The sequence below is a fragment of the Ipomoea nil genome, unplaced genomic scaffold, assembly GCF_001879475.1.
Source record: "Ipomoea nil cultivar Tokyo-kokei standard unplaced genomic scaffold, Asagao_1.1 scaffold2759, whole genome shotgun sequence".
Taxonomy (NCBI): Eukaryota; Viridiplantae; Streptophyta; class Magnoliopsida; order Solanales; family Convolvulaceae; genus Ipomoea; species Ipomoea nil.
Genome location: NW_017619187.1, coordinates 1,542,353 through 1,604,941, shown reverse-complemented (window position 1 = coordinate 1,604,941; position 62,589 = coordinate 1,542,353). Strand labels below are relative to the sequence as shown.

Below are 62,589 nucleotides of genomic sequence, written 5' to 3'. Positions count from 1 at the left end.
AACAAAAAAATATCAATCCTAAATTACTAAAATTATAATAAACCAAATACGCCTATAAACTTTCAGAAAAGAGCCCGGACCAATGGGCCCACAGTATTTTGGGCTTTTGCGATGGGTCCAAATTGTTATTCGATGACCATTATCTTATTCCGATTGTTATATCGTGCACCAGGGCGCATAATGCATTGTGTGTCCTGGTCCAAAACGACGTTGTTTCTATAAGTTGGTGGGGAGTTGACGTGACAGACACCGTTCCGTCCATCTAATCTCGTTACAATTTTTTTAAAACATTTATATTTATGTGTATTATGTTAAGAGTTTATGTGTATTCTATTATACAATTCTGTACATATAAACCGTGGTATTTTTTTTATAGAAATTAACGACAGAAATGAAAAACATAATTAAAAAAATATATAAAACGACATTATTTTTGGACCAGAACGCACAATGTATTGTGCGCCCTGGTGCACGGTATAATTTGCCATCTTATTCTCCAATTACGGCAACAATTTCTACTATTTTTTTAAAAGATAAATATATAAGCTTTCATTAATAGGTATCCGACGCCATAGCTTTACATGAAACTATGAGGGTTATAAAATAAATACATGCAATGAGTCATTTACATAAATTCTTTAGCAAATGAGTGGGTATTTTGGTTCGCAGATCGTTTAACAAACGAGACAAATACTTCAGAAAAATGATTATACAAGTCTTTTATATCTAAAAGTACCATATTAAAATCATAATCGAAACAAGAGGAATTGAGACCATTTACTACTTGGAGTGCATTCGTTTCTACTTCTCAAAACATCTTTTTTCAATCAATTTTTTGAGAAAATCATTTTGCATGTAATCAGCTATCAACTAACAACTAATTTACCAAACATCTTTCTACAATTAACTAATCAAACTCACTAACTCAATCAACTAATAGTTATCAGCTAACATATATTTATCAAACACCCCCAGAATATTTTATGTAAACAATATTACATATAACTTTTTTGTCAACTGTTTTAGAATCTCAATCAAGTCTTTAACCCCAGTTTGGTAACATAGCTGATAAGTAAATTTTGGTTGGTTTAACTAAGTTTAGTTGGTTTTACTGGTCAATAGGCTATTTAAATGTGTGGTAAAATGACTTATTACAGTAGTTTTGTTGAGGCAATAAGCCAAAATTTGAAATGATAAGAAGAGTAGAGTTTTTGGTTAGCTTATTGACCTTAATTATGAAATGATCATTTTACCCTTGACATCCATAACATTTATATGTCTTTGTTGTTTATCTGTTTTGCCCCTTTTTCTTTTTATTTCCGTAACAACAATAATAATTTTTCTTTTTGATGTCAATAATAAATATTATAAATGTAATTGAAGAGGTAATAAATTAGCACGATATGTTTATGCTCTTATATGACTTTCTGCATACAATCAGCTAAAAGTAAAGAGCTAATTTGTCAATCTGGTCATCACTTTAATTTATCCTTTAATTGGGTTGGTCCGGTGCGAACAAGAATTAGTTTGAATATGGTACGAGTTTAAAGGTGTCTCTTACCGTTATGACATGCTTAGGCCACCTCGAGGTATGACAAAAAATAGTTATTTTGCCAAACAAAAAAATACCCTTGTCTTTTTACCCCCCTTTTTCCCACTATTTTTGGTTTGAAATGTATGGTATCCAAGAAGCTGGAGAGGCATTTTCAACTTTTGCAGAAACGTAACGCATCTAAAGTTGAAAGAAGCTAGAAAATACCATTGACGTACGTGTTTCTAGTGTATGTTTGGTCTTCTTTCCCAACACAGAAATTGAAGATTCAACGGACACTTGTCTGTCTTGCATTGGTTGTATCTATGTGTGGTAAAAAAACGATGAAAACAAACCGAGGAAAGTGTATGAAGACAGAGAAATTTTGAGATAATTAAGCTGGCTAATCATATTGGATCGCATTTAAATCAAGTTATTTAAGTATGTGCATCAATTAGTTAAATTAATTCAGCTGTTATTTGTCAAGTTAATTTAATTATTTGGTATAGATTTAGTCAAATTATATTATTTAAGATATTATAATTTAATTAAATTCAAATGTAGTGATATGATCTTGAACCTAGACATGATTATGGCAAGGTTCATTTTGGATAAAATTATTAGTATTTATCTTAATAATTAATTAATTATTTGAATAAATATTAAAGGAAGTTTGTTGAGGGATGGACGTTATATTCCCCACTATAAATAGAGCCTTCCTTCTATTTTTTTAAAACACACATTGAAGACACTTGAAGAGTTGAAGACACACCTTGAAGACATTGAAGCTCTGCAGAGTTCTCTCTTGACATTAATTTTGAAGTTAACATCTCTAGCTGAAGATCAAGTCGTTTGAAACCTGGAGGCCCTTACACCACTTGAATTACGGAGGTCTTTCAGCAAAACGCAAAGCCTTTGAAGTGTTTACCGAAAAATCATAGGACTACACAGAGATTTTGTACTTGCATTTTAAAGATACACACGTAAAACAATTTTGATTTTTGTGGTTACAGTTTATGTGTGTGTGGTGGGGGGGGGGGGGGGGGTTAATCTGAGCCGTTGATCAAATCTATATAAACGGGTCAAAAAAAAAAAAAAAAAAAAAAAACGCCTCTGGAAGCAACTAAACAACTTAACCTTAAGCATGCAAATGGCACACCTTAAGTACACAAATCACGCACCTTAAGTACACAAATCACGCACCTTAAGTACATAAATCACGTACCTTAAGTACACAAACCATGCACCTTAAGAACACAAACCACGCACCTATGGTTTTAAAATGGCGCACCTTAAGTTTCAACAACCCACACACCTTAAGCACAAAAACCACGCACCTTAAGCACAACAACTACGCACCTTAAGTTTCAACAATTATTTACATTAAGCACACAAACCACGCACCTTAAGCACACAAAAATCATGCACCTTAAGCACACAAAAACCATGCACCTTAAGTTTCAACAACTACTCACATTAAGCATACAAACCACGCACCTTAAGCACACAGACCACACATCTTAAGCGCAAAAACCACACACCTTAAATTTGACCTAGATGCAAAAATTACCAAATTACCACCTCATTTTTTAAAATTTTTTTGTTAATCTTGGACGTTGATTTTGGCAAGATCAATGACTCTCCTCTTATTTAAGGTGTGTGTCAGTTCTACACTTAAGGTACATAAGTTCACACTTAAGGTGTGTCATTTTATCACTTAAGGTGCGACCATCGTAACCTTCCCGGTACCTTTCGAAAGGTAACATTCGGAGTAGTCACATCTAGAACTACTCACGTTTTGAACTTAAGGTGCATAAATTCTACAATTTAACACTTTGGTGTGTCATTTTAACACTTATTCGTCATTCTAAATTAATTAATTCAAACTCCGTTTAATCTAAATTAATTAATTCAAACTCCGTTTAAAATACTAAAAAAAATTATATTATTTTAAATTTATCAAGATCAATTGTAACTAAAGTCATCATGAGCAGCCGTAATCGTTGTAATAACTAATAACATGTCATATATGCGTGCATGGCGTTTGTGAATTGTGATGACTAAAGTATGATTAAGAGTTTGGTAAAGGTGAGTAATGAAAGGCAAAGAGAATCTTTGCAAATCAAAAAATAATAATAATCTTAATTATGAAATAAACAACAAAGAAAAACGACCACCAACGTACGAATTGGTACACACAAGAACGATACGATGAATATGAATGAATGAAAAATCAAACTCTTCAAAACTTGGGCTGCCCGCTGTTTTTGATTTTTCAAATTGACTACCACAACATTCTGTATTTTCAAGTGTTATTATAATTTGCCCGCATGGGTAGCTCAACTGGTCATAGAGGTGAAACTTTAGAAGAATGACTAGGGATCGAGTCTTAGCAGCCACAGTGAGGGGGGTTCTTTGTGCGCAGTGAGTACCTGTCTATCCTCTATGGTTCATGTTCAGTTGAGTCACCATGATTTACAGGGCCGGGATGTGGGGACCCTTTAGGGTTGGGGTTCGTGTTATTATAATTTTTTGAGTAACGAGAAGCCCTGCAACCACTACTTAAGGATGTATATTGTGTAAACTCTGCTTTGTAATTTTAGTCGGTAAAAGACTACAAGTATATTGTGTAAACTCTGCTTTGTAATTTTAGTCGGTAAAAGACTACAAGAAGATAAATCAGCTTAGGTTGCCCATAGCTGACCAATTCAAACCAATGAGATGAGTTCAATAAGTCACTTCCGATCGAATAGTGTTTTTATAATTACCCGCACAAATAGCTCAATTAATTGTTTGGCGATTCTGGCAAAATATTTTTATAATTGCCTGCCAGTTGGTGGGGTGGAGGCTGTTTATTTTATTTTTATCTTTAACTAAAAATATTATTTATTATTCAGTCCCTACTTATGTACTTATTTAATAATACACACTTGTGTTGCTATTTGGGATTAGCAGTTTTATATTTAATGAATGGATAATGATCTTTTCATTTTTTTTTCTTGTATTATTTTTTATTTTATTATTCAAAAGTAAAGTAAAAGAATAATTTATTTTGTAATTACTAAATGATTAAATCCAATAATAAGATAACAAAAGTAGTCAAATAACCATGGTAATGAGCATCAAAACTCATAATAAGGTGCAAAAGGCCCAACTAAATACCACTCTAATTATGTTATTAATAATAATATAGTCCTTATAATCTGAGCAATCTCACATCTATGGGAAACCCTTAGCTTATATAAAGAAGTTCAGGAATCATACAAGGGGATTAACTTAAAATTCAAATAATCTTTCTTCTATGTACTACAATATTTGTATATAGTGGATTTTAGCGTCCATAATTTTTACCGTTGTGATTTTTATGTTAAATTACAAACACTTTATATTATTCATTACTTTTTTGTATATGGAGAAATCAATTTCTTCATCAATAGTTAAAGATTTAATTAATTTTTAATTATTTAGTTAGTAAAGATTTTTTTTAAAAAAAATATATCTATCATTCTCTTACCAATTCTATGGATGAACAGTTTGTGAATTTTACTATCATTCATCTTTTAAAATGGTGACATGCATCATGCATGTCCTATAATGGAGTACTCTTCCTTCATCCAAAATGGATGAGTTCTAGAGCACTAATGCTCAAACAAACAACAAATTAATTATGTTTTCATTATAAAATAAAATTTATTCAATATTATATTATCAACTTTATCTTTACACATCTATCTCAAAAGGAATGGTATGGATCTACTAAAGTGCTATATTGTGCGTGGACACAAATTACAAGAAAATCACTATAAAAATTTCACAATTTTAATAATAATAAAAAAAAAAGATTTTACTTAATTAGAGACCTGTTGAGGCCTTGACGCCTTGAGGGACCTATCGAGAATTGACTTTCAATTCAGATTAAGTATCACTCGCGATAGTGTGAGAGTAATCTCTCAAAATGAAAAAATTCTTTGTACATATCGAGTAAAAATTTAGTCTCTATTAATTAATTGAGTCACCATTTATCCCACTACAAATAGTCAGGTTAATAGAAAAGGTGTAGGGGCGCATGAGATGGACAATTCCATCTTTTGTCACAAAAGAATTGACTTCCAAAGAATAATATTTTAAAAATTCCAAATAAATTCTCACATATGCACAAGTGGCCGGAGTAAAAAATAATTAAAAAATTATATTATATTTAATAAATATACTTGATGCAATAATATGCTAAATATACCTTAGCCATGTTTGGTAACATAATTAGTTTATCAGTCAATGTTGGCTTATTTGACCACTATTAGCTGTTTGACTTGGTTAAACAATCAATATCAGTGTTTGATTAATTAGTTTTTCGTAACAGCTTATTGCTCCAAAACGCTAAAATTCAAGAAAACTACTCAAAACAGTTTTTTCGATAAGTTTTTTGAGAAAGTCATTTTGCATGTAATAAGCTATCAGTTAACAACTAATTTACTAAACATATTTCTACAATCGTCTAATACTATCAATAGTCAAAGCCACTAACCTAATTAGCTAACGGCTATTTACCAAACACGTATCCCGTATGACTTGTTGTATGAAGACCGGCCATCAGTGGCGGACCCAGGATTTTTTGTCAGTGGGAGCGGAACATTACAACGAAAAAGATAATTTGAAAAAAAAAAAAGATGAAACACTTAAAAAGTATAATCATAAATATTTTTAGATATGAGTTAAAAATAAAACATATCAAAACTTTATAAAAATATTCATAATAAAATATGAAACATAATTAATTTGATATGATAAAATAATTAGAATAGAAAATGCACTATAAATTACGCATCTCAATATATAGGCTAACTATTAATAATAGTAAAAAGACATAAAACTAATACTTGTTCACTACAAAATTCAAACACTTAACCTTACGAAAGGCCTGATACGTGCCTTGCCAACTGAACCAAATCAACACTTATTAATTTTTTTGTGTTTTATTATACTTATACATAAAATCTGTTCTATATATACATATATAGGGGTGGGGTGGGGGAGTGGGGGTAGCTGCCCCCATGCTGGGTCCGCCCCTGCCGGCCGGCCATGCTTGGATCAATCTTGAACTCTGAAACCATGAAGCTCATTCACCAAGGCCAAGGAAAGATGACAAAATAATTATTCGATTTATTGTCGCTACTATAGATGTGGCCTTCATATTCCGTATGTGTCGTGACCGACCTAAATTGTTATTGATCCACCACCATGTCAGACTCATTAGTGTATAGTAGAATTTGACATGTGCTCCCTACTCTAACATACATTATAAATACAGATCTCATTTAGTATATTTCTTGGTCGGGATCTTTTGTATTATACCATGATAGTACTAATAAGTAATAACCCTACATATATGTCTTGTGCTTATTAACGTTATCACTATCTATTATAACAAGTGAATAATATGAGTTTACATATATATTTTCCAAACAACCTTATTATGACTCAAAATTAAGCTTGAATTGATCTAACTGACAAATAATTAAAACAATAATATATATAAGAAATAAAACAATTAATTATAATAAAGTAAACATTCACCAAAATATATAGGTTGAAATCCTTTATAATAAATCACATCAAGCAATGTCATTTTCAACTTTAATAGAGAAATCAAAATGAAGCAATAACTAACAAAAAAATAAAAATAGCTTTATATATCTATATATCCTAGTTTGATTAACCCAAACATAATTTTGTGGATCCATATATATATATATATATATGATTAGTTTAATTAAGGAAGCTAATTAAGTATACCATTCCACTTACAGTGGTGCATATAAATTTGGCAGTGGCCATGTATACATTCCCATATTTGAATATAGTGTGCGTGTGGAGTGCTTGTGCTTTACCCACTTTCCTCAATACAATATTATTCTAAATCTAAACATTTTCAAGTGATATCCGATCCACCATTACCATATACATCGACTCATTCTTATCTTTTTTCCTACTTTTTGTTACCAGTAGAAGTGTAGAATTGTAGAAGAAAAAGGTAATATAAAGTGAATAAGGTAGGGATGGAAAGGGAATAATGTTGGAGATTATATAGTAAATGTATGTTTGAGTATATCAAACATGTTATTAAACTTAAATAATATTTGAGAATTGTAAAGAAGAAAAAAATAATAATAAGGGAAAATTGCACTTTTCGTTCATAAGTTATAATATTCGTCTATAAGTAGTAAGTATTGGTTGTGTTCACTTTTCGCCCCTAAGCTATTATTGGCGTTGCACATCATTACCAATATTGAGTTGCCTATGTATCGTACAGAAATTTCAATAAGAATCCAAACACGTGTAGTTCTCTTACCTTTTTATGTTGAATTTTTTAAGAGTCATTGGCTTCCCATTTGGTACCACTGTTCCTAATTTTATAAAATAGGAGTCCGAACCTTTTAGATTCCATAGGTGAATTTAATTTAATTGGATTCTCATTGATCCGAATTTTTCTAAATCAAATATTGCACCAAGTGTGAGAATAATTTTCTCATCTTTTAAATTCTTATGACGGTTTGAACTTTCCTGACCACTGTATGCTCTGGTGTGCATCACTGGTTCATTGTTAATACTGGTAGAAAATAAATATTTTTTGGGAGAAGAAGAAAATAAATATTTCCAACAAATTCATTTTTCATATGTATTTTCACTCTCGTGCAAAAGATTCAATGTCTAAAAAGAAAATAAGTCTCAATCCAAGTTATATCCTTGATTTATATATATTTTTTGTATGATAATAAAGGTAGATCAGAATTTTACTTTAAATGTTGCACATTTTAATTTTATTAAACAAACTTGTCCCTACTACATTCTTGTTACATAAAACTAACATTACACCGTTATAACTCAGTTACTATTTAATTATGACTCCATTATTCATTATTATCATACACTTATATCTATCATATTTTTTTCTATTATTTAATTATCTTTTTATTAAAATTATTATATAATTAATTTAATTGTTGATTATATTCTAATTAAATTTTCATAAATGATAAATCATATAGGTATATATATAATACATATATCATTTGCGTATATATGATTTGAATTATAAATTTTAATTATTTATATTTTAATATTGGACATAAATTTTCGCGCGTTTTATCAATCGTTATACCCTACACCACGACGCACATAGCATTGTGCGCCGCGCGCCTCCCAAAACGACGTCGTTTTGGGGTCGTTTTGGGAGGCGCGGTAGGAAGTTGCTTGGATTATGTGTATTTGTTCACACAGTTATGTGTATTTGTTCATACAGTTATGTGTATTGGTTCATACAGTTATGTACATTTTTTATACAATTATGTAAATTCTTTTTATACAATTATGTACATCCGAATCAGAAAATTTGTGTGTATTATGTTAATAGTTGATGTGTATTATGTTAAAAGTTTATGTTTATTATGTATTATGTTAGATTATGTGTATTGTCTTTTAAAAAGAGTATGTATATTTTGTTATATAATTATGTACATTCATGTATACGATTATGTGTATTCTAGTATAACATTATGTACATTATTGAACAGCGGATTTTTTTTAAAAGAAAAAACTACTGCCATTCACTGAGGCGGGAAATTTCAAAAAAAAAAAAAATTAAAACAACGTCGTTTTGCATCTGGGCGCATATTGTAACACGCACCGCGTTTTATATACAAAATGGCTAATTACTTAAATCCGAGTCACCTTCACACTGTTTCCAATCAACATCAAATTCAACAAGTGCCAAATGTGATTGCCCTTATCTGTTTTGATTAAGGCAGACAGTTAATTACACGTTGCAAGCTGGTGGGACCCAGAACTACCAGAAGTTAGGAGGCAATAAGCTTGTGACGACACGGATCCCTCGCATGCCCACCATGTGCCTCCATTGGATTTTCATGCCTAACTATAACTCTCCCATTTATTACAACATCATAATTATTATTATCATTTTTACTTTTCTCACAAAATTCTCATGAACACTAATGCATACGTCAAAATGAATTGAAAAAAATGGATAGATTTTCAATTCATTCAAATTAACTTTGATTAAAATGCTTTGTATTATTATTTTTTGAATACAGAGATATGATTAAATTTTATGTAACTAGCAATTAATTTTTTTTTAAAATTTTTTAAAAATGTGACGTTTTAAATGTATTAAAATGTAAACTTCATGAATTATTATATTTATTCTACTTGTAACACTGTCGCAAAAATCAATCTAGGTGCCCGCTTAGGCGTTAGGCGCTCTTAAACCGTGACGATTTTCTCCCTAGGCGTTCGCCTTGTGCCTAACTCGACCGAGTTAATTCGTCCATTTCGATCGAGTTAGCCGAGTTAACCCGATTGGCTTAGTCATACACCTTAAGCACAAATTTCACGCACCTTAAGCACAAAACCCACGCACTTTAAGTTTTACCAAATACTCACATTATGCACAAAACCCGCGCACCTTAAGCACAAACTCACGCACATTAAGCACAAACCCCACGCACTTAAGCACAAATGTCACGCATCTTAAGCACAAAGCCTACGCACTTTAAGTTTTAACAACTATTCACATTAAGCACAAACTCCACACACCTTAAGCATAAAACTCACGCACGTTATGCACAAGACTCAGGCACCTTATATACAAAATTCACGCACCTTAATCACAAAATCACTCACCTTAATTTTAACCTAGGTGCAAAAATTATCAAATTGTCACCGCATTTTTTTTTTAAATATAATTTTGGTAATCTTGGACGTTGATTTAAGCATAATCAATGGCTCTGTTTTAACCGCACAACTGCACCTGGGGCTGTCCACCGCACCTGAACATACATACATACATATATATATATATATATATATATATATATATATATATATATATATATATATATATATATATATATATATATATATATATATATATATATATATATATAGAGAGAGAGAGAGAGAGAGAGAGAGAGAGAGAGAGAGTTACACTCCCATGAGAATGGATTGCCCCGGAGCGAAATAGGGATGACTGCTGTCCATGCACATGACCAGATCTAATAGATGAGAAACACTAATTAAAAAAAAAAACGCAGTGACATTTTTGTAAATAATTGGACATCGAAGTGCAAGTAAAATGTATTACAAGTGCAAGTAGTAGTTTCATATAGTGCACCTAAGTGCAAATAAAATGTATTACAAGTGCATGTAAAATGTATTATAGATGCAAGTAAAATTTACACTGATCATCAAAACTACGTGCACCTGACGTTATAATTAGGTGCACATATAATTATAAGTAGTTGCACATAGATGCAGGAATGGTTGCGGGTGATTTTACGGGTACTAACTACTCGTTGAACTCCTCGCAAGAACAAAAGCGATGCCAAACAAAACGAACTCAGATCAATGAATGTTAACAAGTCAAAATTACATGCACTTATAGGTGAAAGTAGGTGCACATGTAAGTGATTTTACCTGTAATTTTTACTTGCAAAGGTGCACCAACTACTTGCACATATAACACATTTACATAATTACATGTACCAAAGTTCGAGTTATTTATAAAAATGCCACCGCGTTGTTTTTTTTAAATTACATCTGATTTATTGATCTAGACACGTGAATGACATGATCTATTCGCACAGGAGTACGACCATATATATATATATATATATATATATATATATATATATATATATATATATATCCACACATGTGCACTGTTTTTTTCTAAGTTAGTCGCATAGGTGCCCGTCTAGGCGTTAGGCGTTACTCTACCGCCCGACTAGCGCCTACTGCAATCATGCTTGTAAGTGAGTAAAAACCATGTATATTAGTGTAAAAAAAAATTCAATTTTATCCAATCATTATAAATTAATGTGACAAAAACTTTTCCACCTCTATATATTATTCCAAAAGGCTGAACCCCAACCCTAAGAGTCCCCCACACCCCGACCCGACAGAGCATTTGGGAGGATGTAAATCATGGTAACTCAACTGAACATGAACCACAGAGGCTAGACCGGTGCTCACTGCGCACAAGGAACCCCCTCACTTTGAGAGGTTGCTCCCACACTGCCGCCACTGCCGCTGGTGACACTCGATCCCTGGTCATTCTTCCAAAGTTTCACCTCTGTGACCAGTTGAGCTTCCCATGCGGGTCACTTCTATATATTAAGGACCATTCTAGATGCCCTTATATTACCACTCATAAACTTGCCACTCCCTGATGCGACAAGTTTTAATTGGTTGAGATTTAAAATAAAAAAGAAAAATAAGAACAATAAACATTTTTTGAAATACGTAAAAAATAAAATATAAATGATAGTAATATGTTTAATGAATTGAAATATATCACTTCTATAATTAATGAATTAATTTTACTATTCTTTAAAATCTGCAATCTTCATGAGGATCTAAAGTGTGATTAACTATACTATTTTTGTCAGCCAAATCAGAAAATTTCCAAACAATTTGACTCGCTTCCGTCACTCACGCCGTTACCATCAATCCCATATGGCAAATCTCACTCCTCATTCGCGCACGTGTCTACCCCTTCCCTCACGCGCCATTCGCAATCCGACAAACCGCATTCATCCCTCTGACGTGGTCCATATTGCCACCTCAACATCTTTCCAATCCCCACTGCCACGTGTACAACCATATTTTGTCACCCCGTTATCCTTCCTATGTGGAGCAATACCCATTCCTATCAACGCATTTATATCAGTAATAAAATAGACTGTTTAATTTTAATAAATTATAAAAATTATAAATTATTATCACATTATTTTATTTTATTTATTTAAAATGTAATTAAAGTTTAAACAATCAAAAAATTTAATTGAAACATAATCTCGGTTGAGTTTGTCAAATATTGCTACCTCTTTTTTTGTGGATGTTTGCTAGGTATTATACAAGATTAGAATTTACTTAATACTCTATAGTTGTGATTTTTCTCGTCACCAAAAAAGAATAATGTATACTTTCAAAAGTTGTTCAAATAAAAAATAATAATTCATAATTAAAGAAAATGTTTACTTTTTAAGATAAATATAAAATATAAAATTGGACCTAAATATTTAATTCAAACTGACTCGTTAAGGTGAAAGATAATTTGCGCTCTTCCTGTAGAGATAGAGAGAGAGAGAGAACATTCAGCAACGGAAAATCAGCCATCTATCTATCTATACATACAGAGAGAGAAAGGGGTAGATAGCTGTATCTATGTATATATATCACATATGAACAGAGGGCAATGTAGAGAGAGAAGGCAGGGCTACTTGCAGACAGAGGATACGGTTTATGAAATCTGAATCTGAAAGTCACAATTGAAAAGGCGAAAAAGAAGAAGTTGAATTTTGATTTAATTTTTTTTCTTATGCTTTCACGGTGAAGATAAATAGAGTGGGAATGGCGACGCCATTAACAACGGGGATACAGAACGGCGGCGTAGCAGTGATGGCGGCCGGGTCGGCTGTGGGCCAAATGGATCACTCCGGGCCGGCAAACAAGGCGCTGGGCGTGAATGGCTCGTCACCGATTCGGATTTTCCTCTTCTTTCACAAAGCAATTCGGGCCGAGCTGGGTGGGCTCCACATGGCGGCGATGGACTTGGCGACGAATCAGAACAGTGATATTAAGCCATTGCAGGAAAGGTGTCACTTTTTGAGGTCGATTTATAAGCACCACTGCAATGCGGAGGATGAGGTGTGTAGTATTTGTACAATTCTGCACTGGATATTCATTTGCTTTAGTTATTGGATATTTAAGCTTGACTATGGCGATTTTATATCATGTATGCTGCCTTTTATTTTTCTTGAAAAAGAAGAAATATTGATTCGAAATACTGATGTTTTATGATTTTACATTATGTCAGTAGTGATGGATTGTTGTTAATGTTAATACTAATATGATTGTAATTAGTTTATTAGAGATTATAATTCACAACATAGTGAGGTTTTGAAAGCAGATTGCGTGATTAGTTCGGAGTTGGAACAAATTTATGTGGTTAGTTGGAACAAATTTATGTGGTTTGCGGCATTTTTAGTATGATGCAGTAGGTTATTCTGACTTGGGGATGAAACTAAAGAAGAAAATAATTAAAACTAGGATTCATTTTCTTTGTGTGCTGGTGGTTGTTGTCCAGAAACCAAGGAAAGTAGGAATCATGTGTTTTGTGTTACCACATTTTTAGTGTGAAAATGGACTTACTTGCTGCATTTGCTAATGTCACAACCCAGACCAAACCTTATGTCACCTATAAGGAGAGATGAGAAAATAAATGGTACTGAAGTTTGCAAATTGTTATACAATTTCCTATCAGAATAAGTGTTATAACTTATATATGCCTATAAATTAATAAATGATCTGATTTCAAAGAGATAGATATACTTCGAAATATTATTATATTTATTTGTTTTGAAACCAACTTCGAAATATTTTTATGCATTACATTTTAGTAGGCTGTTGGCACAAACAAACAATGATAAGCAGACCTAGTGATATGACAGCTTTGATATATGTTTTGGATTATTGCACTTACAATGTCTTCTAAAGCGCCAAATAATTGGAGTCCAAAAGATGCATTCAGTCAAAGATGGATTTTCTCCTAAGTCATTCTAGTCTATTAAACTTAGGTAGGGTAGTTTTAACTCTTTTATTTATTTTTTGAGAATGCAGGTTATTTTTCCAGCACTTGACATCCGTGTGAAGAATGTCGCAAGGACTTATTCCCTTGAACATGAGGGAGAAAGTGTTCTTTTTGATCAATTGTTCGCATTGCTAGATTCTGATGTGCAGAATGAAGAAAGTTATCGGAGAGAGTTAGCTTCCTGTTCTGGTGCTCTTCTAACGTCCATTTGCCAGCACATGTCTAAGGAAGAGGAGCAGGTAACTTTTCAGTTCTGCATTCTTATTTATTTGTGCATTGATTATATTTTGCTTATTATGACATAAGTCCAACACACATAAATAGAGCTTATAATGTGGAATGAGTTATTTAATTCCTACTCTGTTTATGTTATACACTTTGCTTGTGGTAAACTAAGTTCAACGGGTAAATACTGTTCAGGATGTGGAGCTGTGTCACTCTGGTCTTACTCTGTTGATATTTTACATTTGCTTGTTGTAATGTAAATACAACAGGGCATAAATGGATTTCAGAATGTACAGTTATTATACCGTAGGCCATGGTGCATGTAGCTGTGTACATATTATAGTACCATGACGTTCATATTACGATTGCTTTATCGGTGATTGTTCAAATTACAATTCAATGGTGTTTAGGTTACAAGGAATTTTTATTCTGACATTATTGTATTGTAATCCGATTGGGTGTTTGCAGCTATGTATTTCTAATGATTTGCCCAGAATGTGGAAGGTGCCATTTAAGTTTTACTCCATTGATGTTCTACATTTTTCATATTCTGTTTGATACAACACAGAATTTTCTTCCCGTAATGAAAGTTCAATTGGCTATAATTGCATAAATACTGCTGGTTCATTTGGTTTCAGTCTTACTCCCTTGATATTGTACAATTTGTTTTTATTTATAAAATAAGTTTAACAGGCACTGATATTGCTGAAAATGTGGAAGGTGTCATTCAAATCTTATTCCTCCATTATTATTATGCATTTTTCTTACTCCACTGATACTATATAATTTGCCTCATTTCATTGCTTGTAACATAAGTTCATCAGGCATGGATTCTGCTTATAGTGTGGAACACATCATTTAAGTCATTTCCATTTTCCCTGTTCATTACAGTCAAATCCCCTGTTGTTTGCATATTACACAGGTAGACTTCTGGTTGATACATTCTCCCCAGTTCTGTATCTGCGTAATGGAAGCAGGATGGATTGGCTACACCAGAGTTGATCTGGAAGTTTTAACTATATTTGCTTCTATGTCTATTGTTCTACCTTTCTGTTTTTGTGAACTCAAATTATTTTCTGGAAGAACAAGTAACTGAAACTATTATGTACTGTATGAATTTAGAAATAAGGAAATTATGGTTGCACATTATTGATGCAAAATTTTTACGTTTATAAAAGATTTGATTCTCTTATAAAAGTTTGCTAAATTATTTTGGAATCAAGGAGATTGTATTTTGAAGTTTATAGTTAAGCTGGGCCTCAAACCTATAGTCTTACAACTTCTTTAGATTTCATTATGTCTTTTTTCTTTTTCCTTTTCAGTGTTTTTTAAAAATCTATTTTATTTTTTTATTTGTACATGTATCTTAGTGTTACTGAGCATCTTGGCTTGCTGTTGATTTCAGGTCTTCCCTTTGCTTATTGAAAAATTCTCATTTGAAGAACAGGCATCACTGGTATGGCAGTTCCTATGCAGCATTCCTGTTAATATGATGGCTGAATTTCTGCCTTGGCTATCATCCTCTATTTCATCTGATGAGTGTCATGATATGCGTAAGTTCTTACACAAAGTAATTCCGGATGAGAAGCTCCTTCAACAGGTGGGTTTAACATCAGTGCATATTGTTCATCCGCTGAAGTTTACAGCCTATTGTAATTGTACAACTGATTAATTCCTTTTTCTGGAAGATTATTTTCACATGGATGGATGGGCAAAAGAACAATAAAAAACGTAAGACTTGTCAAGATCAATTGAATCACCACACTGCCTCAGATTCTGTGCCAAAGGGGAATGGCAAATGTCCTTGTAAATCTTCTAGGAGTGCTAAAAGAGATTGTCCTGTTTTGAGTTGCAATACAGTATCCACTCTAGATTGTCCAATAGATGAGATATTGCATTGGCACAAGGCTATAAAAATGGAACTGAGTGACATAACTGAAGCTGCCAGGAAGATAACTTTGTCTGGAGATTTTTCTGATTTGTCTGCCTTCAACCAAAGGCTTCAATTTATTGCTGAGGTTTGCATTTTTCACAGGTACTCTTCTTTCTGTATCTTGGATTTCAATTTAAACTTTTATATTAGGAATCTGTCATCTGTATTCAGTATGCAGCTTTTACCCTATAAGCCAAGCCAAGTTGAACTTGCTTCCTGCAAATACAATCTCGATCATCCTTTCATGGAATTTAAACCTTTTATTTTTTTATCCTATCAGAAATCATTTGCATGATAGTAAACTACAAAGAAGAAATAACATTTTGCCTTGTGGACAAATACTAAGGGTTTTGCATGATAGTATCCATTTATGTGCTTTCACCTTAGCTAATTTAGGGAACCCAGAAATCTTAATTTATGTATATTTGAACCTTTCATGGAATATGAACCTTTTATTTTTTATCCTATCAGAAACCATTTGCATGATAGTAAACAACGACGAAGAAAAAAACATTTTGCCTTGTGGACAAATACTAAGGGTTGGAATTCTACCACCCAACTCTCCATTTATGTGCTCTGACCTAGGTAGGGAACCCAGAAGTCTTAATCTTTGTATATTTGTGTGTCTAGTACCACAGCGATATATATTACAACACTTCTATTCCATTTTTTGACATTTTTCTTTCCATATAAGAGTATTTGCCTTTTTCTTTTATTTGCAAATTCATATTTTAATTATTCTCTTTGACTTGCCTCAATGCTGCATATGCCCCAGTTTTCACACTTTTCCATGTGCATTGTTTAATGCAAAATTGGCAATTTTGTTTTCTGTCAAAATGATAAGCTCCTAATGATGGTTTATAGCATTATGCTTTCCTATCTCTGAGCTTATCCTGTCCGACTGCAGCATCGCTGAGGACAAAGTTATATTCCCTACTGTAGACACAGAGTTGTCTTTTGCCCAGGAGCATGCAGAAGAAGAAAATGAGTTTGGTAAGCTCAGATGCCTCATAGAAAACATTCAGAGTGCTGGAGCTAACTCACCTTCTACTGAATTTTATTCAAAGTTATGCTCTCATGCTGATCATATAATGGAGATAATAGAGAAGCACTTCCACAATGAGGAAGTTCAGGTGAGTGATTGTCTGTTGCTGCTTACATACTTTTGGTGTATTGTAGCTCAAGTTTTCCAAAAGATAGATAAGTTTCCTCTCATAACTGTTTCTGAAGGCTGTAAGAGAAAGCATGACTTATCTATGGACTATGAGTTCTCTGTTATCTATTAAGATATTCTTTTCCATAGAAAACCGTTTACAAATGGTGATATTTTCCTTCTTGCATCAATAATAATTTTTTTTTTCCTGTCCATTTTGATTTTTAAAATTGAAATTCAAAATTAATTACTCTGTATCTTTTCTGTTAAAATTTTGTCACTACACCTGCAATAGGTTCTTCCACTTGCACGGAAACATTTTAGCCCAAAAAGGCAGCGGGAACTGCTTTATCAGAGCTTGTGTGTGATGCCACTTAGACTGATTGAATGCGTCTTACCGTGGTTAGTAGGATCATTAAATGAGGAGGATGCAAGGTCTTTTCTGCACAATATGCATATGGCAGGTACTGTGTTTTTTTCTTACCATTCTTTAGTTAGTATCTATTACTATTATGCCTTGTTGAAGAGGATCCACGTTGCCTTTCTCATTTTGTATCTGATGCAGCTCCGGCATCAGACACTGCGTTGGTAACACTTTTCACTGGTTGGGCATGCAAAGGCCGTACAGGAGATACTTGCTTGTCTTCTAATGCAACAGGTTGCTGTCCTGATGAAATACTGTCAGGAAATCAAGATTTTATAGGCAGATGTTTTTGTGCCAGAAGTGAATCTTTCTCATATGCCCAAGAAGATTACCATGAACGATGTTCAAATTCTACTTTAGGAGAGAGATGTGATCCTTCTGGAACAGGAAAACTTCATAAAGTATCTTCTAGTAATCAGTCTTGTTGTGTCCCTGGATTAGGAGTAAGCAGCAACAACCTGATAATCAATTCCCTTGCTACAGTGAAATCTTTGCGCTCTTTGTCTTTTGGCACTAATGCTCCTTCTCTTAACTCTTGCCTCTTCAACTGGGAAAATGATTACAGCTTGAACAACAATGGGCATGCAACACGGCCAATTGATAATATATTTAAATTTCATAAAGCAATACGCAAAGATTTGGAATTTCTGGATGTTGAATCTGGGAAACTTGTTGATTGCAATGAGACTTTTTTTAGGCAATTTGGTGGTAGATTTCGTCTCTTATGGGGCTTGTATAAAGCTCATAGTAATGCTGAGGACGACATAGTATTCCCCGCATTAGAATCGAAAGAGACTCTGCATAATGTTAGTCATTCTTACACCCTGGATCACAAGCAGGAAGAAAAACTATTTGAGGACATTTCATCTGCACTTGCTGAACTTTCTCTGCTCCATGGAAGCTTGGGTAACAGAACATTTACAGGACATCCTAGTATTGACAGTTCTAACTCTTATGACCTGAATGATAATTTGAGAAAATACAATGAGCTTGCTACAAAAATTCAAGCAATGTGCAAGTCCATGAAAGTTACTCTGGATCAACATATTTTACGTGAAGAGGTTGAACTCTGGCCACTGTTTGACACACATTTTACTGTTGAGGAGCAAGATAAACTAGTTGGTCGAATTATAGGAACTACTGGAGCAGAGGTTCTCCAATCAATGTTGCCCTGGGTGACTGCAGCTCTTACTCAGGAAGAGCAAAACAAAATGATGGAAACATGGAAGCAAGCAACTAAAAATACAATGTTCAGTGAATGGCTGAATGAGTGGTGGGAGGGCTCTCCACCTGAAAGTTCACAGGCAAATATATCAGAAAACTGTATATCACAAGGTTTTTTCCAGCACTTTTCTTTCTTTTCATTGTTAAGATAATCTTCAAGTGAAATCTTGCACATTGAGTCATTGATAGATGTTTAAGCAAATTTTATAAGGTCTCTATTTTTGGAAATTTTAAATAACACCTTTTCAGGTTATGATTTACATGAATCTCTGGACCAAAGTGATGGTACATTTAAGCCTGGATGGAAAGATATCTTCAGAATGAATCAAAATGAGCTTGAATCGGAGATAAGAAAGGTCTCTCGGGATTCATCTCTTGATCCAAGAAGAAAAGCTTATCTCATTCAAAATCTCATGACCAGGTCTGTGCATGTTAGCTATCTATTGGAGTTTTTATCAATTATTGTGAATCTTGCACTTTCAACTTATTTCATCCAAGGTATTTGTTGTTTAGTCGCTGGATAGCTTCTCAGCAGAAGTTGCCCCAAGCAGGAACTGGTAAAACTTCAGATGGCGATGATCAATTTGGATGTTTTCCATCGTTTCGTGATCCAGAGAAACAAGTCTTTGGTTGTGAACATTACAAAAGAAACTGCAAGCTTCGTGCTTCCTGTTGTGGAAAACTGTTTACATGCAGGTTCTGTCATGACCAAGTTAGCGACCATTCTATGGATAGGTAACTTTAGTGGATCAAACAAAGTACCCAATAAAAATTATTTCCAAATATAACTATCTTTTTTATTGCAGAAAGGCAACCACTGAAATGATGTGCATGAGATGTCTTCAAATACAACCAGTTGGCCCCGCGTGCAGGACTCCATCTTGTGATGGACTTTTGATGGCAAAATATTATTGCAGTAGCTGTAAATTTTTTGATGACGAAAGGTAAGCTCCTTTTTCTTTACCATTTATGGCCTTTAGTCATTGAAAGATATTAGGAAGATGAACTTCTACTGTCCTTCAAAGTACACTCACTGAGTCACTTTCTGCAAACCATCCTATTAAACGTCATTATTTCTCTTCGGTAAAGGTATCTGAGGTGATCTTTTACTTTTGTGCTTTTTTAATTTCCTAAATAATTTTTAATTTGTTCTTCTGTTATTAGATTCATCTTTTGGTTTGTTCATGAAAGTTCAATTTAGTAACAGTAATTGATGTTGAGATATGATAACCCTTCTGTTTTTATTCACTTAATATATTTTCATTTAAATTTTTACTACTTCAGGACAGTCTATCATTGCCCATTTTGCAATTTATGCCGGCTGGGTAGTGGACTTGGTGTCGACTTCTTTCATTGCATGACCTGCAATTGTTGTTTGGGAATGAAACTTGTGGACCACAAATGCCGGGAGAAAGGTCTTGAAACCAACTGCCCTATATGTTGTGACTTTTTGTTCACATCAAGTGAAACTGTGAGAGCTCTTCCCTGTGGCCATTTTATGCATTCAGCTTGCTTTCAGGTTTGTTCCCTTCTATTCTGCTGGGCCTCCTTTGGCCTTTTATCATTACTGTTGAATTTGGAAGATGGAATGGCCTAGCGGATCGAGAATAACAACCACCTGCCAGTTAGGCGGAAGCAATAATGAAGAATCATGGAATAGAAAATGTATATAAGACTGAAATATATTAGTATGATTCTATATTATCTGTCTATATTTCTAACAAAGAAACATAGTACATTATATAATACAAACACATAACTGTAAGTAAATATTCATAACTGTCACCTATTCATAAACAGACATAACTCTAGATAAACCTAACTCTTTATTTTTCAACACTCCCCCTCAAGCTTGAACATTGGAAGTTCCAAGTTTGGATTAAAACATACACTCTACCTTACTTTAAATTACAAATGAAGATTAAAAGCAACTAGAGAATAACAGTGCTGGATGGCTTTGGAAGGACAATGCTATACACAACCCTTGGGAATGAAGGCACCATGGGCGAAGCTTGTCACAAACACCCTCATAGCAACATAAGCACTCTAGGATTTGCCAACAACAATCTTCATCAACAACGGCAGAGCAAACAAATCATGAGCAACAAAGGGGATGTAGTAGAGCCCATAGTAATGACAAGTACACCCAAAGAATAAAGTATGAATACCGAGAACACCAAATGATTGTTGTTTATACCCCTTATAGGATAAGTGAATATCAAAAGAGGCTTCCGGAAATTAAAAAAAAGGTGCAAAATTTGACAGCCCTAGGGAATAAATATGGTATACCGAAAATAAAGAAACAAATACGGTTATACCAAAAGCACCCCGGAAAGAAGTTTGACAACAAAGCCAAAAAGCCTTCAAACTTCACCAAAAGGTCCAAGGGCAAAACAACAATTTGGAATTTTCATCGGAGAAATACATCACAAGGAAAAATACACAGATGGAGTCGTAGAGGCCCGACAAGAATATCTGGAAAGTTTTGACGGAAGTTCCTGTCGGAGGTGGCTACACGCGCCGACGCGTGAGGTCGGAAGTCCGGCACGTGGAGGCACGTGGCGGAGGAGAAGGCGATGCCGCTTGCTCGGTCAGGCTCGCCGGAGACCGTAGAAGGGATTCGGGTTTGAAAATTAGGGTTTTGCTTGAACAGTAATTTTACTGTTCGTGCGATGTTTGAAATACCCTAGGAAAGTAGGCTCTGATACCATGTTGAATTTGGAAGATGGAATGGCCTGGCGGTTGGAGAATAACAACCACCTGCCAGTTAGGCGGAAACAATGATGAAGAATCACGGAATAGAAAATGTATATAAGACTGAAATATATTAGTATGATTCTATATTATCTGTCTATATTTCTAACAAAGAAACATAGTACATATATATATACAAACACATAACTGTAAGTAACTATTCATAATTGACACCTATTCATAAACAGACACCACTCTATAGATAAACCGAACTCTTTAGTTTTCAACAACAATTACACTTTTTATTCCTTTGGGAATTAACAATCCGCTTGTTTTCTCAGGCATATGCTAGAACACACTACATCTGTCCTATATGCAGCAAGTCAATGGGAGACATGTCGGTAAGACTGCTCATTATTTCAGTACATATAATGCGCTTACTTTGAGATCTGTGTACTGCATTTTTTTATTTTATTTTTTTAATTTTTGACATTTTGGTTCTTCTATTACATTTTCACTTGACTTGATGTGAACAAAAGGGTAATAAAGATCTAGCTTTTTGTAATATGAGCCTATCTTATTTCCATTATCCCACCATGCACTTCAACATAAGAGCTGAGTTTAACCATCCTCCACCCAAATATATGTGTAATGTGAAGTGTGTTTGCGTGTGTATTTTGTGGATTTTAGAAATTTAATATAGTAGCTGGATGATTTTAAGTTCTACTCATTTTGATAGTTTCTAAAGGAAAATTTAAAGTTCTATGTTTTCATGATGGAAGACTTCCAATTCTGCTAAAAATGGATCACTAGTACAACATGTCAACTCATTTATTTCTATCCCATCACCCCCATCCCCATCTAATGTACTGAAAAAGTCTTATTTATTTCTCTCTCCTTTCTATCTCTAGTTTTTTTTTCCTGCTCTTTTTTGGGGGGTGTTTGGAGGAAGAGATGCATCAAATCATCAATGCCTTGTGTTTTACAAATAAGCCCTTTCTAAACTTCATTTCAGGTGTACTTTGGCATGCTTGATGCTTTAATGGCTTCTGAGATTCTTCCAGAAGAGTTTAGAAACCGTTGTCAAGTAAACAACTCTTCCATTCATTTGTGTAGTAATCTACAACATCAGTTTGTTTTGACTTTTTAGTGTAAATGCTAATTGTTCAAGGTCCTTTGATTTCTGCACAACCAGGATATATTATGCAACGATTGTGACAAGAAGGGTACTGCACGGTTTCATTGGCTGTACCACAAGTGTGCATTCTGTGGATCCTACAATACCAGAGTAATCAAGGTGGACTCAAGTCCTGATTGTACAAGATAGTCCTGTGTGTGTCAATGGGATTGCACACAGTATCACAAGCGTGCGTTCTATGGTCTTACCAGAGTAAGAGTAATCTCGAGGTGGACTCCGTCCTCATGATAGTCCTCGAGGTCCACACAATACCCTCCCCACCCCCAACCTCCCACCCCCCCCCCCCCACCCCCCACCCCCACAGAAAAAAAAAAAAACTGATAATACACTCTGTAGAGTACAAATCCACCCACCACAAGCAAAAGTTTCCACGGGTACTAGTAGAAGCAATGAGAATACATTTTAGTAATGGTGGCATGGTTCTTTTTTGGACAAATTTGAAGCAAAAGTACCGAGGAGTGTCAAGTTGAGAAGGCGATGAGCTGTTAGTAGTTTGCGTCTTAAAACGAAAATGTTTTCCATAATACTTTTTTTTTTCTTTATTTTTTGTCTTCCATATATCAAAATTTCATTTCTTTTGTACCTAAGTCAATAGATCTTAGAACATTGATCAACACTCTGGCCTAAGAAATTGGTGCTATAGTGAAGAGGGAATATACTATCCTGTACACTAAAGTGTGGGATGAATGATATATATTGCTCTAATCATATACCTTTTCCAGTTTGAGGTTTGTTTTGTACATCTGTTATTCTCCCTTTTCCTGGAACACAAAGCTGAACTTTTGGAATGCTGCTGTGGTCATCCTGTTTGTTATCACATCGACAGAAGGATAAAGTAATGCTTAGTTGTTAATGTGCTGTTTCTTTGCAACAGGTAATTTAGGTTGTAAATTGGGAACATTATTGTACTTCGTAGTAGTTAGCAAATGTGAAGCCCTGTTTTGTTAGGGTTATAGGGTGTTAATATACATAGACTTTTCAAACCAGGGGTGTGGTTGAGTGGAAGAAATTCATCTTTCCTTAACTAAACGTTAAGAGTTCGATCTTTGACTTTGGGTTGTCCCACCCATTAAAGGTGTCTATAATTCAGCGAATAGATTAGTCACTGGGTCCGACGTGAAAATCTTAGATATATTTTTTTAAAAAAATACATAGAGACTCTTCCGTGTTTTTAACCGTAAAAATAATAAGCTTTTTTTTTTTTTTAATATATATATATATATATATATATATATATATATATATATATATATATCTAATACGGAGTATTAAGTAGTAGAAATCCAAAATTTTGTCAACTTTAATAATTATGTTTTTAATATAATATTTGACTTTTAAACCAAGCTTATGATAATGAAGTTAGGGGGCTTACTTTGTAGTAGGTAATAGGTAATGTTACTCTTTCCAATTATTTATTTATTTATTCAAAATGATTTGGTAGAAACGGCATTTTGCTTTTAAATTCAAAACAAATAAAAAGTTTACGGGGTGTTTGGTAAATAACTGTTAGCTGATTGAATTAGTGAGTTTGACTAGTTGATTGTAGAAAGATGTTTGGTAAATTAATTGTTAGTTGATAGTTGATTGCATGCAAAATGACTCTTTCTCAAAAAGCTGATCGAAAAAGTTGCTTTGAGCAGCTTTTTGAATTTTAGTAATTGGAACAATAAGCTGTTACAAAAATTTAATTAATTAAATACTTATATGAACTGTGTAACCAAGTCAAACAGTTTATCGTGATCAAATAAGTCAAATTAATTAATAAGCTAACTATGTTAACAAACATGATATACGTCAATTCCCTTGTGATCTTAGAAATTCAAATCAACTAATGCTCTTCTAATTTTAATAGAAGAATTTACATATTATATCATAGTATAAAAAATTTACACTTTATATTATGCAAACTTATAGATTTAAAAGGGTAGCATTTCATAGGTAAATGTTGAAACTTGCCCATCACAAACTTGATTAATACAGAAAGAATTTGTGAGATAAAATAAAAAATAAAAATTGAAAGCCTTGACGGCATAATATAAAAATTCAGTGACAATTTGCGATTAAAAGTTAATGACTTTACGTTTAAACTTGAAATATATAGCCACATAATGTGACAAATATAATTTATAATTTATATAAAATTTTTTATGATACAATAATTTAAAAAGACAATTTTATTCAATTATATACATGAAAGATTTTCATGTGTCAATCGACAGCAATGCTGATTGCACGTGATACAATCAAAAGTTAATGAAAAAAGTTTAAGATTTTCTATCATTTGCAAGATACACAAGTACCGATCTGTATTTATTTATTTACATATACATATAATGATATACATAAGTTGCACCTTGTTAAAAAAATGAAAAAAAAATAATTATTTTTATAGTATAACATAATCCATAGTCCAACTTACAAAGTTTGAAATTGCTTTAGTTTTGGTTTCCTTTTCATTTTCTTAGGTTGCTTTAACGCTTTATTCTTCTTTAAATCTTTCCAGACTTTGTAAATTTCTATTTTAGTATATATTTTTGGGTATTCAATTTCCAAAGTTTGACATTCTCTATCAGATTTTCTATTTTTTTTGAGCTCATTAAGCTGATTTTCACGTACACTGCCCCCCACCCCCACACTCACGCCGACCCCTCTCGGCAGAGGCGCGAAGCGAAGAAAGAAAGAAGTGAAGGGAAGGGTCAGCCTCTTCTCTCTCTGTTAGACCAATCTGTTTTTCGTATTTCTCTGTTAGATCTTTACTCGTCTTCGTTTTGTCTTTTGTTTCTTGAAATTTGATGATCCGTTAATTATTCAAGAATTCGCATTAATCCCAAGAAGGGGATAAGTAAGCACGATCCAATGCTCTGAATTTCGCGAAATAATCTTTGATTAAGTTCTTTGTGCTTGTGGATTTGCAGACAGGGAAAAAGTAGGACTCCCGGTCAGGTGTTTAAAGGTGCGTTTTTTGCGGGGAAGGGTTTTAGAGGGGACGGTGAGCTTCCGATGGGTAGTTCGAAAATGGAGGGGTCGTCTACGCCGGCGCTGCGGAGAGACCCTTACGAGGTTTTGTCTGTTTCGAGGGATTCTTCTGATCAGGATATTAAGACTGCTTACAGAAAACTTGCCCTCAAGTAAGTACCTTTTCTATCTTTCTTCAGCATTTTCTTTTTGTAGTTTAAGTTAATTGTGTTAGTCAGCTTCAATTTCTGGTTTATACCAAATGATTTAAGCTGGAAATTTTCCATTTTATTTGAAGAGCTATATTAATTTTATTGTTGTTAATCATGGGGAATTAGGTACTGCTGAAAGCTGAATTGTTGCTTAAATAAATGATTTAAGTGGATACTCTGGCAAGTTGGTTTTTAGAGATAATTTTATTTTGTTTTAAGTGCTAGTAGTATGCTCAATTGGTTCTTGAAGCTCAGAATTATTGACTATGGAGCAATAGGATAAACTCAGTTTTTTATGGATGGGAAATACTATACCAGTTTAGTTGGATTGGGATATGTGAGTTGGAGTATTTTCAGATTTGATAATGTGTATGGACTCAGTTATTTTCCATGAATGGCGGTAGGTATCATCCTGACAAAAATGCTAGCAACCCTGAAGCTTCGGAGCTTTTCAAGGAGGTTGCATACTCATATGGCATTTTATCTGATCCAGAGAAAAGGAGGCAGTATGATATGGCTGGATTTGAGGTACTTTATTTCTTCAAGATCTTCTGAAAAGTGTTTTGTTGGCTCGTGATTCATTTTAACTACCTCAAGGTGCAATTATTTAGTCATGTCAGAGTGTTGCATGAAGGCACAGTAGTAAATTGCTTATTTACTATACTGATATGGTTTTGTTATATTATTTACATGAGAGCTAGAATGTCTAGAACCTTTATTAGCAGTGGTTTCTTCTTATAGCAGTACTCTAAAGTTTGTAATTGTCCAAATAATGCCATTTAGCCTACTTTTGGTTGGAGTTCTCTTTTATTCTTCTATTTAGTTTTGGATTGCCTTTTGGGGGCAATGCAGTTTCAATGCATCTTATGCTTTTACGGTTTTACCTGTGGCCAAGCAACACAAAATTAGTAAATGACTTAAGAATTTATGACAGAAGAAGAGAGAGTAATGCAGAAAAGAAGAGTCCTAGAAAATACAATTTTTTGTTTCTTGCTTTGTTTTTTTGTTTGTTACAATTTCTTACTGATTTCTATTCTTTTAGTTATCCCTCTAGCATCTCTCATTTTCTAACTGCTTTGCCATCTGCCATTTAAATATTAAGGCCCTGGATGCTGATGGAATGGATATGGAAGTTGATCTATCCAACCTTGGCACTGTTAACACAATGTTTGCAGCATTGTTTAGGTAATGATTTTTCCTAGAGTTGATATCTCAAGTGATCTCGTGATTCATTAGTCACATTTTTTTGTTTGTCTGAATAGCAAATTGGGTGTTCCTATCAAGACGACTATTTCAGCCACTGTTCTTGAAGAAGCTCTAAATGGAACTGTCACAATTAGGCCTTTGCCAATTGGAACATCATGCAGTGCTAAGGTGATTCTGTATTCTATTTTTCCTGAATAGCTGGATAAAGTTTAATTCGCTAGGCCATGCTAATTGCTTAGTTAAGTTTTAAAACAGGTAGAAAAGCAAAATGCCCATTTTTTTGGTGTAACAATTAGTGAGGAACAAGCTGAGTCAGGGATTGTGGTTAGAGTAACGTCAGCTTCTCAAAGCAAATTTAAGGTAAAATAATTGTCTTACCGGCATGGTGGTTAATAGAATATCTTTTGTCGTTAATTTCTCAACTTCGAGTTCTGTCTGTGGAACTGTGCATGCATGTGGTTTTATTTGATACCATTGCATTATGATCCTGAAATGACATTTTATATAAATTTCAGCTACTATATTTTGAACAAGATCCAAATGGGGGTTATGGACTGGCTTTGCAGGTAATGCATTTTTTAGATCTTAGTTTTGGTCTTTACGAATACTTCCATATTCATAAAGGCAACATCCTTTACTGTTAGACTTCTGTGCGTGCCATTTTTTAATTGTGAAATTAATGCTTTATTATGAAGCTGTAGTATTTGATTAAAGAAATTTATAATTCAATTCCACTCGTTCAGACTGTAGATTACCTTATGCTTTCTGGTTATTGCATTTGATAAAACTTTAAAAAGTTTTATTTTTGGTCTAATACACAAAAAGCACAGATTCTAATTTCTCTGGACACACTTATGAACCTTCAATATGACTATATCTGAAGTTACTCTAGATGTGTCTTTTAGAAGCTGTCCAATATTGACATTTTGTTCTGCTGACAAATTAGTTCCATTTAACTTAGTTGAAAGAATATGTTTTCAAGATGTAGGCACAAAATATGTTTTCACTTTTGGTCCTATGATTATAGGGGTGTTGTCAATTTGAGTCCACGACTTTCAAAACTAACAATTTAGTACCATAACTATTCAAATTTTATCAATTTTAGTCAGTACGGTCAAATTGCCGGCCAATTGTCGCCAATTTTTATCCACATCCCACTTGCCTCGGGATTAATTCAAACAATGGTTCACAAATTAGCTTCCATTTTAACACTGAATTAAAAGATTCCGGCGACAATTGGTTTACAATTTGGCCAGATTGACTAAAATTGATAAAAAATTGAATAGTTAGGGTACTAAATTGTTAGTTTTGAAAGTTGTGGACTCAAATTGACAACACCCCAATAGTTATAGGACCAAAAGTGAAATTAACTCAAAAATTAATGTTCCATACTTGATAATTATATGGAAATAGAAATTTGCCGGTTTTGCATATGGGCCAAATATGAAGATATATATATCATCTAAGCAAATTTCCTTTAAAATGACCGGAGAGGGTAAAGATAAGCATGGCTTTGCCACAATGGTGCAGTATCACATACTGACCTGGCTTTCCCATCAATAAGCCATTTGCTAATCCAGAATATATTTTTAAATATAAATACTTGAGAAGTGTCCATGCAATAACAAAAATAAGGGTGGGCCCTCCATTTTATACAAAATCTTAACTGAAGTTTGTATAACTTTATATAATCCAGTGAAATCCAAAGTTACAAAGTTAAACCATTTAAAAAAGAACTTTTGGTGGGATAATGTTAAGAGTTAAGTATTTGGAACATCTTTATTATATAACACATACTTCAATGGTGAGTGCCAAATTGCCAATGTTTCTGGATTATGCTGCGTGAATATGTTGGAATACATTTTTTTTTTTGAAAGCTACTGACTCTATTACATTATAGTATCTGTTCATACATACTTTCTCAACCTGTTGAAGCACAAAGAGTCAACAACGCCTCCACTGAGGCTCGATCTCATGACCACCCATATGGGAGAGGTCACTACATGCCATCTGAGTACAAAGTGCTTGGCATGTTGGAATACATTTGGTTACATTGTTATTAGAAATGTCCTGCCTCCAGCTAAGTCATTTAGCATTTCAAGGTCTAACCTGCTATGATCAAAGTGGCACAACCTTTTCGAATTGCATTTTTTTTTTTTTTTTTTTTTTTCTTTTTTGGGGTGTTTTAGAGCAATAAGCTGTTACAAAAAGCTAATTAACCAAACACTCATATTTGCTGTTTGACTTGGTCAACAGCTAAAACAAGCTAAAATTGGCTGATAAGCTATGTTACCAAACAAGGCCAATCTATTAAGTGTTACTCCCTCTGCCCCAGATAACCAATCTTGACTCAAGCTATTTACAATTTGATCTTTTATAATTTTTTTGTTTTAGTGTATAAAAATTTATATATTTAAAAAATAAATTAAAAGTTCTATTTAATAAACTTAAAAATTATAAGAAATTGTCAAAGAAAATAAGAAAAGAGAAATGACGAGTTGGTTTGACCAATGAAATGCACACAAAATAGGACAGATAGAGTAATGCACTAAATAAACACTGAATCCAGTTATCAATTATGCCCTAGCCAAATAACCACCAAGTATATTAGCTTTGAAGTATCATGCAATCTAGCTTTGTGTCCCATGAATATGGCTTGCAATTTCACTTGACAAAGTTTAAATTGATGTTTGTTTTGATGATGGGGTACTATTAGTGTTATTTGGTTCTCTTCCTTTCCCTTTAGCTTCTTCTTCCCTCACAGCATTCATAGTTATTACTGAAACTACTTTCAGCTTCTAGTCTTCTACTCTCTTGCTCTTAGTATGTCTTTTCCTATTATTTAGCTTGGGCTGAGGTAAGTGTTATTTGTTCTCTGCCTTTCTCTTTATCTTCTCCTTCCCTCAAATCATTTTTAGTTGCTCAAACTACTTTCAACTTCTACTTCCACTCACTCTTAATATCATTCTTTCCTGTTATTCTACTGCCCACTTTCGTACTCATTGGACAGAAGTTAGCTAAAAAGTTTCTAAGACTGAACCTAAATAATATGTGCAGTTGTGCACCATGAGCCTTGTCCTGTTGCTATGTTTCTTGTGGAACTGCAAATACATATCTAATTATGCATTAATCTGGTTATTACCAGCTTCATACTGCATGAACTGCTCTGCCACTTTTGCCCAATTCCCATTTTTGTTCTTTTAAATTCTGCATCATCTTTTCCTTCAAAATTTACATTCATGTTTCCCAAAGTCATAACTGATATATTTGTTGATTTGAGCACAAAGGAGATTCTTAGTAATCATGACTAATGATGATTCATTAATATAATGATTACAGTAATGCCCATCATACTATTAATTGTGTTGAATTTGGAAGATGGAATGGCCTGGCGGGTGCAGAATAACACCACCCGCCAGTTAGGCGGAAGCAATGATGAAGAATCAAAGAATAGAAAATGTATATAAGATTGAAATATATTAGTATTATCTGTGTTTCTAATAAAGAAACAGTACATATATATATACAAACACATAACTATAAGTAACTACCCATAACTAACACCTATTCATAAACAGACACAACCTTATAGATAAACCTAACTCTTTATTTTTCAACAAATTGCTTATAAGTGACCCAGGGAGGTCTTTTGTTTGATAGTATATTTGTGGAGCATGTTTCTGAGAGACAAGTAATACCAGATTACCAGTAAAGGTTAAGGTTGAATATAGGTCTGGAATTTTGTTAGTTGCTTGAACAAATCTTGAGCATAGTTTGAAAACATAGCTTATAATTTCTTTCATTTGTCTCATTCAATAATATGGATCTTTGAATAAGTGTCCATTTCTAGTGATTTATGAGGCATGTTTCAATGCTTCATTTAACCTAACCTGTTTTTGGTGGCTTGATATTGGGACTTGGCAAACCTGATGCATTGTCAATGAACACAGGAAGATAGTGAAAAAACTGGCAAGGTGACATCAGCAGGAATGTATTTCTTGCATTTTCAGGTTTATAGGATGGATTCAACAGTAAATGCGGTATGCAATTTTTTTTTTTTTTTTTCCTTTCTATATGATATTGTTCGAAAACAACTTCAAGGGTGTGAAAATAACTATATGTATCTTTTCTAGTTAGCAATGGCCAAGGATCCCGATGCAGCTTTTTTTAAGAGGCTGGAAGGCCTTCAACCTTGTGAGGTCTCAGATCTAAAAGCTGGCACTCACATATTCGCTGTTTATGGTCTGAGTTGCTTTTTTTCTTTGTTTCCTTCTGTTGGTTACCGGGACTCCATATTAACTTCAACCCCGACTATAGGAGGATGAAAGCGGTGTGTAGAACTGAATTTTTCTGAATGTGCAGGAGATAACTTCTTCAAACCTGCTTCATATACAATTGAGGCTCTTTGTGCCAAAACATACGAGGACTCAACAAGCAAGCTGCAGGATATCGAATCTCAGATTTTGAGGAAGAGAAATGAGCTTCGACAATTTGAGACAGAATACAGAAAGGTAGTCCACCTCTTCTTAATCATGCCCTCTAGGTTCTTTAATACCTCTGCATATATTCTTAGAGAATCTTTTCCTCGAATTCCTTTTGCAGGCATTGGCACGGTTCCAAGAAGTGACCAACAGATACACCCAGGAGAAGCAGACCGTAAGTTTACCACTTTTGTTAAAATAACCCCTTATGGAACTTCCCCGAGGGTGATTTTTCGATTTTGCTGTTAATCTTATGCCTCCCATCTTATAAGAACACCCATACCTCTGATTCAATTACTCACAATTAAGAGGTTTTTTTTTTTTTTTTTTTTTTTAAATTCTTGGACATTGTTTTGCTATTGCAACTATTATGTCATGCAATAGGTGGATGAATTGCTGAAACAACGAGACACTATCCATTCTGCGTTCACTGTTGCAAGGTCAACCGTTATTGCTACGAGTAGTGGAAGTGGGCATTTCAGTAATGGAAGTAGCAGTAGAATTCTTGGCGACGATTTTAAAGCTGAGAGCCCAGGGGAAGATGGAACCCCCGAATCCAAAGACAAATCGTCAAAGAAAAAATGGTTTAATCTTAACCTCAAAGGATCCGATAAGAAGACTTAAAAATGGGGTTTATAGATTTGGAACATCATCTTGGCATCTTGCACAGAATGAAGCTGGTATTGATTGTTTGATCCTCTACTGTAGCAAAGCCACCATGTATTATTTGTTCATTTTTTCCCTCTCTCTTTCTATATATATCTTGAAGGTTTTGAATTGTTCAGAATATCAAGCATTTTTATGTAGTGTGGTTCATCTCTAGCACTGTATCATAATCTTGAAACCTGATTTTTCTGCTTTCACATTCATGTAGGGATTTAAATTAAGTGGCTGTATAATTGCATTTCAAATTATTTATACTAAATTATGAATTGCTATTACATTTCAGCTTCACTATTCCTTGGTTAACCAGAGGTTTTGGGTTCGAGTTTTTAAATGTATCGGGATTGTCTTTGTTACCCCTGAGATCCTATTCTGTACGAGCAAGATCAGTCTTGAAGTTTGGGGTCTTGACTCGATAAGGAAATATGGTCAGACTATTAAAAAAAAAAAACATTCTTGCAAAAGAATTTAGAGACAGTCCGTCCAAAGAATTATTGACAGAGAGAATCTAATAAAGTTTTCGATTTTGGGTTTTATTTTTTATAATATTATTATAGTTGTTACATAGTTGTTCAAGTGGTACTATGAATGGTTGCTGAGTAGATACACCATAACCTAAATGTTTATTGAATGTGGTAATGCAATACCCTTTTAGTTTGGCTACTTAAAATTCTTTTGTGTCGGACGTTAATTTGTGGAACAAGAATCCACTAACGTCCATCCACCTGCAAAAGAAAAGAAAGAATTGTGTTACTAATAATATAGTATCATGGGAAAGTCCAAGAAAAAGATTTACTAATTTAATTAAGGCCAAAACTGTGGGCCATACTTCTACTTTGGGTTTATTTTTCTCAGGCCGGCAGGATTAACAAAATAAGGAATTCAGGAGACAGGGTCCTATGTATTAGCATCATCATTTACATATATAATAATACAATAACAACACTAATAATACTCATATTCTTCTCCCATAATATCAGTATTATTCTGATCTGTTCAAGTTGTATACATTTTTTTTCTTAAAAGCAAAACATCATATGGAAATGTTATTCGATGTAACAAAGTGTATGAGATGATGTATAAATGTTATTTTGATTAGAACTAATTCTTTTTTTTTTTGAAAGGAATTATTCAATAAGTCAATTAGGCCCTTAGACTTTCAAATGTTGCAATTAAGCCCTTAAACTTATGATTTTAGAGCACTGAGGCTCAAAAATCTGTTGGTGACCTATAATTACAGGTCACTAAGATTCCGGTAAACCTACAGCGAGATTTTGATTTCGACCATATTCTGGCAAAAAACACCTGTCGCCGGTGTTGTTTGGTTGCCTTCTCCGGAGAAGAAGGCAGACCAACTGTACACCAAGTGCACTTTTTGACAGGTACAAGTGCACTTTGAATCTGTGACTCTATAAGAGTGCTTTGCAATTGCAAAATTACACCACAATATTTTTTTTCTTACTTTAGAGCCTTTGATTTTTGTAGATCAATATGATGGATATGTTTGGTTCTTAGTTTCATTTCTATTCTTTTTCAAACCAATCATTGAAATTAAATACAATTCTTATTATATTTTTTGCACATTCCATTTCTCTATAAAATATGATTCGTATTCCTTTAAAATTCATTCCGTAAACTGAACAGTGACATTAACTATTAGTAATATAAGCTTATTATTCCTAGAATCGTAGTAGTTTGGACTTTTGTTGCAATAATGTGACTGTTGGAAAAACCCTTCCCCTACCAAATAGGAAGAGTATTAAATATTTAAATTGATTGTTGTCCTTCTTACTTAAACACCCAACGTATTACAATATTATATATACAATCATATGCTCTGCTTAGGACCTATTCAATTATATATTTTGTTATGGACAAGGACAACAAGACAATTTCTGTAGTCCGATCCTACCTTAATTAATTGCTTCCAATATATAAATCATTAAATTATACCTTAATCATCAAAATATAATGATATTAATTAATACTCTAACACCAGATCAGAACTTGCTTATAGAATACTTTAATTTGTACTCAACTATTAAATATAATAAGGGTGGTATCTAGTGCTATGTTTATTAAATCCTTTTCACAAATATTATTTATACTACTTGAAGGGATCGATTTTATCTAATTAATCCGTGATAGAGTTAATCAATCTATGAGTAATTAATGAATATAAAAGATTCTGTCATGCTTAATAATATTAAATTGTACACTAAGCTTTTGGGTGACAGAATTAACCCGCAGCCATGCACTACCTAAGGGTGTGTACTAAGTAAACCCCGTATTATGATCCTATCTAGCTAGCAAGAGTTTACTTAAGTAGTCCATAACTGACCAGCGGGTTAAACGACTAATAAAATCAATAAGTAACTTCCACTAAGAGTCGAACTTGGAATCTTTTAATTACTAAATTTTATTTTAAAAAAATACAAATAACATGTTTCTTAGAAGGATGAAATACATGTGGACCATATATATTATACTCCTAGCTAGCTAACCTCCACCTTGGGGAAATGTCATATTAGGTTATCCATTTCACGACTTATACCGTAACTTAACTAAAACTTTAAAAAATAATATCTGTATATATATGTATACATGATGTACATAACCCAACCACTTGAACTATGATTCTTTTGGACATCACAGTTAACTTGTCTTGACCTATGTTTTGTTTCTTGCGTATATGACAACAATTATATATATTGTATCCACTTGATTTCTTTTATGTCCTAACAAGTACCTCCAAAAACTTGAAACATTAGTTTATCTAGAGCCTCTTTCTAAAGTATTACAGATTGTACGTGGAAGCAAATACGTACAATAATATGAACTTTGCCCCTTCATCTTTACCTAGTCCCACATGCTTATATGCTTTCATATATATATATATATATATATATATATATATATATATATATATATATATATATATATATATATGGCACACTTATGTGAGAATTTGTTCATAGTCATCCATCTGGGACATATTTAACGAGTCTATATATAGCAAGGGGAAGAAAAAATAGAGTAAAAAAAATATATATGGTGGTATTTTGATAATTAGCTTCAACTTTAAAATGCACTTAGCAATAACACAGTATATTTTACAACACTATAGGATGTACTTTGTAATAATATAGAGTACATCCGTTGATAAAGTCTAAAAGCTAAACCCTAAAGCTAAACCATAAATACTAAACCCTAAACAGTAAAAAGTGAACCCATATATCAAATTTCAAAACAAAACCCTAAAGCAAACCGAAAAAAAAACTAAATCGTAAACTCTAAAAGGTGAACCCTAAGAACACTACACTTTCACTCCAGGAGAAATACACTCTATAGTGTTGCAAAATGCACGTTAAAGTTCAAGTTATTTAACAAAATGCCACCGCATTTTTTCCTCATTGCTTTACATCCATTAGATTTTTTTAGATAGATTAGACGGCTGAAATTGGTTCTTTATTTTCACCTGATAACAAGTTCTCATATGATCCTAATCCTATAGACTTTGTTCTTGTATATAAAAGATTAGGATCTTAGGAGAACTTGTTTTCAGGAGAAAACTTAGCACCAATCTCAATTGTCCATCTAAAAGATATCTAACGGATATAAATCAAGGAGAGAAAACTTAGCACCAATCTCAATTGTCCATCTAAACTTTGCAAAGTGCACTCTGTGGTGTTGGCGTGTTGCCAAGTGCACTTTTCAATGAACATTGAAAGTACATTTAACAACACTACGGAGTGCACTTTCATATAACATTGGATGTAGTAGTTTTGTAAGTACATACTATAGGGTTACAAAGTGTACTTAAAGTTTTGGTTATTTATAAAAATGTCACCGTATTTCTTTTCCTCATTGCTCTAGAAGCATTAGATCAGACTTGGCACATTAGATGTAGTAGTTTTGCAAGTACATACTATAGGGTTACAAAGTGTACTTAAAATTTTGGTTATTTATAAAAATGTCACCGTATTTCTTTTCCTCATTGCTCTAGAAGCATTAGACTTGGCCAGATGGACGACTAACATTGATTTATTAGCTCTCATCAGAAATGTGTGTGTGTGTGTGCACGCGCGTGCGTGTATGCATGTGTGTGTGAAGGAGTTTCCATGTGAAAAATACAGATAAATCTCAGCCATTGATTTAGTCAAGATCAACTGCTCTTTAAATATAGTATCTAATGTCTTTTCTATTCAAATTATTTAATCTAATTGATTATGTATCATAATTTGTCCTAAATATTTTTATCGCATTTCAAAGTGTTTAAAATTTCACATTTTCACCACACTCAAGTATATTTTTGACTTCTTCCATAACGATCATATAGTCTATAAAAAACATTATTCTATTGTAATTTATATTGTATTTTGTATTTGAACTTTATGATGGGTGTTTGATATTTTGTCATTGACATTTCTAACATCATTTAAATTTCGTCATCATTTAGATGATTTTCTGGTCCACCCCTTCTTAAATATATATTTTTTGTATAAAATATTATCCAATGTTGAGTACGTGAATTCTAGTTTTCATGGTTGTTTTGTTTGGTGTGTAGTTGATGAAGGAGCCAAGTGAAGAAGAGAAGGTGTCCGGGTTGAACATTTTGTGTTAGTTTAAGGGATGTAATATAATTGTTTAGGACATTTCATGTATTTTAGTAACAATACTTTTGTATAGTAGATGTTTGCTACTTCTCATCTACTACGGTACTTGATATCTTAATAACATGGATAAGTGAAGAGGAAAATGGCGTAAAGGGGAAGCATGGAGTAATAGTATTTTTTTTTTTTTAATATAATTTGGTGAGAGAGTTTTGTGCCAAAATTAAAGCAAATTAGAGGAGGAATTATATAATTTTTTTGCTGATAATGACTTTGTAGTCTAGTGGCACGGAACGATTCTCCCAAATTAAAAGTTATGAGTTTAATTCACACTTAATTTGAGAAAGTAGTCGTGAATTTATATTGTAACTGAGTCAGTAGCACTAAAAAAGTATAATTTTTTGCCGTGTATATATATATATATATATATATATATATATATATATATATATATCCAACCAAAAGCACATTTCTTTTGTCTCTTTGATTGACCAAGGTCCCAATGATCTCTCACACTTCACGGGATCTTCTATTCTATTAATAAAATATATAATTAATAGTAGTATTTTAATATTCAAAAAAGGTTTTGATGGAATTTCATCACAATGATTTAAAAATCTAGACTGTAATCTAGGCTTAGGCATCATGTTATATATAATTAGTGGCAATTAATAAACAACAATACTTAATTTCATTAGATTAATCAATAAATAGTCACTTCACATGACTTAAAGCTAAGTGCACCTTAGCTTGCTCATATATGTTTATGCATATAAATAAAAGAGTAGGTATGTAGTGTCACTTGGAGTACATGGAGGGTCTTCTTTGGATGAATAAAATATGCTTTTGAACATATCCCAAAAAGAAAGAGGATTACAACTTGAAAACAAAGTCTCACACATATTAATGAGTAGTTTATCTTTCTTCCTTTTTGGATCCTTCCAAAGAAATGGATTCAAAAGGAAAAAAAGAGGATCAATTGGAAAGCTAATGGGGTTTCTATTTTTATTATGTATAACATATGTTGGATATTGTGAACAATTATTGATTATTTTTGGTTTTATTTTTCTTTTTCAGAATCATTTTTTTTTATTATTGAATTAGTCTCATTTTGCTGAATACAAATACCAATACAATATAAAAATAAAATAATTTAATAATTTCATTTTTTTTTCAAGAAACTATAGTCATTGGATGTTAAAATGGATGTCATCTCAAGTTCAATAGCTTGTGGACACTTAGAAGTTTTGTTTCTCATGTGTTGTAGTACTACGTGTGGAGGGTTTTGATCCCAAATTTAGAATCTACATATCAATACCCAATAAAGACTTACTTTTGACAAAAATAAAAAAATAAAAAACAAACACCCAATAAAGGCAATTGAGATTTGAGAAGTGATCTCTTCCTGGATAAACAACCAATAAATGCAATACACAATCTCATCTATGTGTTTCTCTTCAATAGTACACTCATATGATTAATTAAGTTAACGCGTATAGTAACTTTTAAGTGAGTTAATAGGAATTCATGATAAACATTTCAATCGGGGCAGTTGAGTGATTGGAGCACCTTGGTGTTGGAAGATCCTCCGAAGGGAATTGTGTGTCTTCTTGCGGGTGATTGGGATGGGAGGGGAGGGGAGAGGGGGGCTGCTTCTCATAAAATTAAGTAGCATCGAGCCCTTGCCTCTCTTCGTTCACAAAAAAAAAAAAATGATAAACATCTCAATTATGCCATTTTAAGTATGAAAAAAAAGTGTTAGTATAGACTTCACTGAATAACAACACATGATTGAGATGAGACTCAAATGTAAAACTTTTCTTATGAAAAGTAACGATGATGCCATCAAATTACAAACTAGAATAAGAAAACTTAAAACTCTCTAATTTAAGATCAATTGTTTGACCTTTATGAAGGTGTAATTTTTTGTGGGATTTAAAAATTTTGTTATTTGTAGATATTAGTTTCATTATATTATTTTTAAGAGTGTGGCTTGTGTTTTTTTTTTTTTAAATTTTTTATTGTAATTAGGGATATTCATATATACTTTAATTTTAAAATTGAGTGAATTGATGGCTTGATGAGTTCCCTAGTCGAGTTGTACCAATACAAAAGAAGCAAGTTTAGTCAATAATTATTGAGTGTGTTACGTTTCAAAAGGATTTTTTTTTTTAAATAATAATAATAATAGTAATAATGTTGTATTAAACACTGTGATTGGCTGATTTAAGTTGATAAGCTTAACATGGTGGGCCATAATCGCAGATTTGGGAGATCTTAAAGCGATAATATCGGCATCACTTCAATCAACAACAAAAGAAAGCATGATTAATGTCCTCTAAGAGTGTTTTTTAATACTAGGTGGTGGAAACCAATAAACAACCAAAGAGAAATTTATTGTTATTATTTTGTATACTGCACTATTTTTTTAATTTTGTTTTGGGTGTACCAGAGTTTTCATTGTCAGACACAGTGACTAATTCCCTGGTCTGGAGATTTAAGGCTTGTTCCATACCCAAAATCAATGATCGAACCTTTGACCTTTGGTTAAGGATGAATGTGTCTCTTCCACTCAACCACACCCCCAGGGTTTGTATACTACATAGTGTTCATTTGAGGATAGCTCTCCTAAAAGTGCTAATATATACATACATGAATTCAAACTCTTGATCTCATATTTGAAGTTTTTGTTATCTTCCTAGCGAGTTACAAAGTATACTTGAATTTGAACTCTTGATTTTATATTTCGAGTTTTGATCAAGCTTACTTAAAGATAACTCTTTCAAACTCTTTTTACGTATTTGAGTGAATGTTTGAGAGAAGAGAAATTAATTTTCAGTAAAAAAAAAAAAAAAACCCTTTGTTGGCAAAGGACAGTTGTTAATGAATAAATAAACTAAATAAAGCTCTTGATTAGACAATGCCTACTAGTTTAAATTCCAAAACTTGGGAGAGCTAGGTTAGGTTTAGGAGAAGCTAGATAGATAGCTTTTGTTCATTTTCATGGTTGTGGGCCCAGTGCCACATTTGTAGCACATGTAGGCCCCACAGTGGCCAGTGTGTCCCGGTATCCTTGAATCTTGATTCCTAGTCGTTATGTTCCTACGACCTTTGTTTTTAGCTTTGGTGGAATCAACAGTTGAGGGGGCTGGGGCTTACTCACATGCATTTCCCTACCATCATTCCACTAACCATGTGCTTATGCTTAATCATATATATATTTATAAACCTCTTTTCCATCTTAATCTTGGTTCTTTGGATCTTCTACATAAGACAACCCCAAACTTTAATATAAAATGCACTGTCCTTGCCCACTGTTATTAATATGTTTTATTTAGTTTAGAACATAATATTTAATCATCTCGATTAATCTGACGACCTCGATTTTCGTCTAATGATTTGAGACAAGGTCTTGACAAGAATTTAAGTCTCACCTTAAGTACTTTTCAAGCACCGTCTTTAAATTTTCTTGAAAGCATTTTAGTTATGTATTAATTTAAGAGTTAATGTAAATTGTTGCGTAATTCATCGTACTGATAATAAAAATTCATCACCATGGTTACAAAAACTACAAAAGTGTTAAGTTTCTTTAACCAACAACAAATCTCAGGGGCTTGTCAAATAATTTTGAAATACTATTCTTAGATTTACGAGAAAGTCTTCTTCCTGATTTATGAAAAAGTTTGTAGTTCCTATCTGAAATTATGTTCTCGGTGAAGCCTGCCTTATAACCGTAGCATGCAAATGATCACAAAGAAGTAAACCCGCTTATGTTAGACTGACTCAAATCATAAAGGCCTATAGGCAACTCAAACAGAGAATCAAACTTAAAATTTAGTGATTATCAAGATAATTGTCCAACTAATTCGATTGGGATTGTCTCCATTGAAATACTATTCGGATTGATATTACAAGTGTTACTTAGAATATGATATCATCTATATATAGAATTAAAAAAAAAAAAAAAAAACATAGAAGACAAACCAAAAGCTAGAGTGAATAAGTATGTTGGTTTTCAAAACTTGTGGGTGAATTGAATTATGACACCCACTTCATTGATTTCTTAACTACAAAACAAAAAAGGGGCTTGAAATAGACTCAATTATGTTGTACCATGCACAATTAAGTAATTGTTGTTTTCAAATGGAAAATGAGTGGAAAATTAAGGTTTGCAAAGCGAATGATGTAGAAGTGGGGATTGTAGCAGCTAGGAAAGTCATACCAAATTGTCAAATATTCTCTGAACATTAACCAAAAATGCAGTACAAGAAACTGCAAGTTCATAAGAAATTTCTTTGGGGTGGACAAATGGACAATCACATGTCATGGTAGTTGAATTTTCAGTTTCCATGGAAAATGTTATCCGACATGATGGGTGCGTGGCTCTGATCTACATGAGTTGATTTAGTTGCAGTTCATGCATGTACACCCTAACTGAATGTGTCCAACAACTTGCATAATCTATACTTTGACACCAAACTATGGTTTCTTATTATTATTATTATTAGTACTATTGACTCTATTACAAGGTAGTATCTCTTCTAAGGGGGGTGTATTCAATCATGACTTTCATCGACTTTTAAAGACTTTTATGAACTTTAAAAGTTTGGAGGTATTCAATTCAAACTTTTAGAGAGTCTTTAAAAGTCAGGCGGTATTCAATCAAGATTTTTAAAGAGTCTTTAAAAGTCGTATGGTATTCGATTAAGACTTTTAAAGAGTCTTTAAAAGTCATGTGGTATTCAAAAGTTATGAACTTTTGTAGACTTTTTAATTTTAAGACTTTTGTAGACTTTTTCTTCTCAAATATAAATAGTTGAAATCCAACCATCAACCCCAAGATTTCAAAATTTTCCTTCTTACAACTTTGAATGTTTTCTCTCTCTATTAAAACTCTATTTTTTTTCTCCCTATTTAAACTTTATAAACATATCTAAATTCAATAAAATTATTTTTTTCTTCATTATCCTATATTTTCCTCATACCTAAACTCTACTAATTTTTCTCTCTCCTAAACTTTACAATCTTCATCTAAAAATTTGAAATAATATTATTTTTACTTCATTATTGCTTGTTTATATTGATTTTTATTTTTTCTATGAATTTTTTATCCCTAACTTTCTCTAATTCCCTCTAAATACATGAACAAAGCAAATTTTTCATTGTCAAATTTTAGTATAAGTTTCATAATATTCATATAAATACTTATATATTTTGTTTTTTATTCTTTTTATGCTTATATTTGTAATATATATTTTTCCTTTTTTAACGAACAAGTTACTACGAATAGCGAACTACTGTTCGCCATAACAATTTGGGGTTACAAACAATAGCACCTTGTTGCTGTTTGCAGTCTTAAATTGCTATTGCAAATAATAGTACTCTGCGTGATAGATGTCTAGCAATATATCAAGTATAATTTTTTTTATATATATTATTAATATTAGATTTTTATTTTTTTATTTTATGAAACTTGTAATTATATTTTTAAATATTTTATTTGATCAATTCTTTTATTATAAATTTTATTGTATAATATTGTTATGACTTCTAATGAAATAGTTTTTTTTTTTGTTGATGTTTATTAATAATATATATAAGTAATTAGCATTTTTTTTTGAATAATAAGTAATTAGCATATAAGTCTCAGCATACTAGGGATAAAAAATAATAATCTTGAGAATGTTGATGTGGGTGAAGAACTATATAATAAGAAGAATTTTATGATATATTATAAATGTTTTGTAAGAAAATTATAAATGATAAGAATCAAAGTCATTGAAAGTTTGTAAGGGTGTATTCAATTTAGAATTTCAATGACTTTTGTAGACTTTTTAAAATAAAAAGTTGATAAAAGTCTATGAATGTTTTTTATATAGACTTTTATAGAGTCCTATAAAGTTTTAAAAAGTTTTAAACGACTCTGTGAAAGTCAATCAAAGTTTATTAAAATCTATCATTTTAAAAGTCTTTAAAATTCTACAAAAGTCATGATTGAATACACCCCCCTAAATTTTATTTATCTGATTTGTTACAGTTCAAAGAGTCAATATCTTACCATCAAGGTTCAATCCTGTGACCTTCCCTCAAGGAGAGTCACAGAGATCCATCTTGTTTGCTTTATTTATTACAAGTATATGTATATATATATAGGAAAATTCTAATGTGATGATCAACACTCATGATTTTTATACAGGTATCCCTAAAGTGAATGGTGAAGGCTTTGAGTTTGTACATGGTACAAAATCACATAGTCATCAGAGCATTTCAAAAGTGATTCTTGAGGAAGTTTTTTCAGAACAAAAAAATTTGGGGTTGAGATTTTAACGGATGGGAGTGGGTTTTTTACAAGTTTTTTGATTTAAAAGTAATATGTTTTATTTTAAAAGTATTATCTTTTAACTAAAAAAGTGATAGGTTCCAGCTTTCATGCACCGCGACTCGATCTACCTCTACTATAATTCACTTGTTATGCGTTGATAAAAGTGAAAATATTCTCACCACTATATATTTTAATTAATCGTGTTACCTTTTAACTTTTTTTTAGTTAAAAAGTGATAAATTCCAATTCAAGAGAGAAATTAAATTAATAGCATCCTATCAAAGGTAACCCGTAAAATTACAAAATAAAAGAAAAGAAAAATATAATCTAAACTCGTTAAATTTTATTTATTTATTTTATATCAATTCAATCTCATATAAGACGCGTTAGTTGTTGATTTGTAATGGTTGTAGTTCTATTGTCATAATTATATTATCTAATTAAAAAAAATACGTACTCTAAAACTTGATTCACTAGTACTTGTAATTTTTTTCAAGTTATGGTGGTAGCAAGAAATACCAATTGTTATGCCGTACAATCGTGTGCACACGGTTGTGAACGACGCCATTTCACTATGGTGGAGTAACGGTGCTGTTAGTGGCGCCGTTTAACTCCACCAATCAACGGTGCCGTTAGTGGCGCCGTTTAAAAAAAAATATTGATTGTTCACTAATTCTGGATATATAGTTCATTAATTCTGGATATATAGTTCACTAATTCTAAATTGAGTTAATACCCAAAATCGTCCTCGACTATAGTGGTTTTTCTCAATTTCGTCCTAAACGACTTTGGTGACCTAATATCGTCCCAGACTTTTGTGTTTCGCTCAATTTAGTCCTCCATTTGTTATTCCGTCAAATTGGTGTTAAATTAAGGGACAATTCAGTAATGTCAATATTGATGTATCTTTACTTTCAACTTGTGAAGTGCGAAATTCCTCTTTCTTGTACGAATTACTCCCGGACTTGCAAATCAAATTTTATATTCGCAGTTTTTGGAGTAATTCTGGGAGTAATTCGTAAAAAAAAAAAAAGGATTTCGCAGTTCACATGTCTATGAGTAAAGAGATGCCAATATTAAAATTACTGAATTGTCTATTTATTTAACACCAAATGGACAGAATAACAAATGAGGGACTAAATTGAGCAAAAATACAAAAATCTGGGACTAAATTGAGCGAAACACAAAAGTCTGGGACGATATTAGGTCACCAAAGTCGTTTAGGACGAAATTGAGAAAAACCACTATAGTCGAAGACGATTTTGGGTATTAACTCATTCTAAATTTATAGTTCATTAATTCTGAATATATAGTTCATTCATTCTGAATACACAGACGCAGCGAACTGCCATAAGCCAAAACAGAGTACTAGTAACCAGTGTGGATATATAGTTCACTAATTCTGGATATATAGTTCATTAATTCTGAATATATAATTCAAATTATGCACAGCATAACGTCGCTAACGGCAATCAAAAATAATTTTTTTTCTAAAGTCGGACGTCAAAATTAAACAACGCCGTTTTTGCAACCGTGTGCACCATGATGGTGGTTCAAACCCCACCACAAATCATTTATTGTTGGGCCTCTCAAGTTGAGTTGGGGTTGGGTTTCTTATGCGCGAAAATGTACAGTTAGTTATGGGTCTCAACACTGAGCAAGCTCAATTTAACTCTTCATGAACAAAGAAACACGTTTAAGATATAACCCGTCGAAGCCAAAATACTCGGGTCATTAAAAAGAGAAAATAAAATACAATTACTCCTAAAGTAGTCTATATTCCGATGCCAAGATTTCACATCTTGCCGGCACAATTTACCTTTAATTATATTTGTTAGATATCACCTAAAAGAGTACAACAAGAGGAGAAGAAGAAGCTAAGAATGAAAATTTTATAACTAATAAAAGTACTCGACAAAACATCCGTGACTTTCACATATATGAATGAATACGAAAAAGAGTGGTAGTACTTGTAATAGACCTCTTAAAAAATAATTATAACAAAAAAAATGGTCATAATTATTTTCTTAATATTATATGCATGTTGGGATATTAATAAAAAGAGAACTTATAGAATTACATGTTATGTGATTATAAAATTCTTAATTATTATAAATATATTTTTAAATTTTTATAGCCGCCAGACTATTTTTTTTTTTTTTTTTAACTTATAGGTTTTAGTTTCCTATATATTAAAGGTTTTAGTTTCCTATATATTAAATATTATGACTCTTACACACCCTAACATTTACCACTCACAAAGAAACACATTATGTGGTAATTATTGTTTGGGTAACTATTGCATTTTTGTGATGTGGCATTTTGTGAGGTTGTTTATATATGGGTGACAATTCTAGAGTTGCTTAGTATTTTTTTTTTTTTTTAATATTATACGCTCTTCGGTAAGAATGACAATTCAACATGGATTTGATGGAAAAATATGGCCCTTGCCCCGTTGGAGGCTATCCAATGATAGAATTTTTTTGGTGAAACGAGAATAGGGATGTAAAATTTTTTCCATTCACGTCGGTGACATCTCCCACCTCGAACCCAAACCCAAATCTCTGAATCCCAGCCCCAAATTTTGGGATGTAAATTTAAACTAGAAATCAAATTCTTCTTTTTTTCTAGCAGAAGCATACCTGTAGAAGAACTTAGTATTTGCATCTACGCCTTTGAGCAAGTGTTGTTTAGTTCGCTGCCTCCAGAAAACCTCATTCTAAGCCTCTACATGGCACAACTGCTCCTCAAGTCGTTGGAACTCTGCCAGAGAGGTCGGGTCCCTATGGTCTCTAAAAAAAAGTTGTCCCTGCGCAACTTCTTCAATCTATCTCCAAACTTGTGGAAGTGATCACCCCTCCCCCCTGCAGCCGTCGCTCACCACAATACTGCTGACAATTCAACAGTCCCTAAGCCCTACTCTCGTGCCAAGCATTCTCCACCACCTCCCTACACCCCTCATTAAGTAGCCATGTCATCTCGAACCTGAATCGTCTAGGCCCACATCCCTGCCCATTCACCTCATATAAGTTGAGGAAAATGGCCGAGTGATTTGAGTTCCTTGTCAAGAGATTCTCCACACAAACCCTCTTCTGCATACCACACCAATCAGCCGTGGCCAAAACTTTGTCAAGCCTCTCCTCAATCCACTGATCCATGCCCCCTCCTCTCTCTCAAGTGAACAGATAACCCAACATAGACAACAGAGATAAACCACATGTATCAACAACCTCCCCAAAACCGCGTAGAAGGCTGTCGAGATGCGGGTTTCCACCTCTCTTCTCCTGTTGAAAGATGAGATTATTGAAATCTCCTACAACAACCCAAGGGAGCGTGAATTTATGAGATAGAGAACTGAGAAGAGACCATGAATCCCTCCTCATGTTCCTTTTCGGAAAGCCATAAAAGCAAGTCATCATCCACACCACATCCCGTGCACATCGAATTTCCACATCCACATGATTCCTCGAAAAGCTAAGCAAACTGGCATTATTATTAAGGAATCATGTGAAATATCCTTAGTCGTCAAGTATCTCGAACTAATAATGTACTATACTTCAACCAATCATTACCTATAAAACCTACACGAGTTTTATTCTGCCCTAACCGTGACATTGACCACTAAAGAATCTGAGAAAGAATTAAAGGAATGATATTTTTACCAAAAGAAGGGATAGTGACCTAAAGACTTCACCACTACATTATTATATTATGGTCTCTCGGAACTACTATCTTTTCTAACTTAAGCTACCAACAATTGTGTATCTAGCCTTTATGTAATACACTTTGTACTCCCTTAGATATGCATTTAAGATTTAAATTTCATTTCCTCTCATCCTAAACCAAATATATTCATTAAAAGCTTCTTTTTTTTCTTTTTTCTTTTTTTTTTTTATTGGATGACAACATATGGTAAGCATTTACCCATTAGTTTACAAGACTTGGTAAATCCAGATAGACTCATTTGCTCTTGGAGTCATTTTATTTTTGTGATTTTCTTATTGAAGTATAAATTTTTTTTAGTCTCCCAAATTACAATTAAGGGAAAAGGGAAAAAAGACAAATAGGTCCTCAAAATTTATACAAAAAATTGATTAGACGTCTAAATTTTTTTAAAAATGTAATTGAACATATTAACTCATCGATTTGATACAATTAAATAAGTAACTTGTTAAATTGTTGCAATTAGATTAATTATATGATAATCTTAAGGTAAAACCAAAAAAAAAAATGACGTGTCATATTTTAATTAAAAATATTTCTTTTAAAAAAATATAATCTCTAGCGACTTCTGCGCTTCTCTGTCCAATTAGATGGAGAAACTAGTTGCTTCCTTGTCCAAATGTAGACACAGAAGCCAATTGCTTCTTTAATTTTTTTTATTTTTAATTTATTTATTGCGAAATCAGCACTTTTACTTGTTACCTTTAGGTAACAGGTTATTTAATTTAATTACGTCAAATTGACAAGTTAATGTATTTAATTATAACTTTTTAAGATTTAATACTTTAATTACTTCTTTTTATATATATAAAATTTGACGACTTATAATTTGATCAAAGTTATAAAAATAAAAAATAAAAACCTTAATATAGAAATTTTTATTTCACTAATATAAATATAATCTAAGTCCTCAAATATATCTAGAACCATAATTTCAGCTCCCCTATATTGACCCCACATATATTATCATGCATCAATGGTTGCCACAAAATGATATCAATCTATTTTATTAAAAAAAATTCACCTTTATCGAGATTAGACTAGAAAAATCCATCCAATTCTTTTGGGATTAATGCATACTTCTAAGAATATTATTATTTATTAAAAAAAAAGTTATAATCATATAATCTCCAAAAAAGAAAAGTACTAAAAATATTATTACTTAAAAACAATGATATAAGACTGACCATTCACTCATTCAGTAGCTTTAGTATCTTAAGTAATTATGATTAATTATCATAGAATCACATACAACATTATGTGCTATCTTAACCATACTTTCTCATTCAATTTAATTATTCAAAAATTACTTTCATTATCCTAATTAATTATATTATTCACATTAATTAATGTTTCCTCAATATCCAATGAACTCTTGGTCTAAGAACAAAGTTTTCTAATCACTTTAGATTAGGGATTCAATTCCTTGCCAGTAGGAACACTTTTTGTATGAGGTGTTTCACTTTAGTCCCTTCTTGTAGCTATTATCTTTATGAAAAAGTTTATGGTCTCGATGGGTACCGGTGTCTCTTATATTGGATACACGTCAAAAAAGTTTTAAATGAAGTTTTAAGTTCATGTCTGGTATTGTAGGAATTCAAAACCTTTCTCATTCACTTTTGGGTTATGCACAGTGCAAGAGGCACCGTACCATTGTTGATTCGGATCTTAGAATTTTTATTTTTTTAAAAAAAAAATATTACCTAGCCCTCTTACATGTGTGATACACAAAAACGAATGTTCAATTTTAATACATAAAGTTAATACATAATTATATATCAAAATAATAACCAACAAGCATGCTGCCAGACTGCTACGCTGCAACCGGCACTGGCTGCTACGCCACCACAGGCCCCCCCGCCTTATCACTGCTATGTCGATGCAGGTTTTCACGGCGATAACCATGCGGTTGCGTTTGGCTTCTTTGTTGTGGATAGCGACTTCTCATATGTGGTGGCAGCCAACGACCCTCTTTTGTGTCCGCATGATCCCCCGTTAGCGGAGGCAATGGCGCTTCGCGAGGCACTCTCTTGGTTGAAAGACAATGGATTATCAGGTGGAAGGCTTTACACGGATTCATCGGTTTTGGTCTCAGGATTAAAGTGTGCCAGTTCATTTCGTAATTATTTTGGTTTCGTTTTATTATCTTGCAATCGTTTAATTAATGCTATGCCTGGAACACTAGTTAGTTTTGTGAATAGGGAGGCTAACCATGTGGCTCATTCCTTATCAAAACACATAACTGCAGTAGTAGCTGGCCGTACTGTTTGGAGGGATGTACCTCCTGCTTTTATTCAGCCCTTGGTGGCAAATATAATCTGATGCTTTTGGCTTTCAAAAAATATCAAAATAATTTTTAAAAATAGTATATATATATATATATTAAAAAAAAAATATTTTGTAAAAAGTATCACCCCACAAGCTAACCAATGTTTCAGGAAACGGAGGAAATGATAAAAATTAATAATTACAATACTATTAATAGATTATCGTTATGGTAAATAATTATAATATAAATAATTATTGTTGTAATAGTTTCATTTATATTGAAATATACTGTTTATATTAGAAAAAAAAAGTAATAATATTTGGTAAAATATGATAAATGACACTAAAACATATTTGGTTTAATATGATATATATATATATATATATATATATATATATATATATATATATATATATATATATATATATATATTTCGTAAGTATAGTGTGTAGAATAATTAAGTATGATTCTGTAAGACTATAAATTAATATACCCGAACATAATTTTATTAGTGTAAAGATAAATTTGTCGAATAAAATTAACAGTATAATATTTTCAGCGAAACATAAAATTTTACAAGTAATCAAGTGTTGTGATAAGAATAAAATTCATATATACTAAAATTAAAGTCATATTGTGTTAAAAAAAATTAAAATTTTCTTTTCGAAGAAAAAAATTTTAAACTATTTTTAAAAATAAAGTCAATCACTATGAATAAATATGTCGCTATAATAAAAAGACTCATAAATGAATACTATTAGAAAATGAAAAAAGTAAAAATATATATATTGGGTGCATTGAGTTGATTGGCGAGGTACTAACGTACCAAATGTGCAATGTAGAGCCGATGAGAAAATACAAAATTTTAAATAAAAGTGGGGGACAAGGTGGGCCCAGGTGGGGAGTTTATAAGCTTAATTAATTAGGTTAATTAGTTGCACAAAACACATTTAATCAATCAAAGAAGCAAATGAAATGCATTTGTCTTAATTAATGATTAATTTAAGGGAGGGGCCCACCCATCTTTTCTCTCTCGTAGGAGAGTTAGTAAGATTCGGAGAGATCTCTTGCCATGGAAAGGAAAGGAAAGCATAAACAAAAATATATTATATATATATATATAATAAAATAAAATAAAATAAAAAAGAGGATAGATTTCAACGTCAATCACGCAAACATCCTAAACAATAATTCATCATCAGCACGTAATGTTTGGGTCCCAAATTTCCAGGTTTTAGATGCAAACAACACCTGAACTTTATTTCACTCTGTAATTATTATTACGGAGTTTTTTTTTTTTTTTTAATATAAAATTTTACCAAGTTTATTTTTACTTATTATCACTCAACTATAGTGACATTTTATCTCAACAATTTGGGACAACTGGTAAGCGAACTACTAATACAACTATAAGCAGGGCCGTATTTTAACTTTTTGTAGCCCTGTTCTGATAAATAAATGTGGCCCTACTAAAATAATAATTTTTAAAATCAATATATGCAAGTTTGGAACCTTTGACCTCCAAGTGAAAATACACTAAATACACATTCTTACCATCTCTTCATAAAACCTTTTTAGATTTATTGAAAACTTTTTATTTTTATTTCTAAACTAGTTAGGTAAAAATTAAATATTAGACCTCTAAAATTTGGGGCCCCTCTAAAATTGGGGGCCCTGTGCGGTAGCCCAGCTTGCACAGCCTAAAATCCGGCCCTGACTATAAGGTTGAAAAATAAAAGACTCTCATAAGTGATACACCATCTTAAAGAACGACTCTGAGCTGGACTTTGCAAAGTCTGGATATTATTCTCTTTTAGTACTATTCACTCTATTACAATGTAGTATCTGTTCATACATACTTTCTCAATATATTGAAGCACAAAGAGTTAGTGTCTCACATAACTACATTTAAGGGCATTTTGGTCATTTTCACTAAGAGTGAACATTTTTAAATATCAAGAACGGTAAGTAAAGACAAAATAAAAATAATGATAATATTCAGGTTAAAGAGTTCAGGATTTTAGGGTTAGGCTTTCTCCCGTGTAAAAGTCAAAATATGCAAGCTTGACAGCAGGGCCGGTTCTGAGCATGTCTAACATGTGCAATCACACAAGGACCACAATTTTTGGGGTCCCTATATATATATATATATATATATATATATATATATATATATATATATATATATGTATATATATATATGTATATATAATATACGAGATTTTAAGCTAAGTGTATGGAGATTGGGCCAATATTCTAATCCCTTGATTCTCTTCTCTACTTTTGGCAGTTCTTAATTCCTAAATCTCAATTGACAAGTACAATTGTTAATTAAGATTGACAATTCCCAATTCAAAATTTCAAATAACAATTAGCATCTTCGACCAGGACCTTATGCTAATTAATTAGCAATTACCATTATTTTTATTTTTTAATTCAATTCCCAAATCTCAATGAACAGTGTGGTGATATTGATGGAAATGAATTGTATATTGAGCTAAAATTGCTTAGAGAAATTAAAAAAAAAAAAAAAAAAAAAGGGGCAGTGAGTATCTTGAATTCATTGAAACAGATGAGTTAGTTGTTTTCTAAATGTTACTATTGCATATAGAATATTATTGATTTTCTCAATTACTGTTGTCTTTGTAGAAAGGAGTTTTTCAAAGTTGAAATTGTTGAAATCTTACTTACGATCAAGTATGTTGCAAGAGAGACTTAATGGAATAACTTTAATCTCCATTGAAAATGAGCTTTTGGAAGAAGTTGATATAAAAAATTTGGTAGATGATTCAACGTCTAAATGTGCACGGCACAAGTCACTTTTTAAATAAAATTTTAAATGTATTTTTTATACAATATTTATATTTTGATACAACTATTATTTATATATATAAATTACTTGAATGAAGGATCTCAAATTAAGATATTGTACAGGACCCTAATTTTTATTGGAACGATCCTGCTTGACAGGAATTGAACCTGAATTAGTATTATAGAGATGGAGATTTCGATCGGTATATTAAAAAAAAAAAAATGACATTATAGTTGAGAGGGATCGAAAATAAAAATAATTCAATTTCTTCCCATTAATATCACATAGCTAGCTTTGGTTTCCGAGTTCAAACCATGAAAGTTATAATAATATTTTAATTATAATGTAATTATTGATGCTATATTACAAGACCATCAAAATGAACATTAAACCATATTTTAACTTTTCTTAGGTTGTACAACACCGTCTTTATCATAAAAGAGAAGAAAGATATTTGGAGTTGTTGTGAATTTGATATCTCTTTTCCTAAGAAAGTCCTGAAATATTTAGACATAATTGTTTTAATTTCTTTTTAAGAAGAAAGTTACAATGTTATTTTACATTATAAGTTAAGATTTTTTGAATAATTTTTTAATAATTTTTCTAAAGCACAACAACTTTAATATTATATGATATATATACACAAAAAGCATTTTGGGTATTCTCTCTTTTTTCTAGTAAAAAAAGTATATATATACACCCACAAAAGTTATCAAAGTTTAGAGATCAAATATGAACTACTCATAGAATTCACTTTTTTTTTTTTTTAAATTATTATCATAAAATTATTAACATGAATAAATACACTTTATAGTTAGTACTTTTTTTGGATCACTAAATATTTATATGTGATTATAGGTTAGTCCTAACTGCTCAATAGTGCTCTTTAACTATGTCTGCATGTCTATGTTAAAAGAGTTATACATTATGCTTAACACATTATACTTTATATTTTCTTGGACGAAAATGCCCGGCCTCGTCCCATTAAAACTTTTGTTAAAAAATATATGGAAGGGACTAGGGAGTCTACTTTGATGGCTTTCCACAAGGTGTCCCATGTTGACTCTAATCACAGAATTGCCATTTTTCTACAATAATGTTATAATGTTTTGCACCAAATTAAAACTCTTATAAATTGTCAATAACCCCTGCAGAATATGATAATTTTGTTTTCCTCACTATTATATTAATTCAAATTGCTATTTATTATTATTAAAATCATATTAATGTTTGCATTGTTAAAGAAAAACAAATTAAAAATATTTAATGATAAAAAATTACTCATATTAGATTTATACTTTGTAAAAATTTTATACGGAACTTTAGGAATGATATAACTTATCAAACATGAAATATCGATTTTTAATTTTTCTTCTAATTGAATGATTAATGGAAAATAATTATGATATGAAATCAATTATTGTTTGTTTATATTAGAAAGAAGAAAAGTAATTGAACTCTCTGAACTAATTGCAATATTATTGTATGATTAAATATTCTCGTAATATTTGTGTTTATATTGAAATTTATTTATTTATTATCAAAGGAAGGAGGGAAACTCAAAGGAATGAACTACATAGTGCTAGTGAGCCAGCATGACTGAAGAACGCCTAAGAACTCACCAACAAGAATATCTTGAATGAAAGAAGACAAAAATCAAAGATCCCATGACTTTTCCCATATTGAATGGAGATATTAGAAAGGAAATCTACAACAATTTTTTGGTCATCACGGTAAACATGAACCATAAGCAATTCAAATTGGGAATTAAATACTAGTTAGCATTAGTTGTGCTAATTACAGTATGCGTTCCATCTCAACTAAAAATCTAAGCTGATATTTGAAATGCACAGACATAATTCAGGAATATGTCTTCTATCATGTTATATGTTAAAAACTCTTCTATCATGATTGCGCAGACATAATTCAGGAATACCAGAGCTGTCAAAAGGGACCGATAAGGCAGGGCCCGCCAAAGTCCAACATATATATAGCGGGACAGGCTAAAAAAAACCGTCAAAATACGGATCTAAGGGAGGTCGGCCCACCAAAATACGGGCCTAAATTCAAGTGCACATGCATAAATACATATATAAATGTTTATAAAGATTAGATATAGTAAGGGGTAAATTTAGAAGTTTGACCAAAAATGAAGGAGGATGAAGAAAAGCAGCAAACATGAAGAGTTGGTTCATACTTCATAGCCCCATGAATGATGAATGTAAGTTAAAAGTGTGGGAATGGGTGGGTGTGAAACATATGATCAGTAAAGCTAAGATATGCTTTGATGCAAAAAGTGGGACCTTAGGAAAGGTGAGATGGGACTAATGTTTTGTACATATATAAAGCGGTGCACATTTCATTTCTAGCTTATATTATTAAAAATGAATGAATCTAAGCCTAGATACCCTTCAATTCTTACATCTTTTATATATAAAATAATTGCAATAAATTCCTTTCTATCATACCCTATATATGTTGTATTAGTGTATGTTATAAATATACTTTTTATTTGATTCAATTTTAGTCTTTCTCCTAAGAGATTAATTTGATACAACCTTAATTTATCGAACGTCAAACAACATATTTTATATATATGTATATGTTGTATGCGGTCTTTTGATTTGATCTCATATTTATAGGATTTGAAACTCTTTTCACTTAAACTAATGTCTTTTGTGTTATTATTAATATTGTAATTGGCAGACATGTTTGTGCATGCATGGGCTATCTGTTTTGACTTTATTTTCATATCTTTTTGATTGGTATATATGTGTGGTCTCTAAATCTCTAACCCAATTAAGCAACAATGACCCTTGATAATAAGTAATGCCCCCTAATCCTTGGTTAGTGGTTTTAAACTTTATTATATTGTGAGTGATTTTTTATTATATTGTGAGTGATTTTCTATAATGATTTTAGTCTCATTTAATTGATTACTATTGATTGTTATTTTTTTTTTTTTAAATGAATGATAAGAGAAATTCACAGTCTCTATCTCGCTCTTGTGTAGTACTTCGTCAACCATACAGGTAAAGGTAAACCAAGAATATTAACAAGAATCAAACTCATAACATTTTGGTACAAGAGTCATGTTAATTAGTTTTATGCACTGGACCGTCACTTTTAGGGCTACTGATTATTATTATTGTTAATCTCTATATATAATTAATAAAAAAAGGAAAAATGCTTGGAGATACATACACACCCATTATATATAGTGATTATATTAATTATTATGAGAATTGTTTTATCCCTACAGCTATATATATGCCAAGTTGCCAACCCCTTTAAACTTGTATATATACCCCCCCCCCACACATGCAACAACTCCCTTAAACTTCCCCTTTGCTGCCTCTCTCTTTCTGTCTCATTTCTGTCTCACTTTCAACCCCCCCCCCCCCCCCCCCCCCCCCCCCCCCCCCCCCCCCCCCCCCTACACATTTAGAAACAAAGATTATACACATATACATACATATGGCAGAGCTGGAGTTGCATCAAAGTAAAGCTTCTAACACCTCTGCCGCCGCGAGTAATGGACGTCTGAAGCTATTTGGGTTCAACGTAACGGAAGACGAAGAAGTAGAGTCGACGAAAACGCCGTCTGGGTCGCCGGAATCCGGCGGTTTTCCGTCATCGGACGGCCGGAAGTACGAGTGCCAGTACTGCTGCCGGGAATTCGCGAATTCCCAGGCGTTGGGCGGCCACCAGAATGCTCACAAGAAAGAGAGACAGCAACTGAAGCGTGCCCAAATGCAAGCCAGCCGGAACGCCACGCTTTCCTACATTCGGAACCCCATGGTCTCCGCCTTCTCCCCGCCGGCCCACCTCCTGGCCTCGGCCGCCGGCCCCGTCGTCGTCCCCGCCGGCGCAGCCGCTTCCCCGTCCTGGGTCTACGTCCCACGCGCCCCGCCTCCCTTCCACGTGTCGCACGGCTGCGTTTTCCCGGCGTCCGCCGCCGCCGGGAGAGGCGTGGGGAACTTCTCGTACGCCGCCGGCACCGTGGCGGATTCCGCCGTCACGTCCGTTGGGCGCCCGTCGGTCCAGGCCCATAGCGCCAAAATTGATGGGCCGTCGTTGAGCCGGTTCTCCAGAGCCGACGATGGGCCCAATTTCGACGACGCATTCGGCTTGGATCTGCATCTAAGCCTAGCGCCAGCCGCGCCTTGAGTCGGCTCTCACTCACAAGTGAGATCGGCTTGGATTGGCTATAGACTATAGTCAGCTGATGTTATTTACTCCAATTCGGATCTTTAATTTGTACATTATTAAGATTTATTTATTTATTTTTATTTATCTATCAACGGGAAAAAAAAAAATTTATGCTACTAATTTCCTCTTCCCCCCCACCTGAAATTATGTGTTCCACTTTATAATCTTATGATGTAACCGGATGTAGATATTGATGTGAATTTGAGAAATTTAAAGTGTTCCGTAATTTATTTTTTTTTTTTTCAAAATAATGACATTTAGCCACATATATAATATTAAAGTATTTAGTTAATTACGCCCCGTATTAAATATTTGTACATATAAATTATTTAGCGTGCCTTTTAAGTTTACAGTTGTCTGATACATACACTATTCATTAGTCAAATTAATTTTTTTATTATTAAATATATAAATTTATTCATTAATATTAATTAAAATTATAAATAATTTGAGAGTTAAACATAATTATTCGTGTCATGTAACCATTTTGAGAAAGATATATAAAGTAAAAACAATTACGAATCTTACTTCTTTTTTAGGTTGTGTAACTTTTTTCAATAGTGAATATAGAAAAGGAATAAAACATATATCATGCAATTTGCACATGACAAGTATTTAAGGTTGATTTAAAAAATATTTGTTTCATCCTTCTCTAGATATGCTTGGCCCTCCTTCATATATTATGATTTGACAAATTATATGATAATAATTAATTTGTGACTATAGATTGTACACAAGCAACCCTGCTCCTAATTGATTATGATCATTGATTAATTAGATAAATTAAAATATTACAATTTACAACTTATAATAATCTTTATGAAACATGTGTAAACCATTCCTCATCAATAATTTGTTAAAATAGATATGCAATTAGTTTGAAGAAATTAGTAAACATGCTACTAATGTGGATTAATTCTAGTGATACAGTAAAACTGCACTCAAGTTGAATGCACTACAAAAATGTTACTATTTTTTTCTTTTTCCCTTATTTCCAACCATTGATCAATCAAGATGGGCAAATGAAATTATTCAATATTTTTTACCACAATCATTGTTCTCACACATGTGTGAGTATACAATTAAAAATTTCATTATTTCCATCCACCATTTTCGTGCATACATATGCATATGTAAAAAAAAAAATTATAAATGTATCTTTACGACGTTTAATTTTAAAATATAAGATTTTTATATTTGATATTGAAGATTTTTTTTTTCTCTATATCTATATCATATATATGTATGTATGTATATGGTAGCTAGTTTAGCTACTAGCTAGTGTAAGTTACGTTACACAAGAAACAGCTAGGTCGTACGTTTTATAGAAACAAGAAAGCATTACATATTGCAAGACTCTTAACTATTTAATCCTTTAATTATATATGTTGCCCACCCTATGATCTCTAGAAGTTGAACGTACACAACGGGTCCAATGCCGTGGACATCAGTGTTCTCTAGAGGTGATTGGAAGATTTGATTATCAACTTTTTTTAATGTACAATTTCTTGATTGTTTTATTTTTATATCACATAAATTTTAAATGATAATACGTTATTCACGAACAATTGTAATATACAATATCCAAATTAATTCTTAATTGTCAGCCTCACTACGTCTAAAAATATGACTAGTAATAAAGACGATTTAAAAAAAAAAAAAAAAAAAAAAAATTGCATAGGAAAACCTTTGCTAAATAATTCTCTCCCACTACTATTTTCTGCTTCAACTGCACAGCATGCCTCGTGACCTACTTTCATACTAAATGTTAGATAATACGCTTATCTTTACGCTAAAAGTTATAACTAGAAGCAAAGGCAACTTTATTTCTTTATACGTTCTTAAGTAGCAGTCTACACTATGTTTTAATGACTGACATGAAGCTAGACTTGAACCTGTAAATCTTGACATTATGCTGGAATTGGTTCAATTCTCTGATCCAAGCTAAACCTTCGTCTAACATAATTTAGTTTTCCTTAAATAAAGTCTCGAATTTGAATCTTGTGAATGAAACAGTATATATCTTTTGCGAAAAATTCACAAATAAGATGAATATAATGCTTAATTATGGACATAGCTTGTGGGTTTAACGAAATTTACGTGTAAGCACTTAAAACAAGAAAACAAAAACATCAAAAGCACCTAAAGCTCCTTAGGCTCCCCAAAACTTCAAGTCATCTCACTTTCCTTTTCCATTTTCTTTAAAAATTAAAAATAAAAAAGATACAAAAATTGGAACCTTCTTTTCGGTGCAAAAGTGGGAGTTTGAATTGGTAAGTATTTGTTGTTGCATGTCATTGGTCGGCGATCTGCAAGCCTCATGTTTGCCATGGTCCATGGATGACTGGTCCTATATATTCAATTGACCTATACACACATGCATATATACTATAAATAATACATATAAAACTACATAAATACTTATATAGAAAAACATACATACAAGAAAGTTAGTTTGTGTGTACTGAATTCACGTTTGGTTTAGCAGCACAACTTAATTCATACCTTTGCACGTACGTTAACTCTTCATGTTGTCACACCTTGTACATAGTAACAATAGTCTTGGTTTGTAGGTGTGAATTTTTTTATTTTTTATTTTTTATTTGTTATTTTTTTGACAAGAACACAATCCCCTTATAGTCTTGCATATATGCGTATGTACTTCAACAATGATTTTTCACGGCATTCAAAAGAATATATATTTGGTCACTTGAGAAGGAAGCATTTTAAAATTATTATATTAGACTACTCATATGTAGTTAGTTGTGATTAATTAATTGCATAATTTATTACTTTGTATCAATGTATGTAATGTTTTGTGTCAATTTTAACCACTTGAGAGAGAGAAAGAGTTGAAGATTCTACTACTGACTCTGTTACAATGTAATATATGTTCATAACTACTTTTTTAAAGAGAGTCATTTCGTGCTACTAGACGATAAGGATATTGGCATATTTTTAATCATATTTAGTAGTTGAAAAGAAAAAAGGATCAAATTAAAAAATGTGTAGTGTTTTGCCTACAAAAAGCAAAATACCTTCGCCCCAATGGTCCTCACAGGAGTCACAGGATGGTGGTGGCCTCTTACACTGGGACTATTAAGGCTCGATCTTGTGTCTTTACTCTCAATCTATCACCTCAGAACCAATTAATTGACGGCTTGTGCAAGCAATTCAATGTGATTTTATATTTTCTTTTTCGCATATATATGGCATCCTTATTATTGAGAGATTAATTCAAATTCAGTTCAGATAACACCTATAGAGTTTGGCTCTTATTCAAGTGAATGAACACAAAACTCTTTAGCATGGTATGACACACCATTTACAATTGTATTATAGCTTTAGCAGTTTGTTTATCAATTATCCCAAATTATTGTGTTCTAATATATATATATATATATATATATATATATATATATATATATATATATATATATATATATATATATATATATATATATATATATATATATATATATATATATTTATTTATTTATTTATTTATTTATTTATTTATTTATTTATTTATGGCCACATAAGAGTTCAATTATTGTGATGATGGGAGTAATACAAGCTCCATACTGTGGGGGCTAGATGGAGCTTAAAAAGATTATGTGGGAAGGCACAAGAGGATACTAGAATTATAATAGAAGGGATTAGTTTGGATTGGATGCTTTTCTTGTCTTTTGAAAATGCAACTACATTATATATATTGGGATTAATAATATTGGGAGAGAGAGAGAGAAAGAGAAATGTGAAAAGAAAGCCAAAATAAGAGTGAGGGTCAAATTAAATATCTATAAAGCATAATCATGCAATTTGAATAACTATGCACTTAAAAGGGTTCTCTTCTTCCAGGTGCTTTTTGACATATGAGGTAATACTACTTTAAAGTGCAACAATTCTGCATCTAAGTGGTTGGACAACCAATTAAAACTTATAAACAACCACATATATACACACACCCAATCATCTCTTAACCATTTTTTTTAACTTAAATTTTTTAATATGCGAGGTAAATATAATTATGAATGTGTTATGGTATTTTACGGTATCACGTCATTTTTAAGGTGGGAATTTCACTACCAGTAATTTTTGTACTTTTTTCATCCTTTTTTAACAAATTAAAAAAATATATGATAATATGCTGTTATGACGTGATAAGAACTTAATAAATAAAAGTTACAACTAAACAAGTGGTATACATAAAAGCCTAGCTATCTGCTTTTGGGGCCCAATAGTTTCCTTGATCAGTGGATTTTGTGTTAGATGTAGGCAAATAGTAATTGATTGAATCAATCACAATCAAGAAACCAAATTCTTTTGTCATGGAGTAGTAGGAACTTGAAGGGTCACCTTCCAATGAAGTTTCCATGGTACAAACACATATAGGGAAGTAGTTGAAAGCCATCCACTAGCCCTCAAGATGCCGACACCACAATCTTAATTATTGAAAAAAATGATCTCTTTTAAGGTGGGAAACTTTTGTCAAGTGAAAGCTAGCTAGAGCTTAGCTTAGCTTAGCTAGATTATTAGTTTAACTTTGAGCTTAGGTATTAGCTCCCATCACCCTCATCACTATGTGTCAATCATTCTCCTGCATAGTTCGTCCAGACACAGCTCAATAATGTGAAAATCAGACCGAGAAAAAAATAATTTCAGAAACGATGAAAACTCGATTTCTGTTGGTAATAATATAGTTTGAAGTTGAATCCTTTATACGCATCAGATTTCCGTAACTTATTAAGATATATTTCGAAATTTACCTCATTCAAAAGATGTATAAGGTGGGACCCACGGTGGTGGGTTCAACCTTAATCATTCTCATGGTCCAATCCAATTGGTGCGTTGAAATTTGATGCCCCTGATTAACGTGCCGCCAGTTAGATCTGATCTATAGGCCTGCTTGCTTGCGCAAATCCTGCCATTGATTATCAATCTGCCTCCACTTACTTTGTGGATCATACATGCAATCACACCTCTCATGTTATCATATCATTCAATTCTCCCCTTATTATTGATTGAATCGGTCTATATATGCCTGCATGACTAGCTTACATGCATGTGCTTATACACATGCAATTTAGAAATTTTGCATTTTTAGTTGTTGATTCATGTACAATTAGTACGTCAATTTGTTTCTTCATAATTGACGTTTGTAAAATCGATTTCTAGATGTGTTAATTTTGTGGTTTTTTTTTTTTTGGTGATAAGAGAAACTTGCGGTTATCTGTGTGTATTGGGTAATTAAAAAAGGTAAACCAGCTTAGATTGTTCATAGCTTATAAGCTAAGAAGGGAAATAAACCGCTCCCACTAGGAGTCGGACTTAAAACCTTGTAATTATCAAACTAATAGTCCGATCAACCTGACTGGGGTTACCCCAATTTTTGTGTGATTTTGATTTCTTGCTCTAACAACTTTTGTTGACCTTTGTAATGTGTGATCGATGGTATTGTGGTAAAAATATATTTTATAGAAGATGATAATTATTTTTTTAGCCTAACAATATAATTATACACAAATAAAAAATTACATTTGCATCATCTGATAGAAATCAATTCAAAATCACACAAACCGTTTTGATATAACATGCTTTTATTATTAATGTAAACATTTAACAACCTGTGGTAGTTGATTATATTATATATGATAAAACTACATGACATCCGGCATTGATGATGGGGGCATGTGTCACTCGCAAGTGAAAGAAAATCTCCATCGCATTGTGCACATATAACAAATGACAGATTGACAGCAATGTACTATGAGTGTTGTTTTATAGTATAATTTGCATTTGCAAGGCAGGTAAATATAATTGACATTCCAACATTGTTCCCGACCATATATATTCATATATGTCACTAGCATGCAAGTCTAGCTAATTGAGATCATTTGATTGTAATTAATTTAATCTATGAATTAAACATGTGTAAAAGCACAAATGGATAGCTAACAAGAGCATAAATAAATAAATACAAGCAAAAAAAAAAATCCCATCATATATCATCAAACCATTAACTAGAATATTCTTGTATTGTGATACCTTTTTTTTTTAGTAATGATGGAA

The 62,589-nt window shown here is 32.5% G+C and overlaps 3 protein-coding genes across 3 annotated transcripts; all 3 read left to right on the top strand.

Annotated features, from left to right (window-relative positions):
- The first annotated feature begins 12,653 nt into the window (after positions 1–12,653).
- Positions 12,654–23,310, top strand: LOC109156853 (zinc finger protein BRUTUS-like). The gene is made up of 14 exons (XM_019304717.1): positions 12,654–13,255; positions 14,228–14,437; positions 15,829–16,023; positions 16,112–16,458; positions 17,264–17,489; positions 17,805–17,973; positions 18,075–19,268; positions 19,407–19,578; positions 19,671–19,892; positions 19,964–20,101; positions 20,442–20,676; positions 22,193–22,252; positions 22,867–22,938; positions 23,047–23,310. Exons 1-14 carry the CDS (start codon positions 12,959–12,961, stop codon positions 23,176–23,178), a joined length of 3,669 nt encoding a protein of 1,222 aa, XP_019160262.1. The 5' UTR covers positions 12,654–12,958; the 3' UTR covers positions 23,179–23,310.
- Positions 23,311–25,600: 2,290 nt separating this feature from the next.
- On the top strand, positions 25,601–32,851 carry LOC109156854 (chaperone protein dnaJ 15-like). The gene is made up of 12 exons (XM_019304718.1): positions 25,601–25,744; positions 25,965–26,177; positions 26,621–26,744; positions 27,319–27,401; positions 27,479–27,590; positions 27,678–27,782; positions 27,938–27,988; positions 31,373–31,462; positions 31,556–31,664; positions 31,785–31,933; positions 32,025–32,078; positions 32,288–32,851. The coding sequence occupies exons 2-12, from the start codon at positions 26,050–26,052 to the stop codon at positions 32,525–32,527; spliced, it is 1,245 nt and encodes a 414-aa protein (XP_019160263.1). The 5' UTR covers positions 25,601–25,744; positions 25,965–26,049; the 3' UTR covers positions 32,528–32,851.
- Positions 32,852–55,633: 22,782 nt separating this feature from the next.
- Positions 55,634–56,726, top strand: LOC109156754 (zinc finger protein 6-like). The gene has a single exon (XM_019304587.1). The coding sequence runs from the start codon at positions 55,783–55,785 to the stop codon at positions 56,473–56,475; it is 693 nt and encodes a 230-aa protein (XP_019160132.1). The 5' UTR covers positions 55,634–55,782; the 3' UTR covers positions 56,476–56,726.
- Positions 56,727–62,589: the final 5,863 nt, after the last annotated feature.

Coding starts and splice junctions, on each gene's coding strand:
- LOC109156854 (XM_019304718.1), top strand. CDS start 26,050: ATGGGTAGTTCGAAAATGGAGGGGTCGTCTACGCCGGCGCTGCGGAGA. Junction 27,402..27,478: donor ATGTTTGCAGCATTGTTTAG/GTAATGATTTTT, acceptor TTGTCTGAATAG/CAAATTGGGTGTTCCTATCA. Junction 31,934..32,024: donor TTGAGACAGAATACAGAAAG/GTAGTCCACCTC, acceptor TTCCTTTTGCAG/GCATTGGCACGGTTCCAAGA.
- LOC109156754 (XM_019304587.1), top strand. CDS start 55,783: ATGGCAGAGCTGGAGTTGCATCAAAGTAAAGCTTCTAACACCTCTGCC.
- LOC109156853 (XM_019304717.1), top strand. CDS start 12,959: ATGGCGACGCCATTAACAACGGGGATACAGAACGGCGGCGTAGCAGTG. Junction 17,974..18,074: donor GCACAATATGCATATGGCAG/GTACTGTGTTTT, acceptor TATCTGATGCAG/CTCCGGCATCAGACACTGCG. Junction 19,579..19,670: donor ATTCAAAATCTCATGACCAG/GTCTGTGCATGT, acceptor TTTGTTGTTTAG/TCGCTGGATAGCTTCTCAGC.